Source organism: Macadamia integrifolia, chromosome 11 (assembly GCF_013358625.1).
Source record: "Macadamia integrifolia cultivar HAES 741 chromosome 11, SCU_Mint_v3, whole genome shotgun sequence".
Taxonomy (NCBI): Eukaryota; Viridiplantae; Streptophyta; class Magnoliopsida; order Proteales; family Proteaceae; genus Macadamia; species Macadamia integrifolia.
The window spans coordinates 8,247,854-8,316,892 of record NC_056567.1 but is presented as its reverse complement, the minus strand read 5'-3'; the positions used below and the strand labels follow the sequence as shown (position 1 = coordinate 8,316,892).

The window sequence follows — 69,039 nt, the reverse complement described above, 5'->3', positions numbered from 1 at the left end:
CCCCCCCCCCCCAAAAAAAAGGGTACATTGGTCATTGTAGCCACCTGTGTCTAGCGCAGGGGCCGCTTTCAAACAGAAAAATTTATCCCAATAGTTAAAGTTTCTTTTGTTGTTATTTTCTTAATATAATTTATTGGGAGGAATTTACATAGATAGCATACATGGTGTAGCGAATCGAAACAATGCAAAAAGAATCGATCTTTACCTAGTTGATCCATAAACTATCTTTCCTCTCAGCAATCCTCCAATAAGCTTTAGGAGTCATGTTTTATTGATTTCTTTCATGCATCTAAGTCCAAGAGCCCCTCTCTTCTTTGGAAGACACACCGATGTAAGACTTATGAGTTTAATTAAATTTTTGGATTGATTAAATAGGTGAGACTGTGATAGTCAAGTTAAATGAATCGGTTCGGTCCACTCTCCAGTTTAAGGATATGCTAACTCAACCCATCATACTTTTGGTCTAGGTTCAAGACTTGTATTATAAATACTATGTTTTGGGTTTCTACAGCTATCATTCACTCATCTTCACTTTACCACAAAAAGAGAGAGAACTCTACGAGGTTTAGGAGATCCAAAGCCAAAAGAAGGGAATTAAGAGGAATTGCATCAATTCTGTCATCGACACACTCAAGTGCAAGGTACACATTGATTCTCCATGTCATGATTCGATATCGTACTCTTGATTCTGTACGGGAATCGATTAGGGTTTGATATGAAACCCTAAGTAATCTTACAACCGAAGCCCAACTCATTATATGGAGAAATTTGTTGTCTCCATCCCCACCCATTTTCTAGGATAGCACTCATTAAGTGCCTCAATCTTTTTATAACAGAACTTGGAAGTTTAAAACATCCTATTTGGTTGATATAAGAAGCTTGCATGACATATTATTTATTTATTTCTTTATTTTCCACAAATTAGCGATGAACAAAGGATTGCAGCGATCTCACTAGGAAATATTACACCCTCCAAATCCAATGATTGCAATGGAGATCTTTGGAAACACACACTCTCAATTGGGAGAGAAGAGATTAGGGGGAGAGAGAGAGAGAGCTCTTGAGATTATGTTAGTCTATGATTACCCCAAGTGGGTGACCCACAAAGGAACCAGGTCCGGACCTAGTCCGACCCAGTTCAATTAACATATATATTAATGAGAATGGAATTTACAGGATTAACCTAGATGACAAAACCAAGAAATATAGATATCTACCCAATTGTCTCAAGTTTTATCTTTGACATTGCCATCAACGATTGTATAACAAATCATATCAAGTACTCCAATCTCCCAACAAATGAAGGAGACTAACAAAGCTTTTACAAGTCCTCTTACAGTAAACACCCCCTCCAAAAAAAAAAAGTACAACAAACTAAGGTTCTCTTACAGCTCGCATCAAAACTTCAACAAGAGAGACCCCATAAACAACTCATCGTTGTCATTTCGATCGGCGCAATAACTTTTGTAACACACACACACACACATAACCTCCAAAACTACCAGAACTGAAAAGAAATTAATCTTATCTCAGGAAAAGTGAAAAATAATTAATTAAGTTGCATAAACTACAATCTTCATTGCATTAATACAATGCCCCGGCAGGTTGCACAAGAAGAAGTTATTTCCTTTTCTCAATTTGATATGATCATTTCCAGTTCTTGTAATGAAGGATCCTTTAGGAACTGAGCAAGTCTTGTAGCCGTAGTGGTTAACCTTCACAACATTGTGAGCCGTCGGAAGGTACTTGAAAACTGTTGACATTTCAAGCAAATTCCCTTATTAATATTTAAAAAAAAAAAAATCATGAGATTTATTAATGGAGAGGTTATATATGTGAGTGATACTTACCAAGAATATCACCAACCCTGAACTTCTTTTCCTTAGGCCAAGACTCAACACCGAAGGTCCAACCGGTCACACCCCCAACTATATAGGATTTTGCCTGAGCAATCTCACACTGGATGGTGAAGCAAAGGAGAACCAACATAACAATCCCTTTGGTGGCCATTGCACTGCCTCTTTCCTGACCCATCCTCCAAGCTAGCTTGCTATGGTTTACAATGTCCTTACAGAAAGACTAGGAGAGAATGAGAGAGCTATTTGGAAGTTGCTGTAAAGATTAAGGGAATGAGGTTGGCTTTTATTGAGTTTGGTTGTGTAAGCGAGAGAGAGAGAGAGAGAGAGAATAATCTGATTGATTCATTAGTGGAAGTCACGAAGTGGGAGGCAGATCTTGATTGGTGATGAACCATTTTCTTAATTATTTTTGGCAAGTTGACACTAATTGACCCATTTAAAAATACAAAAGAAAGTTCGAAATTTTCTTGGGGATGGATGAGAAACTTGGAATTCATGCTTCACCACTAAACCCACCACCATATAATAGCTATTCCTTTTAAATGATAGAAGGAAAAAAAAAAAAAAAAAATTGCAGTTGTGTGGTTCCACCATGTATTGGATTTTTTCTAAATTCTTCCAATCTCACGTTTTATGTTATAGATAACAATGTTTTAAAACAAACGCCATTGAATATATTTATTTAATGGTATTTTTTAGAAATGCCGTCAAAGACCTTTGCCAAAGTGCTGCCCTTGACAATTTTTCTTGTAATGCAAATGGAAATTGATTTTCTTAAAGCATTAAAATTACATGTGGAGAACTCTGATTGATCTGAAATGGGATCATGATCATAAACTTAATTGTGAGGGCATACCTTGGTGCAACGGTAAGGTTGCTGAAAGTGCTTGTGCACTTGGTAGAGAGTGCAGCATTAAAGCCCATCCTAGCTACCAGGCCCAAGACCTCTTGATTCTCCCCTTCCATCACCCCATAGAATAGGATAGAGTATAGGAACCAATAAGAAAAATGGGCACAAGAGCATTACCCGCAATTGCGCAGTCATCGAATTACTTTCTGGGTCCAATGGGAGGCTGCGCATAGGCATCTTCAACTCATGGGCAGCACAGTCTTTTCATGCCCGCATGTGCCTAGGCGTGGACACGCACAAGTGAGTAACATTCTTTTTCCCCAAAAAATAAATACATAGGAGAAGGACCTCTTTGGCTGGTATACCCGCCGAATTCCAATATTAGCAAAATCTCCTGTGCCTTTGCACCGGTTATGTAAGAAATAATTCTGATCAACCTAATTGAATCACGCAATTATGTGTGAAGAATTAATACAATTAATGAATTTTAATTTCAAATAAATTTTTATTACTAGCTGATTTCATGATTCTTGGAACATATACCAATAAATCATTAAAAACAAAAATCTAAAAATATGTATTCTACCACGTAGGCTGCATAAAACAAAATTAGTATGCACGTCGAACAGAAGAAATTTCTATTTATCAAAATTTTGTGTTCTGTTGTTCAATTGATTGATCTAAAGTATACCGACCGACCATATGTATTTCCTTCTTTATTTATTTATTTTAAGCAGAGGTGCTACGTTTATTCAATATTAATCATAAACATTGTGAGCATAAACAATCGTGGTTTTATTATTATTATTATTATTATTATTATTATTATTATTATTATTATTATTATTATTATTATTATTATTATTATTATTATTATTATTATTATTATTATTAATGTCTAAACAAATCAAGAAAAGAAAAAGTTATAAACTATTAAAAGATAAAAAATCATCTCCGTCGAAAAGGTGAAGCCTCTAATGGAATAAAATATTATTTCCAAAAAAATAGAAGTAAAATGGTCGCATACATTATGGATTGTTATTTGAATGGAAAGACTCTATAAGGAACAAATCTGTTGCCATCGAAATTGAACTGGTCTGACTTGTCTGGATCGACCATGGGTATCAATCCGGTTTAACCTGCACAGAGAGTCAAAAGAAAGTAAAGCTAAGTGGAGTGGGCTATGTGACGATCTCTGTTCTTGTTGTTGAGATCTGATACTGGTTAAATCGATTGATCTGTGAAGCCATCATCTCTCTCTCTCTCTCTCTCTCTCTCTATATATATATATATATATCTGAATTTACAGTTACTTACCGCCCTTTCTCTCACCTAGGTTTGTGATCTCAGAATACGAACAGGAGTCTGAGGCAAAAACTCTTGTTTCAAAGAAGGCCGAGATGGCGATGTTGGTTACCAAGTTAGAGGAGAACATCAAGAATCTTATACATGCTTCAAATCAATCTGAAAACAAAATGGTATGAAAGATTTGTTTTCCGATTCAAGAGTAAATTGTAGAATGTTACTCTTCTATTCTAAATCTGTTTTTATTGGACTTTGCAGCAAGATTTATTACTGAAAATTTCAACATTAGAATCTGAGAACCAAGATATTGAAGAGAAATCACAGACAAAGCTACTGGAGAAAACAGACAAAATAGAAACTCTTGAGAGAGAGAGATTGGCAAGCATTTGGAGCTTGTGGAATTCCGTTGAGAAACAAATCAGCCAGCTTCATGGCAGTTCAAAAGAGAAAGAGCAGTAACTTCTGCAATCAATAGACAGAGGGAAACAGTTAGAAGATAAAAAAGAAGAGGTTTACATACACTACTTGATCAAAGAGCAAAGAAGAGAGAGTGTAGTTGGGTCATAATGCAGACATGGAAGAGTTAATTCTGGGAAACCTTCTTCTTTGGATTCTGGCACTCCAAAGTGAAGGTCTGGGGTAGGAAAAATTGTGGCTGCTGTATTGGCACTTGTTGTTGCGTTAATTGTTCATGGAGTTACTAGCCTAGAGAGAATGGTACCTGTCTTGAGAATAAAAGAAGGTTTGGATGTTCTGCAGTTTATGAGGAGTTCAAGATCCAGTTCAAATGGGATTTCTTGATATAAGGTAAACAATTCCATTGATGTCTATGTGCACTGGTTTAGGTTGCTTATTGGGAATTGCAGGATGGTTTGTGATGGACTAGTTGTGGAGCTACTTGGTGAACCATATATCTTAGCTCTTTCAAGGATGCAGCGAATGCTACCTCTTAGCTTGGTCTTCCCTCCCGCCTTTTCAATCTTTGCATTGGTGATTTGGAGGGCATACATTCTCACCAATATCTCAATTCGTGAAGATGCCCAATTTTACCAATCATTAGCATTGGCAATTGCTAATGCAATCAAGCACCAGCCTTTCAGGGATGTATGTGTACGAGATACTCATGCCCTCTTTGATCTCCTAGCTTCTGATGTTGGTGATACTCAGTTTCCTGCAGTGCTTGAAATGCATGGTCCTGACAAACACTTGAAAACCAAGGCATTTGTTACCCTTCATGCGAGGTTTTTCCTAAATGCAGTCCTTGATTGTAAAATGCCACTGTCTGCAACACCACAAGATTCGTAACAGAGAGAGCTCTTGTTGATCTAGTTCTTCCTTGCATAGATAGGAGCTCTAATGACTTGCGCAATGCTTTTGCAAATGATTTAATCAAACAGATGATTAGTATTGAGCAATTTTTACCCTTCTTTTCCCACTCCCTCCTCATCCCCCCCCCCCTCTCACACACACACGAAAAAGAAAAAAGGAACAAGAATTCTAATTTGACAAAATTAAATTTGGCTGCTTTTAGTTGTGTTGATATCTAGGTGCAATCGATCAAGCTCTTTTATAAAGATAGTGAAGAAGACAATGTGTGATGATTGTATCTTTCTTGCCATGTTGAACACTTATTGTGGTATTAATGTTAGACTACTTGAATTGTTAAGAGTCCCTTGAATTTTCTTTGAGCTGATTTTGACTTTTGGAGGCTTCACCCAGTTTCTGAAAGTTGGAATTCTGAAACTGAAATTGATCTGTTGGTCGTTTTTTCTATATCTTAGGCTGTATTGCTTATCCTTTTATTAGTATTCTTATAAATTTATTGTTTTTCCAGTTTTGGATGAAGCGATTATAAATTCCATTCCATGTTTGTGATAGAAAGGTTTGAGTGATTAAATTCAAGCTAGTACCATCACAGGATCAAGACATGGAAATTGACCCTTGGATGCTATTGGAAGATGGGACGGGTTCAGGCCCCTCTTCTCGCAACAGTAATGGTGGTGTTGGTGGTGATCATGCTATTCTGAAGGCCTGCAATTGGCTTAAAGGGGTCGTGAGAGTGTAACAAGAATTGATCTTGCTTACATTGGAGTTGCGGATGATAGTTGATTTTTCATTGCTATAATTTTTTGGCTAGGATGAGACTTATCCCAAAATGGGTTATATACAGTGTTCATCTTATATGAGTCACTGGCATAAAGATTGCATTTCTTTACTTTGCAATCCTTTTTGCCTTCCAAGCTGGGGAAAACTGTCTGGGAGATCTTCAGGGCAAGGGCAATTGTAAAAGGAGATGTCTTCCTTACAATCTCTCCAGTTCTGGGTCTCAATACCTATTAGGCTACTAACCCTTTGATGCCTCCCTTCATGTTGCACCATAGCAGGCGCTTCTGGGAGGTTGTTGTATATATAGAGAATTATTTTATTTTTTTTCATTGAGATGTGGGAAGGACAAAATATCTCAAGAATGATCTGTATATGTTTTTTGAGCTCCTCAATTTACTTGATGGTCCCTAAACACCCCCCCAAATAAAAACCATATATTCTAGGTAGCAAATAGTGAATTTTGTACAAAATGAATATTGTTCCTTTTTAGAGGTCTTGGAAATAGATGCAACTAGAGTTGGAGAAAGGCTTGGGCAACAAAAATAAAAAAAGGTTACTCAGCAAAGAGAAAAAAAATGTAAACTTAAGAACCACTCCCATAATATAGTTGGAGAAAGTTAGCAAATGAAATATTAGAACCCCCAAAAATGCAAAGAAGTTACTTATTGGTTACTTATTAGTTTACTATCGGTTTGATTATTTGATTTGGTCTATATTTTGGTTTTCATTTTACCATGTAAATATAGTCAAAAGGGTAAGGGAAAAAAAATGTAATTTTAATGAATTTCAAGTTGCTATCCGTTTTGATCTAATTTTTAAATTTCAATTCAATGTCTTATCGATTTCAATGCATACCAGTTTGGTTTCAGTGTCACAAACCCCAAGCCCAAAACATGATCCAATAAACTCATATCGGGACACAACATTCGCTCATGATTAATCTTTGTGAGAGATCTCATTCCTTTTCCATGGCTATGTATAATTTTGTTTTTGTAGGATCTAAATCCCTACCGGAATGGATCCAACTAACAATAAGAAAGAATTAAGTAAAAAATGATCGATGTATTATTAAAGATTTGACAAGGTCTGGATAACGATGAAAACAACTAAAATAACTATGAGACATGATGCAACCTGCTCAGAAGACAACAACCGAGTTTTGATGTAGGTTTAGTGGTATTATCAAATAGCAACCATGAAAACCGAAACCGTTTACTAAATGGTTGGGGTTTCAGAAAGTGCAACTGTTTAGTAAATGGTGCAGTTATGGTTTCAGCCAAAATATATGTCAACCGAACCGAAGCGAACTGATTAACACCCTTAAGTTCAGGGGTATCGATAGCTAATTAATAAATTTGTCAAATCCAAAGAAATGATCATCCGATCAATAAGAATGCCTCAAACACATTCATATTGATTTAGGGGTATCGGTATATAGTAAGGAGATCTGAATAACCCAGGAAATAAGCTTCTATAATTCCATTATCTTAAGGTTCTTGACAATTCGACTCAATTCTGAATTTTGAAAGAAAAAAAAAAAAAAAGTAACATGACTGAAAGACATGGGGTACGTATTTAATGGCAAGAATTTGAATAACTCAATTGCTTCCATATCAGTAACTCTGGTTACAAAGTTATCCAATTAGTGAATCTCCGATCAATTAGATATCCAATCGTGGATCTAGTGATCGGAATCATTTTACTGTATCGGTCTCGACTGCTATCGATATTGCTAAGTATAATTTTACTGTTTTACCCCTAAGATGATACAACTAATCAATAATTTAGTCTTTACCGATACTGATCCAATGTTGCCAATATGATAGTTGAAACTAAGGGTGTCAATCCATCGGGCCTATATCCTCGGACCATGACCTACCTATTTAAGGAATGAGTCAGTCTCGATCAGTGTCGTGTCGGGCTTGATCGGGGTTTTGGGCTTGTAATCATCAACAATTTTGAAAATATATTACACTTAATTGCAATCAATAATTGATAAAAATATCAATATATATACCCTATTCTATCCAAATAAAAATCAAAATATCTATATAAATGGTCGGGCTAAACGTGTCGGTCCAAGTCGAGCTTGTAAACGAGCAGGGCCGTTCGAGAGGCACATCGGGTTGTTACCCTGCACCGTGTACTACCTATTTATAAACAGGCCGGGCTTAGACCTGACATGTTTATTAATCGGGCTAGTCCAACTCTGATCATAAACATGTCGGGCTCGGTCAAGCCTACATGTGCGGGCTTGGGATTGATACACCTAATTGAAACAATGTATCCAGCTAGTAATAAAGTAGAAAATACTTGAATAACGGCAAGAATATTAATAAAGAAATAAGATACTAATTCATAAACTTAAATCGTCAAGTGTTACATAGAAGATTCAGTGGGGAATACAATATCCAATTATGATTCCAACAAATAAGAAAAACAAGGCAAAAAACAGGGAGATCCCTCCACACAACATGTTTAGAGGGTTTATTTCCATCTGAAGGAATCTCATCCACGAACTCCATGTGTGAAACTATCAGCTTTTTTTCCCCAACTTGCTAATCCATTCTTTCAGTGTGTCAACCCTGTCTGCAATGTCAAAGCTAAACCATTAATGCATAGCTTAAGGATTTAAAATATTTTGTTATAGGTAATAGTATAGCAAATTAGCTTTTGAATATTTGCAATACATAATAGAGACAGAGACAGAGACAGAAACAGAAAAGAGAGAGACTACATTGTTTGGATCTGGGAGACTCCTTTGAAGCATTATTTTATTCATTGCATTGCATGAAACCAAATCATGCCTCCCCACATGATCATCCATGATCTATAAGAGTCAAACATAGAAACAAGAAACAATGAGATTAACTTATGTTAAGAGTCAAACATCCATGATCTATTCATCCATTGAATGCATCAAATCTGTTAATCAACTTCCATTCTCACAAGTTAAAATCTAATGAAATGAAAATTATCAAAAATTCCAAATGCAACCCCCGCATCATACATGTCATAAAGAAATTGACAGCCCCTTTCATTCACAAATTTCAACTTCATTAAGGCAGCAACCTTCTTTCATGTAATGAATAGTTTTGTAATCTCTTGATTGTAATTAGCGCAATGCAAACAGCCTCTCGACATTCTCGACAGATTTTAAAGATTTGAATATGGAAGTGCATTTACTCAACTTATAGAGGCAGCAATTTATCTCAACTTATAGAGGCACAGTGCATTTACTCAAAATCATCAATGGATAATTCATATTTCTGAATTAGTGTCAAACCAAATACAAAAATGAAGAAGCATCAATAACTCAACACATTATGCCTAGGTAGAGCTCCTCACTATTTCTTAAGCCTGAACAGAGCTTCAAAATCTAATATCTTTAATCAGTTGAAAGCTGAAAGCAGCAATTTTTTTTTATAATAATAATCAAGAATTTTGTTAGAGAGAGTCAGAGAAAGTGTAAGAGCAACACATAGTACAATAACAACAACGACAAAGATCCTGTTTACAAAAATAGCCCATTTACAAAAAAGCAACACTCAATTGTAGGAACCTGTTAGAGACAATCCACATTATACCTGTTAGCTACTACTGTTGTTGAGCATGGAGATTATCACCAGCTAGACACAAGGACTTGATATTTGACAACAAAACCTCTTAGATGTAAAAATGAATATCAAGTATTCAAGGAAATTCTCCCCAATGATGAAAGCATAAAATGTTGAAGATAATATACTATATTAATTTTCGACTGAAATAGCTTTCAAATACATGATCATGTCTAACCAAAAAGATAGACTTCCTTTAGGAAAATACAATACCAGGCCCAAGTGATGAATATGCGTGAGAACCTTCAATTCTGTAAGAAGAAAAAAGCCTTGAAATCTCTATAATAATAGTTAAAAATAAGAAAGATAGTGCTTTCCAGCCAGTTCATGGCAAAGGAACTGATTGATCCAATCTTCCAAGCTATAACTCATATCCAGCCTAAGTATAGAGCCGGTGACTAAACTTGTATTTAACAAGGGAATATACATAATAATCACAGATTGTGCAGATATAAGCATGATCTTCTGAATCCAACAATGGGCTACATTCTCCATTAGAATATATCAAAAAAGTAGAATATGCGGCAGCATTCCAACCAGGATTGATACAGGAAAAGAGCATTTCTGATACTTTCGCAAGAGGGAGAAGAGCCAGGCCCAACTTGTTAGGGGCTGACTCCAGTAAAACTGTGGCCTTAACTTAGCTAGTCTTTATTTAACTTAAGTTGTTTATTTAAATAAGACTTCCCCTCACTTTGCATGAGGAGGATCCCTTTTCTGATTATGTTTCTTCATGTTGCTTAACAATAGGAGTTACTTTCCTAGTCAGATTAGGATTAGTCTTTAGTTTTCTCTTTAAAAAGATTGTTTAAAGATTGTAATGGCCATTGGTTCAGACAAGATTAAAGATTAGTAAAAGTTTTGAGTTATTCCATGGAGCTGTGCGATTCAGTCATGGGTGGGAAACCTTGGTGAAAAGCTGATCCTGTTTGGTGGGAAGCCTTATCTATCTATCCTTCTTTCTTTGTTCTGTTTTATTCGCTGGCAAGGTACTGGTTTAATCCTCTTTTGGTTGATCTTGCTGGATAATAAATTCTCTGATTTGACTCAATAGCATCATATTTCAATCCATTAATGATCCTTTTAATTTGCTTTGTTGTTACACATTATTAAAACTCCCATTCAATTTTTGGATCAGGTTGAAACTTGGAGGCATTCAAGGCCTCCCCCTAAAGAGACCTTCGACCAGAGTTTAGTGGGGATTTGATTCTATCATAAATCTCCTAAGTTTCACTGTTTTGAGATTCAGATCTGAATATCCTTTAATTACTTTAAATTTGGCAATTAATTATGACCCATATTTTTGGAGATTGAATATCCCATTCCTGGACTTTGTGTTTTAGATTTTTTTTTTTAGTTACTTTCAATCTGTTCATTGAATCAATACTATCTTATGAAGACCATCTCCACTATTTATTTGTGATCAACTGTCAAAATTTGACCTTCATCTGAGAATGTTGAGTTTCATTGACTTTTTTAGTTGACCTTTTGACTTGAGAGCCTATCCAAGAGGTGTTTAGCCTGAACCTAGGGTCAATCCAACCTACCCCTCACCAAAGATTGATCTACATGTTGCACTAAAACTCATGAACTAATGTTTCGAAAAAGTGTGCTACAGAAAATCCTACCACTTAAGTGAAAGAAGTCTAAGCAATGCCTGAGTAGTTATGTTTGGAATTAAAAACCAGAGAGCAGCTTGCTTGATTACTCAAATTCTAAAACTGATTGTACTCAAAATCTGCAACCTCTTCTGATTTCTTTTAAATAAAAATTAATCTTGTCGATGCAGGAAATTTTTTTAAAGAAAATTATCATTTTGGCACTAAAGGCCCTATATAGACCATCCAAATTTGACTAAGACTGGACTAGCAATTGATTTCAATCCCTCATTTTGAAATAGTATATATGACACGATCTGGCTCCTTATCCATAACTCTGCAATTTCCTTTCCCGTTACATAGAGAAGGAGATGACACTTTTAATAAATAGTGTATGTTCCTGAGCTACATCCCGGTTTGCAAGACGGGTGTTATCACAAACATGTGCCAGCTACAGTGCGGAATGCAACATCAGCGTCTTTTCTGTTATAAAAAGCAAGAGATCAGGTTGGATTCACATTGATTTGGTCTTTTTCCATATAAATTCCAGTGGGCACGACAGAAGAAACCGGGAAAAAATATGCTCGAAGACAAATCAGGCTGTGAAATTTTAAGCAGCCTGACCTCTACATGTTCCCTCTGTGGAATGGTGTGAAATGAAGACCAAAAAGTGTGAAGTTTTTCAGAACATGAGAATGGCCTTTGAAGTTTGAACAGGAGAATCCCATTCCAACAGGCAACATATCACACAACTCATTGGAAAGGGAATCCATGATAATTTTTCCCGTTTATTCGTCATGCAAACCAGCAAACAAAGATGAAGGAATGATCACGACTAAGACGATCAGACATAGAAATTGAATGATTCAATTCAAAAATAAAATGACCAACCGTTAATCCAATTCCAAAATGAAGTAGTTCCAAATCAAAGCAAATCTGATCCTTATTAGATAGCCACCCAATGTTGTTTAATAACCAGAACAAAATAATCCAATCGTATGAACTACAGATCGCCCATCAAGGAAATTGAAACAATAAAAAATGACAGCTAAAGCCCTACCAAACTTCCATTAACAAACCTCAGAGCATGAAGAAACCCTAATTTGATAACCAAAAACTTCAAATAGCTAAGAGATTAAAGTGAAATGGTAAATAAGCAGAAATAGACCATCCAATGAAGCATCAGATAGACTTACCTTATAGAGACACACTAACTAGATGAAAAACAATCGAAGGATTATGTGCATGTTCATAGTCGAGCACACCACGAGTGACGCGTCTTCGATCGTCGGAAAACTGACTCGTCGACGGATTCTTTCTTCTTCTTTTGTTTTTCAGTTTTGAGTTTTGGGTTTTGGGAGGATTCAGTGAGACTAGAGATAACTATGGCGGCTATTATGTAAGGAAACAACCGACGCCGGAAATAATCGATGGCGCAGTTACGGCCGACGATGTACATACCAATTAAAAAGGAAGAGTAGAAGATCTCTGAGAGAGAAAGAGGTTATCAAAGAAAAAAAAAAAACATGATTGTTGCAGGGAGGGAAAGTGGGTTTCGCAATCAGGAGGTCGGGGATGAAAGTGTAGAATACAAAATACGGTTTAGCTTATTGGAATAGGGTATGAAAAGTTGAAACTAAAATACTTAATCCAACGATTCAGAATTAAATATTCCATTTGAAAGGATAGGATCACTCCCGACCATGGACTTCTTTATCTGCTCTGCCGACCAGAAAAACTTTTGCCTTATTATTATTATTATTATTATTATTATTATTATTAATAATGTCTAAACAAATCAAGAAAAGAAAAAGTTATAAACTATTAAAAGATAAAAAATCATCTCCGTCGAAAAGGTGAAGCCTCTAATGGGATAAAATATTATTTCCAAAAAAATAGAAGTAAAATGGTCGCATACATTATGGATTGTTATTTGAATGGAAAGACTCTATAAGGAACAAATCTGTTGCCATCGAAATTGAACTGGTCTGACTTGTCTGGATCGACCATGGGTATCAATCCGGTTTAACCTGCACAGAGAGTCAAAAGAAAGTAAAGCTAAGTGGAGTGGGCTAAAGAGGACTTCAGGGAGACTCTCTAATGCTTAAATCAGTTCTCAGTGCAAATAGTAATAAGAGTTCGAGAAAACAAAGGAGTTGTAGATCTAAGATTAGGGGTTAGAGTTAACCGTTTGCTGTTTACCTTCTTCAATAAGATGGAGGGTGAGTATATATGGGTGTCTGCTGGAGTAGAGAATGACTTCTCATTCACCAGAGAAGCAGAGAAGGGATAGACAGGACATGTTGTTAACCTTGAGCAATAGCCATGGCCCTATATTCAACCTCTGCAGAAGATCAAAACACTGTGGATTGTTTCTTAGTCTTTTAAGAAATTGGATTAGAGCCAAGAAAAATGCAATATTCAGTCATGGAGCGACAATTCATGGGACAGGTTTCCCAGTTCAAGTCACAGTACCCCGTCAATTGGAGTAAGGTTGTAGAAGACAAAAAAATGCGTTGCCCTGGTGTTGCTTTTTGGTGACATAGAAATGGTGGCGGCATCTAAATGAGACTGGCGAGGTTGGTGCATGAACTAGTGGAGAATATTGATGGTGTGAACGATATCAGGGCATGTGATAGTGTGGTAAATCAGATGCCCACAAGACGGCAATAAAGTGATAGATTATGTAATAATTCACCAAGAGTGTTAGTGATGAGTACATTTATATGTGAAATCTAGTGTAGTAAAACATGCATTTTACATATTTAGAATGGAGCTACCTTGGGTTTTACTCTATTTTTGCAAGTTTTATAATTTAAGGCATTAAGGACTATCGGGTGTTATATCTCTAATTTTACATGTAAAGAGGTCCTATTTCTTTTCATGGTTGCGAAGATGATAAAATTCTAAGCAAGATGGACGTATTCAATTGTAAGTACACATTCGTTTGGTCAACCATACAAGTGATTATTCTTTTCGGGCAAAAAAAAAGAATAATGGATTAGAACTGAATCGAGATGCAGAACCAGCCCATCTGCTGTTGTCCCAAGGATATAAGGAATATTCTAAATACCAACAATGATCAATGGACCACATCCTTAAGTGATCAAAGATTCATTTTTGGTAACAACAACTACCTAGCGTAGTTGGTGAGTTGTGGTGTGCAAAATCCCTTCCTTGTTAGGAGGTCTCAAGTTCAAACCTCTCAGCTGTCAGGTTTTTTTTAGAAGATTTTTTCTCTCCTACTCATCACTTAAAGGAGGTTGGCCAAGATGGTTGTATGCAAGTTTGAAGAAGAGAGAGAAAAAATAGGAAAGAAGAAAAAGGGGGTTTCTTACGTAAGAAGAGAGAAAAATAGAAAAAGGGAGAAAAAATAGGAAAGAAAAAGCAAGAAAAATCGTGGAAGATCTCTCTCCACACGTTTTCTCTCTTCTCTCTTCTCCACTTCATCAACAAGTTAAAAAAAAATCTTTTTTTTTAGAAGCTAAAATCATTAGCTTCCCTCCCCCATTCTCTATATGATAGAATTAACACAAGGGGAGGAGGCATTTCATTCTTCTTCTAGGGTTTTTTCTTAGTTGCTCTATCTCTTTATCTAGTTTTCTCTTTCTCTAGCTCTAGTTCTAGGTTTATGCTTTAAAAATTTTTGTGAGTTCTTTTTATTCAATTAATGCAAGCATTTTTGTTTTTGATTCAGTCATTTATTTTTATTGCTTAAACAATTGAAGTTGTAATTTTCAAGTTCTAGTTCTAGGTGACAAGAATAAGCTATGAAGCATGTCTTTCAAGTTCAATTTTTTTTCTTCAGGTTTGTTTTCTCTAGTACTAGAAATTTCAGATTTGGTTTATTCCAGATCTAGTTTTTAGTACTGGTAGTATCTCAAATCGATCAAGTTTTCAGTTCAAGAGTTGAAGTTCAAGTAAGTAGGTTCATTCAGTAGTCTTCTCTCCCCCTCTCATTCCCTCTTCTGACTACCCTTTCTTTCTTAATTTAATATTTTAATTTCAGTCGTTACATTATTGCTATCCTTTTACCTCAAGGCTCATGGTTAGTTTATGTGTTGGTTTTGCCCCTCATAGCCATAGAACCATCAATTTATTACTTTTATTTTAATTGTCTCCCTTTCCCTAAACCAAGTAAAGTAACCCTTGTAAGAGTGACTCTCTGGTCAAGTAGGGAAGCTCATATTATGATGCATCCCTCGGGCTAAGTAGAGAAACCTACTTGTGAATCTCTCTCTAGCTTTATCCTCTTTTTTTTACTTCATTTTTATTTCAACATTTTTTTTCCTTCATTGCTTTTTAATTGCGTGGGGTGTTTATTTTCAGCTATTTATTTATTTAATTTTAATTGTGTGACTTGCGTATTTAAATTCTTTGATGATGAATGGTTAGGACGTTATTTTAGATACATATGTTTAAGACGGTAATTAGAATTAGATCACAACCATTAATCGGTTCACTTCGCATTATTAAAAGAAGCAAAAAAATAAAGTGATTGCTCTCCCTGTGTTCGACCCATAGCTACACTGATCGGTATGCTTAAGTTTACATTTTAAAATCTCAAACAGTTAGTCAAACGCAGATTTTGTTCCATCGGTGTATCAATGGGACAAGTCCCGGTAAACCCACAATCGGCCAATATGTCGAGGACATACTTGCACTAAGATAAATATAGTCCTATGGAAGAATGAGTGACCTCAAGGCCTAAAAAATATTTCAAGGCGCCAAAATCCTTGTTGCAAAAATGCTGATTCATAAATATCTTGACGTCAACAATCAAATTGGCATCAAAACTAGTGATAATAATATCGTCCACATAGTGAGATGAACACATAGTCAGTCTGATGTCGTAGAATAAATAAAGAATGATCAGCTTGGGATTGAGAGAATCCGAATTCCATAAGTGTTGTGGAGAACTTAGAAACCACTGGCGAGAGGTGTGTTTGAGACCTAGAGGAACTTGTAAGTCTTACAAACGAGGTTCTCCTCCTTACGATGATATCCAGGGGTGGGGTCATGTAAACATCCTTGGTGAGATCATTGTGCAAGAAAGCATTATAAACATCCAATTGGTGTAATATCCAGCCACTAACAGCTGCTAAAGCATCACCAATTTGCCCACAGGGGCAAATGTATCCTCGAAATGATTATATCCATCATCTACCAGGTGAGCTTTGTAGCGCTCAACAGAACTATCGGAGTGACGCTTGATCTTAAAAGCCATAGGGATCCAATAGGTTTCTTTCCAACGGGTAATGAGATATGAGACCATGGGCGATTGTCAGATAAGGCTATTATTTTAGCCTACATTGTATCGTGCCACTATTGGGATTTCATCGCCTCAGCAAAAGTTGTAGGTTCTGTTGTATCAAACAAGGAGGAGATAAAATCAACATGGTTTGACCAAAAAAAAATGATTATATTGTAAAAAATTAACCAAGGGATGGAGAGGATCTATGAACACAGCTGAAGAAGACGTTTGAGATGGGTACTGGAGCATTGATAATCACTGAAAAAAAGTGGGTGGCACACGGGTATGTTGGGGCAGAGTAGAGGAGGGGGCCGTTGGTGGAGGATTAGCTAGAGGTGCAGGTAGAAAAGCAGGAAAAGGTAAAATGGGTGGAGCTTCATCCTGGTCAAGTTGGGGAAGAGGCATTACAATGGATGTGGTAGGACCACAACCGGTGTGAAATGGAAAATTTTCATGGAAACTTACATCCCGGAAGACATACTTTTGCAGTTGCGAGATCAGAAATGCGATGCCCTTTCTATCCAAATGGATAATCAAGAAAAATACCCAAAGCAGCCCTTTTATCAAACTTATGTTGTATGGAAGCATTACAAACAAAACATAGGAAACCAAAAACCCGAAGATGAGAGAGGGAAGGGGTTTTGTCAAAAAAGAGTTCATATGGGGTCTTTCCATTAAGGACTGGTGTGGGTAGGTGGTTAATAAGGTAAGCCGTTGTAAGGACACAGTCACCCCCAAATGCTAATGGTATATGAGATTAAAACCTTAAGTCCCCAGCAATATTGAGAAGGTGGCCATGCTTGCATTCTACCACCCCATTTTGTTGTGGGGTAGAAACACAACTAGATTGGTGTCCAACTCCTAGTGAAAAGAAGAAGAAGAAGAAGAAGAAGAAGAAGAAGAAGAAGAAGAAGAAGTGATGGTAGAATCATTAAAAAATTCAAACTCATTGTCAGTCCGAAGGGTTTTAATTTGTGCCCCAAACTGAGTGTTTAGCATTGCAAATAAAGACTGAATAAGGGTATTGACCTCGGTTTTGGACTACAATAAATATAGCCAAGTTCCTCTAGAGTAATTATCTACAATGGTTAAAAAAAAAGAGTTCCGGATAAGATGGGTGTGCAATATGGCCGCCAAACATCAAGATAAATCATTTCAAAACAAGCCTATGTGGAAATAGAACTATTAGAAAATGGTTGTCTAGTTTGTTTGGCCAATGGACAAATAGTACATAAACAATTATGTTTGAAAATTTTAGTAGAGTCCAAATTTCGTTATGAGGATGCAATGGAGGAACCAGGGTGACCGAGACGGTAGTGCCATAAGTTGAAATTGGAGGTGGTGGCAGCAACAAGGCAACATGAGGTGCGATCCAAGAAGTAGAGATCTCCATGCCGTTTGCTCATCACAAAAATCCTCTTTGAGCATGGGTCCTGAAAGGTACACAAATCAAGAGAAGAATTAACATGACATTGAGTTGCAAGTGTAAGTTTAGGAATAGATAAGAGATTGAAATAAAAAGATGGAACATAAAGGACATTTTTCAAGAAGAAGAGAAGGAAATAGGGAAATGGACCCAATATGAGTGACCGAGGCTTGAGTACCATTGGGTAGGGTGATAGGTAAGGACTGTGAATGGGGCATCACATGGAAAAATTGAGAAAATTCTGAGGTGATATGCCAGAGTCTAATATTCAAGGAGATGTACCCAAAAATGTATTGAAACAACAGTTTACATGCGAGATTTGCAAGAGGATTACCGAAAGAATCAGAGATCAATTAGAGTTCGGGAGAAAGAGATATGGTCAATTAAATGCACATTATGTTCAACAAGTCAAGTCTTAAAAAATGCCCAAAATGGGGGAGGGGGCACGTGTTTAGAATAGGAATGCTTGCTTTTTGTCATTTTTTCCCGCATCTATGGGAAGTATACGAGAAAAAAAAATGTTTTAAACCGTAAAAAATGGGAACTCTGTTTTAAACACCTTTTTGCTAACAATGATCTCTATCCCTATTCAGTGAGTTAACCAACTTCTTGGTGTTGGAGTATCTTTGAGGGTGTAGTGTGGTTCCCATTTCAATTAATGAAGCATCTATGGGGGATAAGCTTATATCGTAGTGGTAGACAGCTAGGTAGTTGGGCTCTAATATAAGTCTAGGAAGGTCTAGACCTCATCGGTCCCTATCTGGCCCCAATATGGGTGTTGTACCAAAAAAAAAAAAAAGAAGAAGAAGAAGAAGAAAAGGTTCTCAAGCTTGCTCCTTTCGGTTAGAACTTAAAATGCATAAGTGAAGTGAAATAAAATGAAATGAAAACGAGAAAGTTTCTCTCGTCGAAGAGGTCAAGGGTCTAAGAATCTTGTGCTTGTCCCCGTCCCAGTGGCCCTGATCGCCTGCAGTGAGTGGACTCCCATTCACTGTGGGTGCAAGGAAATCCTAAAGAAAAAAAAAATTATAAAAGAAAAGAAAGAAGTTAATACATTGATGGCATATACTGGCATCTTTCATACCAAGCCAATGAATGCCTGAGAAAAAGTGTCTCATGTTTTGTATACAAAACTTACATAATCAATAAGAAGAGAGAATGTGAAGGAAATTAAAAGAGATAGTGTTAGAGCTTGAGGGTTGATCATCATATTCTCATAAAAATAACAGTATTTTTATGAAACAAAAAAGATAACTCCTCGGTTTCATGGCCCCTGTATAAAGGCAAAGTAAGGTATGCAAAATTATATTCTATGCCTTCAAAAAAAAAAAAATCAAATCAAATCCCATTCATGTTGATACCCATGTCTTGATGACATTGACCCCACGGGGCCATCCATTTACAAAATAGAATTTTAATTGGTCAAAAAGGTAAAATATGCCACTTGATTTCACAATACTGCAAATGGGGTATTATTGTAAATTAACAAGACTGGAATATCTAAGGAAGTATCCTTAACCTTTTTTCGTTTTTTTTTTTGGAACAAAAGGAAGTAAAAGAAGTTTCCTTTATGATAACTATCCTTGTCAAAAATCCGGCACAGGTGGCATTTGAAGGAAAATTAAGCATTCCTATAAAACATGATCTTGTCAATAAACTATAAATCAATATCCTAAATCAGTACAGAGATGATTTGCATACCATTCACCGATGAGACATAGATGCCAGTAGAATTCGAAGAAGCCCTTGATGTCTCTCTTTGCTAGAACAACTACAACAATAGAGTAGGATTTCTCTCTCCTTGCCTTATCCATATGCTCACTCACAAATGGGGAATCAGTGTGCGTATCAAGGTGGAGAGATGACCCTAATAGTCTCCCATTACTTATAACCACCCTCTAGTCTCTCATAACGGCTAGAGTGGTTCAAGGAGTGGAGAATTCCACTCAACCACAACCACCTAATAGATAGGAAGTGGATCCAAATCAAGAGACGTTGTACACCGTCTCTCGTGATTTAGTCAAATAATAGTCCACAAAATAGGGATTTAACAAATTGAATTTATTTACACATTAAATAAATTATAACGAATAAATCCAACAATCTCCCATTTGGACAATAAGATCAAAATCACTAAAAACAAAATACACTTGGATTCCATAAAATATCCTATCACTTGGTTGTATTGCATAAAACCTTGAATGAATAGCTCTATTGATATGAATTATGGCGGTCATGTGTCATTTATACCGACACACTCCCTTCCATAATTACTATACTAATAATTCCATTCAAACCAGTGCATAAGAATGATAGACAAAACATAATGGTCTAAAACAATAATATCTCACTCATATCAAGATAAATGTGCACATAAGGATAGGGTTAAGAAACATTCAGAAACATCAACAATATGATCAAACAAATATAGAGAATGTCTATTACATTGTGACCAATAAATTAAACTCTAACACGACCCATTTCTGAAATAAGATCTTCAAAGAGTTTAGGCGTTAATGCCTTGGTCAACGGATCAGCAATCATCAGACTTGCCGTTATATGAACTATAGACACCTCTTGTTTCTGAATGGCTTCCTTCACAAAATTGTACTTCACTCCAATATACCTCGCTCTACTTGAATGCTTGTCATTCTTGGAGTAGTACATAGTAGAAACATTATTACAGTACATTCTCAGCGACTTTATGATGGTGTCGACAACCCGAAGCTCTAAGAAAAAAATCCGTAACCAAATCGCAGTAGATGTGGCCTTAAAGCATGCCACAAACTTCGCTTCCATGGTAGAAGTGGTGACACAAGTCTATTTCTTGGACTTTCAAGAAATTGCTCCACCAGCAAGTAGAAAGACATAACCAGATGTAGACTTTCTACTTTCGAGGCAACCAGCATAATCAAAGTCTGAACATCCGATCACTTCCAATTGATCAGTTGCTCTGTAAATAAGCATGTAGTCTTTCGCTCCCTATAAATAACGCATCACCTTCTTGGCGGCCACCTAGTGATCCATACCAGGATTACTAATATATCTGCCCAACATCCCAACTGCAAAGCTAATATTCGGACAAGTACAAGTCATGGCATACATAAGACTTCCCACAGCTGAAGAATAGGGAATGTCTTTCATCCGTTCTTGCTCCAGATCATTCTGCAAACACTGGCTCAAACTGAACTTATCTCCTTTAATCACAGGAGCAACCCTTAGTCTGTAATTCTTCATACCATATCTCTCTAGTACATTATTGATATAAGCTTTCTATGATAGCCCAAGCAATCGACAAGATCTATCACAATGTATCTCTATGTCGATCACAAATGAGGCCAAACCCATATCTTTCATTTCAAAATTCTCATAGAGAAATGATTTTGTGTCCTTTAACAAACCAAGATCATTACTAGCAATTAAGATGTCATCTACATACATGACCAAAAATATAAACTTGCTCCCATTGACTTTCAGATATATATACGCCTGTCGAAAGTATTCTCAACAAATCCAAAAGTCACTATAATGTGGTTGAACTTAAGATACCATTGCCTAGAAGCTTGTTTAAGTCCATATATGGATTTCTTTAATTTACACACTAGACCTTCTTTTCCTTATTCACTAAACCCCTCAGGTTGGTTCATATAGACTTCTTCCTCTAAATCCCATTTAAGAATGTCGTTTTCACATCCATTTGGTGGAGCTCCAAATCACAATGAGCCACCAATGTTAAAATGATTCTAAGTGATTCCTTTTTGGATATAGGGGAGAAAATCTTATGAAAACCGACGCCTTCCCTTTGAGTGAGGCCTTTTGCCACTAGTCTGGTTTTATCTCGTTCAACATTACCCTTTGAGTCACGCTTGGACTTAAATACCTATTTACAACCAATCACTTTGAATCCCGAAGGAAGTTCAACGAGTTCCCAAACATCATTGTCACTCATGGATTTCATCTCATCTTTCATAGCATCTACCCATTTAGTATAATCATTATCATTCATAGCTTGTGAAAAACTTAAAGGGTCATTCTTAATTCCAATATCAAACTCTGATTCTTGAAGATACACTAAGTAATCATCCGAAATGACAGATCTCCTTACTCTCTGAGATCTCCTTTGTACTTCAGGTTCAATTGCACTTTCAGTGTTCTCAATGACAACCTCATCATGGAGTGGTACATCATCTATAGTTTGTTGTTCCACAAGATCGTTACAAACAATAATTTGTGGTTCCACAGGTTCGATATCAACAATAATCTATGGAAGAAAAATCTATCTGGACATATATGAGTCGAAAGAGAAATTTGAAGCTCCTCAAACACCACATTTCTTGGTTTATCAATCCCACTAATGTCATCATATTCTAAGAATCTAACCGTTGATGTTTTCACAATCCTAGTACTATACGAAGGTGCATAAAACCTGAATCCCTTTGACAATTGACAGTTAACAACTTATAGTCTTAGGGTCGAGTTTCTTTTCATGTGAGTTATACAGTCGGTCGGTTCTCACAGGATAGCCCCATACATGTAAGAGTCTCAAACTAGGTTTATTTCCCATCCATAACTCATAAGGAGTTTTAGGGACTGACTTACTAAGAACCCGATTCAAAATAAACACTGCTGTTTTCAAAGCCCCACTCCACAAAAACTCAAATAATGTTGAGTTGCTCATCATACTTCGTGCCATTTCTTGAAGGGTATGATTGTGTCTTTCTTCAACTCCGTTTTGTTCAGACGTACCAGGAAGTGTATATTGTGGAGTTATAACCTTCGATTTGAGGAATCGAGCAAATGGTCCTTCACTTTGCCTTAAATTTATATGTCTACCATATTATTCACCCCATCTATCGGATCCCACGGTCTTAATCTTCATGTCTAACTTATTTTCAACTTCAGCACAGAATGTCTCAAAAGCATCCTTAGCTTTAGCATTTTCCTTTATTAAGTAGACATAAGAGTACCTAGAGTTATCATCGATAAAAGTGATGAAATACCTCTAACTATTTATACAAGGGTTAAAAGGTCCACAAATATCAGCGTGAATTAATTCTAGTGCATCACTCCTTGTGGCAGCCACTTTATTCTTTCTAGTTTACTTTCCTTTAATGCAATCTAGACAAGTCCCAAAGTCAGTGAAGTCTAGAGAATGTAATACACCATCCTTCACTAACCTTTCCATTCTAGGTCTAAAGATATGACCTAAGCCCCTATGCCACATGGTCAAGGAAAATTTACTGTTGAATTTATGTTTAGATCCAACATTCACATGCAGGGAAAGAAGGGATTTCTCATAATCGGAGTCCAAATTCAATTTATAAAGACTATTACATAAATTTTCAGTGAAAACTAGAACATTTTCTTTATAACCATTCAAAACATTGCTTCCAAAGTTAAGATTAAAACCCTAACAATCAAGTTTAGACAAAGAAACTAAATTCTTAGACAGTAGGGACAAAGAAAGTTTTGTCAACTCCAGCTAGTATCCGGTATTCATAATGAGCCTGTAAGTGCTGATCGCTCGTACTTCAGACTCCATCTGATTCCTCATGTAAACTACACTCTCACTTGGATTTGGTCTCCAGGTTGAAAGGAATCACTGCATGGAATTTGAAATATGCACAGTGGCACCAGAATCAATCCACCATGTGTTACAATGAACATCTACAAAGTTGATTTGAAAACAAATAAGGATAGAATCATTACCCTTCTTTTCGAACCAAGCTTTACGTCTCTGACGATCCTTATGAAGATGTCCCACCTTCTTGCAAAAGAAACACTTTAATTGTCAGAGTTCTTTTCCTTGTTATCTTATGGATTGGTTGCCTTCTTCTTTTGTGCAGACTTCTTGTACTTTTCTCACTTTCTTTTATGTGAGACAAAGTTTGCAACTTGATTTCTTTGTAGCTTCCTCTGTCTCATCTCTTCTTGTACACACATGTTTCGAAGCTCATTAAAGCTCCACGTGTCTTTGTTGGTATTATAGTGGATCTGGAACACCACTAATTGTTAGTTTAAGCCTTTTCAACTCAGTTGCCACATTAGCCATCGCCATTATGTGGTCTCCACTATCACTTTTGCCATCATACTTCATAGTGACTAGTCTTTTCATCAGGGTGTTAGCTACAGATTTGTCAACCGATGCAAATCGACTCTCAACAGCCTTCAGGAATGTCTTTGCATCATCAGAATCAGGGATAGAACTTTTTATGTTCTTTGAGATCGACATCTTTATGTAAAACACACAAAATCGATTTGATCATTCCCATTTCTCATTTTCCTCTCTCCTCAGTAGTACTATACTCAGTGAAAATATGAGTTGGTTTGTCATAACGCAAACAGTAATCATGGTCCATAGCCATTAAGTAATACTTAAGTTGCTCATGCCAATCGGAGAAGTTCGAGCCAATGAGAATAGGGACAAAATTTGAAATAGTAATAGGTGTAGGTCCCACTAAAAGAAAACATAAACACATGCCTACTATCCATAATGCTTTGAGTTTGTCATAATACTAGAATCATTTATTCTAGAAAGAGTAACCTATTGCATAATTACAATCTATTCTTTGGGATCAAGAGTGTAACACGCCAGTGGTTCACTCAATGGATGTTGGAAGTCATCCCTAGGGCTAGGCAATCTATCTACACAGTCAAGTTAAAGATGTATACCTTTGGATATTCCTATTTTAACCTAACTGCTAGACTTAATGATTTTTTTTATGCCCTAAATAATTGGTCTCTAATTAATGTGATTCTTAAATATGTCTAGGGTTAACTCTATGATCATCACAACTAAGAGGAATGTGTACCTTTGGATACTCCCATTCCACCAAATTGTATGTTCAAATACCCTAAATTAGTTTCATTATTGTTTGAGAAGTGTATGCCTTTTGACACTCCCACTAAACTCAATTGCGTGACTAACCTTAATGTCCTAAAATGTGTTTTAGTGATGTCATTTTATTAATTATGTTAGGTTCAATAATTTTGGTTCAATATCTTTCAATTTTCATGTTTAATCTGCTTTAGCGCAGTCACAATCATTAATTTATAAGTTTTGTCCTAAATTACCTAACATTTAAGTATATATGACATCAATAAATCATTAATTTAATCATCTCAAATTAAATGAAATTATTTATATTCTTTAATCGCATTAAAGTGTTCTAAAAATAGAAATATAGGAATAGAAAAAATCAAAATCGGATCTAAAATGAAGTCAGAAACACAATTTGAATGTTGTTGTTTCTTTATAATTGATTCTGTCAAAATAAATTGAAACAGACTTTCATAAATCAAACCAAGCACTATTCTGTTTCAATTTTTTATAATCTGTTTATGACATAAATGAGTTATGTATGCATAAATCAAAGCAAACACATTTCTATTTATAAACATAATCAATTTTCATAAAAATACACTATAAATAATAAACATAAACAATTCTTAAATAATATCAAACCAATTTCAAATTATATTTCTATTTTCTTTCACAGCCACATAACTTTACCAGAATATTTCGTTTGATGTCGGAAAGTTGACCGACGACAGTGGATTTTGGCAGGTCGGTCAGTGACCCACCGGGTTAAAAAATTCCGGTCAAAATATGGGTCGACGGATTTGGTTCGGGTCGACCCAATGGGTCAGGTCCGATTCAGACCGGTCTAACTCAACTCGATTCGGTTCATGTAACCTAATTCCAATTCATTTTGGTTTGGCCTAATTCATTTAATGGAATTTTTGGGCTAGTGTTTTAAATCCAACAGTATAATGGCTAAAGCTCAAACCAACAGTTTTATAAAATAAGTAACATATAGTTATTAGGCTTAGGTCCATTACTAATATTCCTTATGACATCAAAGAGAATATTAGAATATTCTTCCTTTTACTCCAAAATACAACGTATAGAGAAGCTATAACAATAACAATCAACAGAGAAGAAATATCAATTTTAAAGCATTAACCTATTTCATATAATTAAACCTCATTATTAATATGAGAGTCCGACTAATAATATGGTGTGAATTCCGTTACAATGTGAGTTTCATTTACAAATATGAGAGTCACATTATCAATATGGGAGTCCCATCATCAATTATGGGAGTACCATTATCAAATTTTCAACTGTGATGGAGCCAATTATTAATACGGAATACCATTAGGAGTACCATTAGGGAACCATAATATGATTCAATAGTTTATTGGCTTAACCTAAGCTTTGATACCACTGAAGGAAAATTAAGCATTCCTATAAAGCATGATCTTATCAATAAATTATAAATCAATACCCTAAATTAGTACAAAGATGGGTTGTATACCGTTCACCGATGAGACATGGATGCCAGAGGAATTCAATGGCTTTTTCTCTTTGCTAGAATGACTACAACAATGGAGTAGGGTTTCTCTCTGCGTATCTTATCTCACTCACAAATGGAGAATCAGTGTGCGTATCAATGTGGAGAGATGACCCTAATAGTCTCCCATTACTTATAACCACCCTCTCCCATAACGATTAGAGTGGATAAAGGAGTGAAAAATCTCACTCAACCATAACCACCTAATAGATAGGAAGTGGAGTCCAAGTCAAGAGGCGTTGTAAACCGTCTCTCGTGACTTAGTCAAATAATAATCCACAAAATACGGATTTAACAAATTGAATTTATTTACACATTAAATAAAAGGGTAAGTGGTAGCAGAACGTACGTTCCGCTTATTTATCCGCATTTCTTATATTAGCCGTACGTATGGCATCAAGGGTAATCCGAGCCTTCAATTGATTTTAACTAAAGTTTATGGTAACCAGTTCCCTGCTTCTGCGGTGAGAGTTTTATGGCACTCGCAGCTGCTACGAATTAAATGTGAATCCTCCTTTCCCAACTCTGTCTCTCCCACTCCATAGAGCTCCATTAAATTAATTTTTAACGAGATTGTTCGATGCGGTAAGGAATGCTTTCCAGATTCACTCCTCATCAATGCCAAGATCGAATGAGTCTTTCAACAAATTTGCTCCATCATTGCCAGCATCATTAATGGAGTTGCTGATGAAGCTTGTCTCTTCCTAAGTCTAGAAAATCCAGTAGATCACATAACCATTCGCCAAAACTCACCACTGAAAAATCTTACTTGAAAGAAAGTCATTGGGATGAAGAAAGAGGCATCTGGGTTCTATTGTTGTTCCAAAAACTATTGCAAACCTGACCAAACTATCATAATTACAAAGACTACATCTGAGATCTAGTAAGAATCTCACAAATTAGACCATCCATAATTTTGGAATACTACCTATTCCATCACAGTCATCATCTCCTAAAGACCAAACAAAGATCAAAGAGTAAACCAATCATTCGCACTTTGAAAAAGAACAGGATAAGACAAAACTAAAATCTCATAATAGTGAAGAAACCCATAACAACTAAAAGTAGAAAATTAAAGAGGATAATCAAAAGCGATGGATTAGGGGAGAAAAACTCGATTTATGAGGTGGGAAGAGGGAGGGGAGAGAAGACAGGAAAGGGGGTTGCCAATTCACGACGGAGAGGAGAGGGCAAGGGATCCAGTTTTAATTGAAGAACGTTCTCCCAATTTATTTATATGAACGTACTGCGACCTTTTTGCCTTAAATAAATTATAACGGATAAATCCAATAGCATCCTCAAAGTTTAGGAACGAAAGAAAGAAAATTTGTCTGGAAGGTTAAAAGAGGAAAAAAGCCTTCCTCACGTAGGAAATTCGAAATTTCAGTTAGAAAATAAGAGCTTTATAAGATATATTACTTGCGGCCCAAATAAGTATTTACTATTTAATTGAGTCTGAAATCTCCAGTCTTTCTAAAAATAAAGTATCTAAGGGTCCGTTTGATAACGTTTAAAGAAACGCATTTCTGACGTTTCTGTTTCCAAAAACTGCAGAAACGGAGCAAAAAGCGTTTGATAAAACTGTTTTGTTTCACTTATTTTTAGAAATAGAAATAGAAATTTTTACTTATTTATGGTTCAAGAAATGACCCAGGCAACTTGTTTCGCCATTTCTGGAAACAACTTGTGGTAATTCTTTCACTGGTTACCATCGACTTCTAAAAACATGACTTATCAAACATCTTCAATTCCGTTTCTGTTTCTAGAAACAGAAATTTATGTTTTTACCGTTTCTTGAAACAGAAACGGCAGAAACGTTATCAAACGGACGTAAGTCTTGTTGGGGAAGGAAATATGAAGACGACTTTACTACTAAATCGAAGTGGAAAGAAAGCCATTGGAAGAAGACCATCGTTTCTGCGTCTGTAGCAGTAGCAGTAGCATTACAGATATGACGAGAGAAGGTGTTTCTAGCAAGAAAATGGAAATTTCCGGCGACTCTGCGTCTCTTTTGAAAGCTATTCAGCAGCTTGATCGGCGGAAGGATCTCACGGAGCTTTTAACTGAAGGGTTCTGTAAATCTTGCAGGGGTTTGTTGCAGAGTCGCTTTAAGAATCTCTGTAATGGTAATTATTGTTCTTCATGGTTTCTCCACCCCCCCCTTTTTTTTTTTTTTTTTGATGAAAGACTGAAAAATAGAGGGGTAATGTGGGATTGGATTTAACTGTTAATTCCTCTAATCATGATATGATAAGCTTTGGAATGAATTGATATTTGGATTCCTGGACTGTTCATCTGAGTTTACTCTTGGGTTTTTTAGTATTTCATTGAATTCGTTTAATTTTAATGCTAATTCTTGTTCAGTCTTCGGGTTTTTTTTTCAATGGAAGAGTAAAAATATATAGAAGTGTAGTCTTGGATTATATTAAACTTCATATTTCCCTAATGATGTGATATTAACCTTTGGGCCAAATTGATATATGTGTTGCTGGACTGTTCATCTATTTCATTGAATTCGTTTAAGTTTAATGGCTAAAAATTGTTTAATGGTCCACTTGCAGGAAAAATTGATATGCTATTATCTTCAAATGGTAATTACGCTGAGAGCTTGGCTGATTTCTGTTCTTGTGGTTCGTCGAGCTTGTATTCACCAAGGAAGAGGCCCACATCTTACAAAAAGAACCCTCGTTTGCATGAGAAAACGGCCCAGAGATCGCCACGCACTCCAGAGCTCATCTTTTCTACGAGGCACCAGATATGTTATTCTGATTTCTTGCTATTGCATAAATCTGAAGAATCACTTGGTGATGATTTCGATGACATGTCAAGAGTTATAAGGAAAGATTTTGAATATATGGAGATGATTAATGGGAGGCCAGTAGATATATTAAGTGGTCTTAAGCTTCATACCAAAGTTTTTAGTGAGCTGGAACAGAAGGAGGTTGTTGATTATGTCTATGAGCTACAGAGACAAGGACGAAATGGGCGACTTAATGGTAATTTTGTTTTTGAATTTAGATTTTGTGCTGTTTGCCAGTTAATATAGTTTGAGATTTCAAGTTTTCTTTACAATAAAGATCCATTACATCTGCAATTTATTTGAGGGTAAAATGAGTTTCCATGAGAAGATAGCTCTAGGAAAATTAAGTATGTTTCGTATTTTCTTCTCAAATAGGATTGTGAATTGGTGTTTTCTAAAATGGCCTTCATAATGTCTTCCGCTTGAGGGCATGATTCCTTTTCGAAGTTCATAGCAAGGCCTAGATCTTCCTCTTTCTCTGCAAAAGCAGGACTGAGATACAGAGCAGAGAAGGAGAATAGAGCAAAGAAGAAGAAAGATTTGGAACCCATTTCTGATTTTCCTACAAGAGTCCCAAATCAATGTCACTTGTTATGTTTTCTCTCCCTTGTCTGCAACTCAGCATTTACTATTTTACTGTGATCCTGCAGCATTAAGTTGATGAAATATTAACACTTGTTGGTTTGTGAGTCTTGTGGCTCACAAGTTATTAGCTTGTTATGGCTGAAATTATGGAGAAAAAACACTGCTAAATTAAACCCCACTACAAAAATGTTAGGAGAATATGGTTACTTGGTTCACATCCCTAAACTTTCAGTTAACATTAATAGACTAGAACATTTTTCAGTGCATAATGTGGTATATGAGATGACTTTTTGCTTTCTCTGCTACTTCCAGTTACTGCTGGAGTTACATTTTAGAAGGATATATAAAGGGAAAATTGCCTTTGTTTCTTAATATGCATGACTAGAGTACTCTGACCACTACTATTGACTATCCCATAGTCTTGGATTTTCAAAGCTTTCTTGTGCCTCCACTAAGGCTAAAACTTGAAATGTGAGCATGAGGGTACCTATGATTCTACCTGTCCACAAAATTTTGTCCTCATCTAATCTAATATGTGGCAGATTTGTAGGAAACTTTTTGCCATATAATAACTGTTCATTTGACATTTCCTATAGAAGTATCTCTCTTTTGTTACTTTCAAGTACTGCTTCAAGTTACATTCTTAATTACATATAACAAATATTCATCTGACCTTTGGTTCAAAAATTTTACAGCACATACACATTCAGAGCCAAAGAAATGGATGCGTGGTAAGGGGTATGTTACAATTCAATTTGGTTGTTGCTACAATTATGCAGAGGTAAAATTACATTTCGGCAGTTGTTGTTTGCAACCCTTGCTTGCTTTTGTTATTTATTTGTTTTGATTTCACATCTTCCTCATAAAAAGTTTCTTTGATAGGACAAAAAAGGGAACCCTCCCGGTATCATGCGAGATGAAGTTGATCCCATTCCCTCCTTGTTCAAGACAATGATCAAAAGATTGGTTAGATGGAATGTCTTGCCCTCGGCATGTGTCCCGAACAGTTGCATTGTCAACATTTATGACAAAGGGGACTGCATCCCTCCTCACATCGACCACCACGATTTTCTGAGGCCGTTCTGTACCGTGTCATTGTTGACTCAATGCAATATATTATTTGGTTCAAATCTGAAGATTGAGGGTGCTGGAGAATTCTCAGGTCCAGTTGACATACCATTGCCTGTGGCGTATGTGAGCTATCTCAGTTCTCTTTTTTTTTACTTATCATATTGGGGGCTGGCTATAAATGAACTTGATAGAAAACATGCCTCTTGTAACCACCAATTTCCGTTTATTTGTGTTTTCCTTTCTGTTTTTTTAATAAAGATTTTAAAACACAATGACATTTCAAAATGTCATAATTTTTTGCCACCAACTACTTATATATAGAGAGTTTTATAGTAGCAGTTATACCTTACTAATATATTATTTGGTTTGGCATTCAATGGTGAAAACTGAGTGAGGAGTGAATTGGGTATATGGTAGTGAAAATGGTTATACCGCTTGCTTACGGTATTCTGTAATTCTTTTATTTTACAGATCAGTTCTAGTCTTGAGTGGGAATGTCTCTGATATAGCTAAGCATTGTGTTCCAAGTGTGCCCGCCAAAAGGTATTGTTATGATTTCATCGAAATTCAAAGCCTTATTTCTCCTATTTGGCAGAAATTCTGTATTATTTGCTAACTACTACTTTCATTGCAGGATATTCATCACATTCAGAAAGATGGACGATAGAAAGTTGCCAGTTAAGTTCAATCCTGACCCAGAGTTGCAGGGTATTCAGCCTCTTTTTTGCTCTCAGCAAGTTCCACTTCCAAATCCTATTCATCGCAATAAGAGAGTTTCGAGCACAGCCGGTAGTTCCTTTCACCTTGGAGAACAAGATTTCTCCCGAGTTGGTGACTTAAACTCAAGTGGCCGATCAAGATCTAATAAGAGGAGCCTTGGAGAATCGGATTTCCCCCGATCAAGACCTAATAAGAAGAGCTTTCTTTGACTGGTTCTTTTACTGTATATGGGTCCCTCTATTTTTTTTCTTTGGTGTTTAGCCATGTATCATCAATGAATTTGTTTTTATCTCTCACTGTTTATATTGGATCATGATTTGAATTATACTTTTTGTATATCTAAAGCTTATAAATAAATTTTGTTTAATCAAATTCAGTACCTTCTCTAGCATTGGTTTCCGTTTTTCATTCATACTATAGTGAGCAAAATAAGGTTCTGAAAGTTTGTGAATTACACACAAAGTATTCCGAGTTGGTGACCGGGCTTCAAGAAAGTGTTCAGTTGAACCCCTGATCAGGTATGTAATCATACTTGTTCAGGATGGCTTGAGTAGATCAACTGCAATACGGGAATTTTCAGTAGGAGTGAATCTCAACTAAAGCTGAACCAAAAGACATTGGAGATGTGGGTTTGGGGCATTGCAATGTTGATTCTATGTAGGGGTGGATACCCTGGAAATGGTCTCAAGGATTGAGAAGGGATCCCCAATGTGGGTCCCAGGGTGTAAGCCTCCATGATGCCATGAACTGAGAAGTGGGGGTTCAAGGCAAACTCAAAACTCCTCCCTCCCCAGTCCTCCATCAGCCATCAGCCATCAGCCATCAGCCATCAGCCATCAGCTTTGAGTAGGGCAATGAACACAAGAGGTCGAAATCACAAGAAGTGATGGGGGTGATGAACTAGAGGTCGAAAAAAGGGAAAACTAACAACCACAATTGGCTTCCTATTAAACATGGTTGGCACAGATTAATTCATTTGGCTGTGTTCAAGCAAAGTGGTTGGCCAACTTTTAGTTCAATTTTAACCACCATTAACTGTGGTTGATCGTTTCAGACTAAGATTTAATGAGCAAGATGAGTGAGGGCAAGTAAAAGATAATTGGAAAGTGGTTCTCTGTCCAGGAGTGTGGCCTATGTTAGTGCTCCCTGTCTCTCTCTCTCTCTCCTCTCCAGAGCAAGAGGTTAGGATTTTATTTCACAAGTGGTTTTTTGTTCTCAGTCATGTTCAAATGTGTTTATTAGCCACATACAACTATTAAATACCAATTGATGGAATACTATAAATTAAGGGGAAATGGTTTTGTTGAGGGAGTGTGGCCCATGTGCCAGACATATGTGGGGAAATGATCAGCTCGCCCCCATGAAATAGAAAATGACGCATTTGTTGATGCTTCCTCATGCACTCCCATTCATCCTCACTTCGTCGAAGCTGCAGTCCACCATGGGAAACACCTACCCATATTATAAAGGGAGAAAGAATGTTGACAGGTTGTGTATCATATGCTAGTGCCTCCTTGTATCTATCTCTCCACAGAGAGGCGCATTTGGAATAACATTTGGAAAAAGAAAACCATTTGAACTTAAAAATCCGGCCATGGAACTCAATCACTAAAATAACATTTGGAAAAAGAAAGCCTACCTGGTCGTGGCGAAATTACTGCCCCTCTCCCTTTGAACTTAAAAATCCCATCAATATTGATGCTATTGCTCATGCTCACATTGGTCCCAAAGCTAGTGCACGGCTACACCACTAGGTAGGGATCTTTTGCCAAATAAAATTTATAAATAATAATTGGGAGAGGGTTCTCTGAGCAAGGAGGGTACTCTACACCCTTTCACCTTGATTATTCTATTATTTGAAAAAATATACATTATTATCTATATGATGGTGTGCAATATACACCCTAGGCTCACAGAGCCTTTTTCTCATAATAATTAAGGAGAAGGCTTTCTAATATTATGGTCGACATAAGCTATTGGCATCTAACTATTTTTGCCACATGATAGATTGGATTGGATTGAAATTTTGTAGATAAGTCGACATCTTTTCACATGTCTAGTTTCAACCCAATTATAAACTTTCAAATAGGGTATTTTGCTCATTTATTACGGATTGGATATAAATATACCAGAAGTTGCAAGAAACTTCCTAGACCTACATATACAAGGTCCCTATGCCTCAGAGGATACTCATTATCATTAGAGCACCTTCCAAGGTAACTAAATGAGGTGTTTATAGTTGTGTTGCCACTACACAACCACAAGGGCTTCCAGTTGACATCTCTTCTAATTCGTCGATACGAAAAGCAAATTGTTGTGTGGAGGAATCAATATCTCAACATGAGCCAAGAGGTAGATCTTGTGCCACTCCTCTTGGTCATATGAAACTAGCATGTATCATGGCTCCTGAGACTCTTTCATGGAATTCCAATAGTTTCTCCCACTCCACAGTTCTTACGATGATTCTCTTGCTTACTTGGCTATTTTTAGTAGGGGTGTCAATTTGTGGCCCGACCCGACTAAACCGATCGGGACCGACCGTTTATAAATCGGTCCGGCTGGGACTGTTTATTAAACATGTCGGGCTTGAGCCCGGCCCGTTTATAAATGGTCAGTCTCGGTTTTGCTACTGGGACCGTCGGGCGCCCGACCGAGACCTACCGAATAACACACGACCGAGACTGGCCTATTGTGCACCGGCTTGGCCCGACCCTTTAATGATTGTAGAATACCTATTTTACCCCCCAAATTAAAGAGTAAAAACTAAAAAGTAAAGACATGTTTATATTTTAAATAATGGTTATATTTGGTATCATTTATTGATTTATTGTCCTTTTTTTGGACTTGCATGAGTGGGCCAGAATATAAGAGCACATTTTAAAGAGGGCCTGTTTAAAAACCGGTTAAAACCCATTTAACATTAAACATGTCCGTAGCCCGGTTAATGCCCGACTAAAGCCCGATTATAGCCCGAGGCCGACCGACTGAATTTAAAGTGTACCATGCCCTCAATAACTAAGCCCGATTAGTTAAATGGGAGGACACGATGTAGCCTTTGAAAGCCCGACTAAGCCCGATGGAAATTGGACCGGCCCGATCGGTTGACACCCCTAATTTTTTGTTCCTAACTGCTTCGCATGCATTGCTTTGCGTGCTCCGTCTTTTGATTCTCCAGGGTAGGGCTCTTCTATTGGTTTTAACTTGTCTTTTGAGGTCTGAGAGTTCATGCAAGGGCAAGGCAATCATTTATCCCATCTTCATTTAGGCATAGGCACCACATAGCTTGGCAGCCTTCTTTTTTCCAATTTATAAATAATAATAAAGGAGAAGGTTTTTCTAATTTGATGGTCCACATAATTAAGCCATGGGTGTGTGCCTATTTCTTCTGCATGGCAGATGGGATAGGAGTGAAATCTATAGACAAGTAGACATAATTGCTCACATGAAGCCCAAATAGAGTTCTCCGTATTGCAAAACAAGTTCACATATCAACTTTCAAACCCAAATAAAGTTCTATCCAAAAAATAAAATAAAAAACTCAGAAAAGATAAAATAACTTTTTTTTTTTAATAAACAATCAAATAGAATACTATAAAATGTCTATGGATAGACATATATAGGAATGCATGTCAATACATGTGGCAATAAGTTAGAGTTTGAAAGTTGAGACATTTTCAGCCTAGAGTATATGCTAGATATTCAATGGTTGGATTTGTTATTATTTGACCTCTCCACGTGGCAAAATCAAAGGTTTCAATTGATTCAGTTCTGATTTTTCGATTCAATTCAAAAGACAAAATGTACAAACTGAAACTGAACCAAAGCTGAATAATTTTAATACAAAAATACGAAACAAATAGATTTGGTTCAGTTTTATTCCATTTGTATGTGCTCTTGATAATTCAGTTTAAATTTGGTTTAAATGAAAATAAAATTGGGAAAAATATAACAACCTAACGAAGATACAATCCTACAATGTCAAATTCAGTACCTTAGAACCCTTTTTACACGACCCAACAAAGAAACACATAATAGGTGATTTCACACATGATTGTAAAGTTTAATATGATTTATGTTTGGTTGGATTAAATTTATATGCGGTTCGGTCCAGTTCAAATCAAACCAATGGTTTTTAATCTAAAATTAAAACCGAATCAAACCAAATAAAACTTTACTTTTAAAAACCAAAATCAATTCAATTCAAAACAGCTTTTTAATTTTCAATTCCAATTCTAAATTAACACCCTTAGCTAAATTATCTAAACCAACTAAACACAACAAGCATCAGGGAATCACTCGACTTGCAAACAAAAAAATAGGATGATTGGATCGTACTGGTATTCAGTATCATATCAATGATAAATTGTGAAAAAAATATTTTTCTTTTGGGAAAAAAAAGCGTTTAGGCAGTATGGCCTTTACCCTCAAGACACAATGGGCCGAGATGATCACCTCACCACCTAATGAAAGGTAGAAATTCCACCTCTCTTGATCCTTTTACTAGAGTTTTTCTCTAGCCTGTGTTGATGTAGGGTTGATCCATGATGCCTTTTAGTAACCATCTCTTCATTTTCTTTTAAATGAAATGTAGGGTTAAAACTAATCGATGCAGGCAGTTACGAACCAAGGATTTTGTTATCATACTGATCTGGATTGGATCAGTGCAAATCGACCACTTTTGCCCTTAATTTAAAATATTTAGTTTCTTTATGGTTTTACCCTGAAACAATACTGGTAACCGATCCAGATGTGTCAACTCTCGGTATCAGTCTCAGCCGGTACCAATACAATACGGCCAATCCATGATACAAACCGATCCGAATCCATACTGATACGGATCCATATACAAGATTTAGATCCCTGGTCCTTATCGGAAGGTCTCAGCTGATATCGATTCGGATGGGTCCGTATCGGCCTGGATCGGTCAGAGAGACACAGAGAGAGAGAGAAACTAAATCGAATAAGGAAAATCACTATGAAGAAGTAAAAATTAAGAATACGTAATTTTGCTCTAATGATCTGAACTTGAAATTAAAAAAATTTAATTAGCATTCTAAAAATATAGAATTGAACTGAAATCAACAAAAGAATCTGATAGATCTGTCTACTGGAAAAAGGAGAAGAAGATGATGAACTCCAATTAACTCTCCCACTTAAGTCCTCATTATAAATAACTCAATCCGATACGATGGTCTCGGAAAAGTGTATCCCGTCCAACTCCAATGCGAATCTCGGCATCTTTGCCCTCGCCGGCGGTGAGTTTTTGCTCATGTTCATCTTCTTCATCTCCGTCGTCGTCGACTCTTGGGGCGCCACCGGAAAGCCCTTTTGTTCAGCTCCTTTAGTAGGCGGCGCAAAACCAAGAAAAGAAGAACCTGCGTGAGCCAAGGACTCCGCAGCGATGGCGTAAAAAGGAGTGAATATCCAATTCATGATGGTCGATGGCAGCAGCTCTGATAGGAAAAGGTGAGACTTGAGAAAGGGAGAGAGCCAAATTGGTATTTATAATATATAGAAGGATTAAAGCTCTGAACTGATCAGTGTTTGAATTAGAAAGTGAGAGGGAATTGGCAAGTCATTAGGAATAGAAGTTTTGCCAACTAGGCCCATGAAACAAACGTATCGCCTGGCTTTATCCATTTATGGCCCCACTTTTAAGTGGGGGCACGTGGGTCAATCACTGAGTCACCAACCTCATCTTTATTCTTTTATTTATTATTTATTAAATCTATTTTTAAAATTAAATTATCAAATAGATTTGTTAGTCCAAAATTTTAATTGATATAACTAAATAATTTGCTTACGAAAAAAAATTATATAACTATTTATTGATTTATTTTGAAAATCAATTCAAAATTTAGCTAAAATTCTTAGCGAAAAGAAAAAGTTAATAAAAACAAAACATGGCCCTAGGGTGACTTGAACAAAACCAAGGGTTGAAAAAAGTGTCGAGTTTCTTAGAACTCTAGCTCAATCCTAAGTCTCAAAAACTCAATGCAAGTTCAATACAACCTTATCAGGCTCATGCCCAGGCCCAATCATTGTTAGGTTTATACCATTTCAATCCAGACCTAATTTATCTTAGTGGTAGATTGTTAGATGTTTGGGTTCTAACATAAGTCAAGGAAGGTCTGGACCTCGTAGGTCCCTTGTCTAGCTCAAAGTGGGTCCCTATCTGGCCCTAATGTGGATGTTGGACAAAAAAAAAAGTTTAGGTGCTCACGCTTGCCCCATTCGATTAAAACTTAAAACGTATAAGTGAAGTGAAATAAAATAAAATGAAACTGGCAAAGTTTCCCTCGTCCGTGATGTCAAGGTCTGAGAATCTTGTAGCCCGCCCACCCCCCCTCCTTTTGGCCCTAATCGTTAGCAGTGAACGGACTCCCATTCACTGTGGGTGTAAGAAAATCTTAAAGAAAAAAAGAAATTATAAAAGAAATGAAAGAAATCAATACGTTGATGGCATATATTGGCATCTTTCATACCAAGGCAATGAATGCGTGATAAAAATATCTCATGTGTAAAATTACATCCCACACCTTTAAAAAAAAATTCATTCATATTGATGCCCATGCCTTGATCACATAGACCCCAAGCCACCATCCTTTTACAAAATAGAATTTTAATTGGTCAAAAACGTCAAAGATGCCACTTTTGTATTTTTGTTAGAAAGATGCCACTTGGTTACACCATGTTGTTTTTTTAGGATCCTTTAATACATGAACTTAACTGTGCTATCAAAAATCTGGCACATGTGGCATCCTCAAAGGTTTTGGAGCGAAAGCAAGAAAATTTATCCGAAAGGGTAAAAGAGGAAAAAAAGCCTTCCTCACGTAGGAAATTCGAAACTTCAGTTCGAAATTAAGACCGTTATAAAATATCTTTACTTACGGCCCAAGTAATGTTCTCTAGTCTCATGTCTCAAGTCTAAGTCTCAAAGTCTCGAAGTCTCGAAGTCTCAAGTCTTTCTAAAAACCAAGTATCTAAGTCTTGTTGCTTTTTGGAAGGAACTAGGAAGACGACTTGACTACTAAATTGAAAGGGGAAAGAAAGCCATTGGAAGAAGATCATCGTCTCTGCGTCTGTAGCAGTAGCAGTAGCGGTAACAATTGCAGCAGCATTACAGATATGACGAAAGAAGGTGTTTCTGGCAAAAAAATGGAAACTTCCGGCGACTCTGCGTCTCTTTTGAAAGCTATTCAGCAGCTTGATCGGCGGAAGGATCTCATGGAGCTGTTAACTGAAGGGTTCTGTAAACCGTGCAGGGTTTTGTTGCAGAGTCGCTTTAAGAATCTCTGTATTGGTAATTATTGTTCGTCATCGTTTCCTATTTTTCTTTTGGTGATGAAAGAGTGAAAAATAGAGGGGTAATGTAGATTGGATTTAACTTCTGAATCCTCTAATCATGCGATGATAAGCATTGGAATGAATTGATATTTGGATTCCTGGACTGTTCATCTGAGTTTACTCTTGGGTTTTTTAGTATTTCATTGAATTCGTTTAATTTTAATGCTAATTCTTGTTCCTCTTTGGATTTTTTTTTTTGGGTGGGGGAGGTGATGAAAGAGGGAAAAATAGAAGGGTAATGTTGAATTGGATTTAACTGCTGATTCCTCTAATCATGCGATAATAAGCTTTGGAATGAATTGATAACTGGATTCCTGGACTGTTCATCTGAGTTTACTCTTGGGTTTTCTATAATTTCATTGAATTCGTCTAATTTTAATGCTAATTCTTGTTCCTCTTTCTTTTTTTTTTTTCTTTTTTTCTTCATGGAAGAGTGGAAATCTTGGATTGGATTTCATTGCTACTTACCCTAATGATGTGATAATAACCTTTGGGACAAATTGATATTTGGGTTCCTGGACTGTTCATCTGACTTGACTTTTGGGCTTTCGGTATTTCATTGAATTCGTTTAAGTTCAATGGCTAAAAATTGTTTAACGGTCCACTTGCAGGAAAAATTGATATGCTATTATCTTCAAATGGTAATTACTCTGAGAGCTTGGCTGATTTCTGTTCTTGTGGTTCGTCGAGCTTGTATTCACCAAGGAAGAGGCCCACATCTTACAAAAAGAACCATCGTTTGCATGAGAAATCCGCCCAGAGATCGGCACGAACTCCAGAGCCCATCTTTTCTACGAGGCACCGGTTATCTTATTCTGATTTCTTGCTATTGGATGAATCTAAAGAATCTCTAGGTGATGATTTTGATGACATGTCAAGAGTTATAAGGAAAGATTTTGAATATATAGAGATGATTAATGGGAGGCCAATAGATATATTAAGTGGTCTTGAGCTTCATACTATAGTTTTTAATGAGCGGGAACAGAGGGAGATTGTTGATTATGTATATGAGCTACAGCGACAAGGACAGGAGGGGCGGCTTAGAGGTATATATATGTGTTATCTTGGTTTCCCATTTGTTTTGAATTTAGATTTTGTGCCATTTGCCTGTTAATATAGTTTAAGATTTCAAGTTTTCTATACAATAAAGTTGCATAACATCTGCAATTTTTTTAGGGTAAAATGAATGTTTCCATGAGAAGATAGCTCTAGGAAAATAAAGTATTTTTCGTATTTTCTTGTCAAATAGGATTGGGAATTGGTGTTTTGGCCTTGATAATTTCTTCCACTTGAGAACATCAATCCTTGTAGAATCATAACAAGGCCTAGATCTTCCTCATTCTCTGCAAAAGCAGGACTGAGAGACAAGCAGAGAAGGAAAATAGAGCAAAGAAGAAGAAAGCTTTGGAACCCATTTCTGATTTCCCTACTAGAGTCCCAAATCAGTGTCACTTGTTATGTTTTCTCTCCCTTACTTATGCTCTTAAATAATGCAAAAGAGGAATCAAAGGAAATTTGGAAAACAGAGGAAATTACTAGAAAGGTAACAACGAAAGGGCAGTGTAGAGTTCTGGTTCAAATTCTTGTTTTACAGATGTCCATCTATCTGATCCAAAAAAATAATAATAAAAAAAATAAAATAATAAAATAAAAAATAAAAAATAAAAATAAATTTCAGATGAATTAGATTATCCCCACTTGAATTTTTTAGGCAATACTTCATTAAAAGTAGCATTAAGTTAATGACATATTAACACTTGTTGTTGGGTTGTGTCTTGTGGCTCACAAGTTATTAGCAGTTACACTGAAAACCTAACTGATGAGTTTGCTAGACTGCATTGATGGACTATAATCAGCTCTAGACTGTAGCCATTCATCAATCATACATTATTAAGAGATTGTGAGCGTGATCTAAATCAGATGAATTAGGTTATCCACTTGAATTTTTTAGGCATCACTTCATTAAAAGTTTCTTATAGACATACTCAGTAATAGTTTTTTTTTTTTTTGGTAAAATACTCAATAATAGTTAGATACTAACCTTATAAGCTATACAAAACAAGAGTCAGACTGGGACTACCTAATATAAAATGGATAGATGAGAAGGAGATCCCAAGAACCCATTTTGATTTCCTAGACAGAACAAGTGTATGGATGAAGGATAAAAATTTCAGCATTCCAAGAAAAAAAATTGAAAGTGCTATCCAGTTGTTGGAAAATCTCTATGCTTTATGTTTCTAGGGTTCCCACAAAAGAAAGGTTTTTTCAGTTAATTGAACTCTGCCAAACCCTCATGTAATAACGTTAGATTTTCTAATAACAGATCAAGCTTTTGCTTTAAAAAAAAATAGAAAGTATTTCTTATATATATATATATATATATATAATATATATAATATAATATATATATATATATATAATATATATATATATAATATATATAATATAATATATATATATATATATACAGAACCAGGAGATTGGTTATGTCCCTCTGAATTAGGTAAAAACAGTTTTGTATCGGTCCTTTTCATGGATCTGGATTTGCCAAAAACCAGATTTCATATATATATATATATATATATATACAAATTGGTGACCAAGAGCATTTCATACTTTAAAATAGACGTGAGACCTTACCTCAAAAATCAGAAGTTACAGGCACAGGTGCCTTTTAAAGACATAAAACTTGAGGTACAGTATGAACTAATTGATCCTGGGTTTGTTTGGGTTGTTTCTGCTTTAGAATTTGAGATCAATGTTTTAAATTTTCTGGGTTTTGTCCTGGTAATCACCGGTTTTAGAGTGAACATATGAAAAGATGACTAAGAAAAGATAAGATTTCTCAATTATACACAAAATAGATAAAATCTCAAACTACTTAGATCAAGAATGAATTTATAAATAGAGAACATATTGTATGGAGATTGATTTGGATTGGAAAGTAAATCATAGAGCCCAGAAACAACTAAGTAAAGACCTGATCTGAGACCAGATAAAAATGTCTTTCTCAGACCCAGGAAATAAGATGGGACTACCGGAGCTGATTTGGTTACCAAGATGCTTGTTTGTCTATGGAGTCTGCAATTTGGTGTGCTGTGGTCATTTCATTGACTTTGGCTGTGTACATGTCGTTCTACCTAACTGGTTCTGTGGATGTGAGGTTGAAATGGACCATGAACAGGATGAGTGGAGACCTTTCATTTAACTTGTAAAAGGAACATTTAAAGGGCACCTATCACATAGATGGTTCTACTTGTATGCTGCAGATTATATTATGTTCACCTTTTTGACAATCCCTTTGTTTTTTTCATCCAGTTAGTCATTTCTTGACATAGAATGATAGTTCTCAGATCCTATTTATTTTAACTTGCTTGTTATGGCTGAAATTATGGAGAAAAAACACTGCTAAATTAAACCCAACTGCAAAATTCTTAGGAGAATATGGTTACTTGATTTGCATCCCTAAACTGTGAATTAGCGTTACAAGACTAGAACATTTTTCAGTGCATAATGCGGTAATAAGAGATGACATTTTGCTTTGTCTGCTACTTGAACATGCCTTTGCTACTTCTTGGTACTGCTGGAGTTACATTTTAGAAGGATATATAACGGGAATATTGCCTTTGTTTCTTAATATGCATGCCTACAGTACTCTGACCACTACTATTAACTATCCCATAGTCCTGCATTTTCAAAGCTTTCTTGTGCACTTGGCATACTCCATTAAGGCTAAAACTTGACATGTGAGCATGAGGGTACCTATGATTCGACCTGTTCACAAAATTTGGTCCTCATCTAATCTGCTATGTGGCAGATTTTTAGGAAACCTTTGCCATATAATAACTGTTCATTTGACCTTTCCTTTAAAAGTATATCTCTTTTATTACTTTCAGGTACTGCTTCAAGTTACATTTTTAAATACATATAACAAATATTCATCTGACCTTTGGTTCAAAACTTTTACAGCACGTACATATTCAGAGCCAAAGAAATGGATGCGTGGTAAGGGGCGTGTTACAATTCAATTTGGTTGTTGCTACAATTATGCAGAGGTAAAATTACATTTCAGCAGTTGTTTGTCTGCAACTCTTGCTTGCTTATGTTATTTATTTGTTGTGCTTTCACATCTTCCTCATAAAAGGTTTCTTTGATAGGACAAAAAAGGGAACCCTCCTGGTATCATGCGAGATGAAGAAGTTGATCCCATTCCCTCCTTGTTCAAGAGCATGATCAAAAGATTGGTTAGGTGGAATGTCTTGCCCTCGACATGTGTTCCGAACAGTTGCATTGTCAACATTTATGACAAAGGGGACTGCATCCCTCCTCACATCGACCATCACGATTTTCTGAGGCCATTCTGTACCGTGTCATTCTTGACTCAATGCAATATATTATTTGGTTCAAATCTGAAGATTAAGGGTGCTGGAGAATTCTCAGGTCCAGTTGACATACCTTTGCCTGCCGGGTATGTGAACTATCTCAGTTTCCTGTCAACTTCATAGACACAATGTCATATTTTTCTGCCACCAACTACGTATATATACACAGTTTTATAGTAGCAGTTATGCCTTACAAGTATATTATTTGTTTTGGCATTTAATGGTAAAAATTGAGTGAGGAGTGAGCTGAAGATATGGTAGCGAAAATGGTTATACTGTTTGCTTATGGTATCCTGTAATATTTCTCTTACAGATCAGTTCTAGTCTTGAGTGGGAATGGCTCTGACATAGCCAAGCATTGTGTTCCAAGCGTGCCCGCCAAAAGGTATATGATTTCATCGAAATTCAAAGTCTTATTTCTCTTAATTGGCAGAAATTCTGTATTATTTGCTAACTACTACTTTGACTGCAGGATATCCATCACATTCAGAAAAATGGACGATAGAAAGTTGCCATTTAAGTTTAATCCTAACCCAGAGTTGCAGGGTATTCAGCCTCTTTTTTGCTCCCCTTGGACCAAGTCTTCAGCTCAGCAGATTCCACTCCCAAATCCTATTCATCAAAATAAGAGAGTTTCGAGCACAGCCGGCAGTTCTTTTCAGCTTGGAGAACAAGATTTCCACCGACTTGGTGGCTTGAACTCAAGTGGCCGATCAAGATCTAATAAGAGGAGCCTTGGAGAACAGGATTTCCCCCGACTTAGTGGCTCAAATTCAAGTGCCAAATCAAGACCCAATAAGAGGTGCTTTGGAGAACAAGATTTCCCCCAACTGGATGGCTCAAACTCAAGTGATAGATCAAGACCTAAAAAGAGGAGCTTTCATTGACTAGTTCTTTTACTGTATAGGGTCCCCCAATTATTTTTTCTATTGTGTTAAGCCATGTATTATCATTGAAGTTGTTTTTATCTCTCTCTGTTAGTATTGGATCATGCTTTGTTTTTATAAATAAATTTTGTTTCATCAAATTCAGTCCCTCCTCCTGCATTGGTTTAAGTTTTTCATTCATACTACAGTGAGCAAAATATGGTTCTAAAAGTTTATGCATTACACAGAAAGTATTCCAAGTTAGTGACCGGTCTTCATGAAAATTTTCAGTTGAACCCCTGATCAGGTATGTAAGCATACTTGTTCGGGATGGCTTGACTTGAGTAGATCAACTGCAATATGTGCATTTTCAGTAGGAGTGAAACTAAAATAAAGCTGAATTCCCAAATACATTGAAGATGTGGGTTTGAGGCATTGCAATGTAGGTCCTATGTAGGGTGGATACCCTGGAAAGGGTCTCAAGGATTGAGAAGGGCACCCCAGTGTGGGTCCAAGCAGGGGGTGTAAGTCCCCATGACTGCCATGAATTGAGAAGTGGGGGTTCAAGGCAAACTTAAAACTCCTCCCCTCCCCAGTCCCCCATCAGCCAGCAGCTTTGCTTAGGGTGATGAACACAAGAGGTCGAAATATCATAACAAGTGATGGGGGTGATGAACTAGGGGTCGAAAAAAGCGAACTAACAACAATTGGCTTCCTATTAATGAACATGGTTGGCACAGATTAGTTCATTTGGTTTGTGTTCAAGCTTAGTGTTCGGCACATGAACCCAGCTGGCCAAACCTTATACCAACTTTGAGTTTAGTTTTAAACACCATCAACTGTGGTCAATCGTTTTAGACTAAGATTTAATGAGTAAGATGGGTGAGGGTGTTGGATATGTATGCCCATCAAACCCGGTTTATTAATAAGATTGTTTAATTTCATTTATGCATGTCATTTATTTATTGGGCTTGTAAGTTGTTCCATGGGTTTTCACCCAAAATTGTTCTTGGCTAGGGATAGGACCGGACATCCTGTTCACATGGTCGTTACATTGTATGTCACCAGGGATGTGATTCCGGTACATAAATGTAAGTACACATACTGTGTGTGTATAGAAAATAATTTGGTAAGAATCTCGCATGTATTACTGCTAGTTGTGTGAGGACGAAATTCGTACCCGTCACTTGACCTTTGACCTGAGAGATCCTATTTGTTGCAATGTTGTATCACGTGTTTTGTAAATCAATGGTTGACGTCCAACGAACTATATATCGGTATGCTGGACACGTGGTCCCACATTGTTAATGAAAGAGATCGTCAACATGAGATCCACTACCCTTAATTGGGAAATATCGAGGAGAGAGAATGTTTGTACTTGTACTTGATTGGACAGAAATCTGGTACCAGTGTCGTTTTTGTAAATTGTTTACAAACTTATTTTTTAATATAAAAAATATATTTTAATTATTAAATTTTATTTGAAATATTTTTTTCGGCGTCCGATCATGTTCACAGAATCTCCGAAACAGACATGTACAATGAGTTGGGGTTAGACAGTATTAAATTACATGCCCTATAGCTCATTATGGGATATTGAAAAAGTCGAAGGTCTTATGTGTAAATTAAAGAGTTTATATTACATGACAAGATTTGAGAATATTAAATGGTTAATTATCTTTTTATTTTTTGTAGTGGATAAAATATAATTTGATTATATTTGTCACCCATAAAAAGAAAGATAACAATCCCTTTTAGATTCTACCTCTTCCCACTTTAGAAGCAAAGTAGCTGTTCAATTTGGAAACTGTTCTCTACCACCAAGATTTGGCTTTCTTTGTTTAGGAAACAAAGATTTGATTAAAAGAGAAAGCCCTAAAACAAGTTTTGTTATATAAGGGACAAGGGAGAAAGAGATTTAGTTTTTCTTTTAGAACTTCCTCTCTTCTCTCCCATGTTTTTTTTTCCCTTCCTTCTCTCCATTGTGAGTGAGTGTGTGTAAGGAAAAAACTTTAATGGTGGATTGTGCTTCTCCAATTGAACGTGAATCATAGTTTCAAAGTGTTGAGATCGATCCCTACGGTTGCTCAAGTGTGGAAAAACTATTATCAGGAGGAGGAACTTCAATTGCGGTTCTAAGGTAAACCATTTCATTCCCATGTGATTAATTTTTATACAGTGATTTCGAATGCAAGAGATCCCAATCCGATCCCTTCCGCTATGCTATTAGGTATCTGCCAACAGAGGCCAAGTATCAAATAATTGGGAAGTAGTTCTCTGTCAAGGAGTGTGTCCTATGCTAGCACTCCTTGTGTCTCTCTCTCCACCCCAGAACAAGGGATATGGATAGGGGTGTCAATCCTGAGCCTGCACCGGTAGGCCCGACCGAGCTCGACTCGCTTAAGGCCTAACTTGAATCGGCCCATTTATTAAACGGGCGTTCACGGTGCAGGCCACTAGTCTGTTGGGTGCCCAATTGACCCGACTCACTTAAGAAGCCCGCTAGAACCGACTCATTTAGCCCGACATGCCCAACCCCCTTAAAAAATGCCTAAATACCTATTTTACCACTAATACTACAAAACATAAGTAAATAATATATAAGACTAAAATATCCATATTCTAAATGGGACATTCAATTGTTAAAAAGAGTGTAATTCTGGCAACTTAAATTACATTTTAAAGACATGATTCCCTTGGATATATATATATATATATATATGGATCTTGCTAAATGGGACATTTAACTGTTATCAATTGTTCAATTGTTAAAGACATGATTCCCTTGGTTCCAAAATTGTGAATGTTATCCTCTAGTAGTTTTAAAGACAATAGTTTAATCCCTTTAAAAAAGGATTTTAGGGTAGGCACGTTTAGAATTAAATAGGTCCATAACCTGTTTAAGGCCCGTATAAGGCCTGTTTAAGGTAGTCCGATTCCCGACATCGACTAACCCGATTACAAACCGCACCATGCCCCCCAAATCTAGGCCCGTTTAACTAAATGGGCATTCATGATGCAAGGATTTCATACCGTCAAGCCCGATTAGGCCCAACCAAGATTGGCCCGGCCCGACCAATTGACACCCCTAGATATGGATGTCGTTTCACAAGAGAAGTAGAAACGTTCCCCAGCAAAGTTCTTTATCCCAAGATAGAGTCACTTTAGGTTTCATTTGTTTCCGTAAAATATTTAATAAGATGTGTTGATATTTAATTCAAAACTATAAGGAGGGGGGGGTTGTTTTTGTGAAATGCAATACAAAAAATTGGATGACATCCATTTTAAAAACATGATATTATTTTCCCAGAAGAGTTTTTTTATTCCACCCTCTCATATGGGTGGTCTCTTTTCGGTTCCCAATCATGTTCAAATGTATTTATAGTCACATACAACAAAAAAATGTCAATTGATGGAAGACTGGTTTTTGTGAGGGAGTGTGGCTATGTGCCAGACACATGGGAAAATGATCAGCCTGCCCCCGTGAAATAGAAAATAACACCTTTGTTGATGCTTCTTCATGCATTCCCATTCGACCTCGCTCATGCGAAGCTGCACTCCTCCATAGGAAAACACTTCCCCATAAAATAAAGGGAGAAAGAATGCTGACAAGTTGTGTAGCATACACTAGTGCCTCGTTGTATTATCTCTCCACAAAGAGGCACTAGCTTACGTTACACATCTAGACATAGAACTCAATCCCTAAAATAAAAATTGGGGAAAACAATAAAAGCTACCTAGTCGTGTGACTCTTACGCCCAGACACAGGGGGCGAAATTACTACCCCACCCCCTTTGAACTTAAAAATCCCATCAATATTGATGCTCTTGCTCATGCTCTCATTGGCTTAAAGCGAGCATAGGGACTACACCACCAGGTAGGGATCTTTTGCTAAATAATAATTAGGAGAGGGTTCTCTGAGCAAGGAGGGCACTCAACACCCTCTCACATTGATAATTTATTCATTATTTAAAAATATTTAATATAATAATTTATATGATGATATGCAATGTACGCCTTAGGCTCAAAGAGCCTTTTCCCATAATAATTAAGGAGAAGGTTTTCTAATATTATGGTCGACATAAGCTATGGTCGTCTGACTATTTTTGCCACATGGTAGATTGGACTGAAAATTTTGTCAATAAGTAGACATCATTTTACATGTCATATTTCAACCCAAATAGAGATAATCAAATAGGGAAATTTTTTTATATTTTTATGGATGGTACATAAATCTACAAGAAACTTTCCAGATCTACTTATACAAGATCCATATGCCTCAGAGGATACTCATTATTGTCAGAGCAACTTTCATGATACGTTTATAGTTGTGTGGCTTTTACACCATCACAGGGGGCAATGAGAGCATGTGTAGGGGCAACGTGATCATTTCTTCCTTTCTACATCTAAGCACATGCTCCATGTAGCTTGGCAGTCTTCTTTTTTTTCAATTTATAAATAATAATTAAGGAAAAGGTTTTCTAATATGATGGTCCACATAGCTAAGTCATGGGCGTGTCCCTATCTCTTCCACATGGCAGATCAGATTAGGCTGAAATCTGTAGACAAGTAGACATCATTGCTCACATCAAGCCCAAATAGAGTTCTACATAAGGAAAAACACGTTCATGTTTCAAGTTTCAGCCCAAATAGTGTTTTACCCGGAAAAAAGAGAAGAAGAAAACATTAAAAACCCAGATATGATGAAGTAGTTTTTTATTTTATTTTTAAAAATCAAATAGAGTACTATAAGATGCCTATGGCAGTAAATTAGGTTTGAAAGTGGACATATGTTCTACCTAGAGTATATGCTAGATTTCCAATGGTTGGATTAGTTATTATTTGACCATTCTACATAGCAAAATTAAAGGTCTCAATTGACTCAGTTCTGGTTTTTCGATTTGATTCATAATATAATATGTACAAATTGAAATTCAGCCAATGCTGAATAATTTTCATAACAAAATCCAAAACAAAGAGATTTTTAGTTCGGTTTCATTTGGTTTGTAGATGCTCTTGATCATTTGGTTTAAATTTGGTTAAAGTGGAAATAACATGCTAAAACAAATAAAGTTGGGAAAAAAAAATAACAACCTTATGAAGATACAATCCTACAATGTCAAATTCAGTACCTTAAAACCCTTTTTACACGACCCAACAAAAAAACATATAATAGGTAATTTCACACATGATTATAGAGTTTAATATGATTTATGTTTGATTCAATTAAATTTATATGTGGTTCAGTCCAGATCCAATCAAACCAATGGTTTTTAATCTAAAATTAAACCGAATCAAACCAAATAAAACTTTACTTTTAGAAACCAAATCAATTCAATTCAAAGCAGCTGGTTTTTGTTTTAATTTTCAGCTCCAATTCTAGATTGACACCCTTAGCTAAATTAAGTATCTAAACCAGCCTAACACAACGACCATTAGAGAATCATTGGACTTGTAGAGAAAAAGAAAATAGATGATTGGATCGTATTGGTATTGGTCTTGACCAATCTTAAATCAGGTATTACTATCATATCAACAATAAAATTGTGAAAAAATAGTTTTCGCTTTTGGGAAAAAAAGAAGCCTAAAGACAGTATAACCCTTACGTTTAGACGTAATCCAGCTGTGCTGATGCAGGATCCACATTGAACCCTCTCCCCTTTTTTTAAAATGAGATGTAAGGTTAAAACTGACCGATGCAGGCTGATACGAACCAAGGATTTTGTTATCATATCGATCTGGATCGGATCAGTGCGAATAAGTGACTTTTCCCCTCAACTTCAAAAAATATATATATAGTTAATTTACAGTTTTACCCTGAAACAATACTTGTAACTAATCCAGATCAGTCACCCGACCTGTCATGGGCGTGGTGATAGCCGGACGATTTTAGATGGCACTCTTGTCTTCGATTCAGCTAACAAAGTTTCAGCTAATTACGTTTTAGGTTCTGAGAACTGCAAATTGAAGTATATATATGTGAGGAGCCTTGGAGAACAGGATTTCCCCCGATCAAGACCTAATAAGAGGAGCTTTGGAGAACAAGATTTCTCCCAACTGGATCACTTAAACTCAAGTAAAATATCAAGACCTAATAAGTGGAGCTTTCGTTGATAGGTTATTTTACTGTATGGGTTAAACAATGTATTATCAATGAAGTTTTTCTCTGTCTCTCTCTGATTGTATTGGATCATGATTTGAATTAGGCTTTTTGTATATCTAAAGCTTATAAAATAAATTTTGCTTAATCAAATTCAGTATCTACTCCAGTATTGGTTTTGGTTTTTCATGTTAGGACTCTTATTTGGGTTTAACTGACACTGATTGATCTATTGGGCCCAAGAGAATAAGGACCACTCTAATTAGGAAACTTCTAGCTTTATTCTACTGTGGGAGTGAAATAAGATTTACGGATTCTATTATATATAGAATACTGACGGTCCCTGTAGCCGTTACTCTTATAATAATATTTTGGGAGCATTGCTTTTTCACAAGAGCTAGTGTATAGACAAAGAGAAGATTCCAGAGTAAGAGGCTACAGAAGATCTCAGTAGAAGGACCCATATTGCGTGGTTCTTCATCATAGTTCATGGTGCAAATGTCAACTTTGATTTAAGGACTTCATTCACGCTCAACAAGTATGTGATCGATTCATTTCTATTATTCATTCTTATATTCTATACACTGTAGGTCATTCAAATAATTCTAGGATTTAGAATCACTATCAATATCAGAGCAAGATTCAAAACATACTAAGGATAGATTCATACCATCATCCTTCTTTTTCTCAAGGTAGGTCTTCCTCTTAAAACAATCTTTCTTCATGTGCCCTTTGGCCTTGCACCAAAAACACTCTATGCCACTCATGTCTTTTTGTCCCTTAGATTCTTTGAAATTTTGCTTTCCCTTCTTGTTCTTCCCTCCTTTAAATAAGGTGAATTTTTCTTTATTAAAAAACTTCTTGATTCCTTTGCTAGGTCCCATAGAAGATGTAATTGTTCCATCTTCCTAGGTTACCACAATGATCAATTCATCAAGACCCCATTTATCCTTCAATGTATTATAAGTAGTCTTAAGAGTCTTGTAGCTCTCAGGTAGAGAGTTCAAAGCAATGATGACCATGAAATCATCATCAAAGTTAATACTTGTACCTCTGATCTTGTTTTCCAGGGAAACCAGTTCTAGTATATGCTCTCTAACACTTCCTACTCCATCAAATCTAGCCCTAGTCAATTGGCTCATGAGATCGTGATGTGATTTCTTAGAACTATCAAACTTAGCTTTTTTTGCAGCCAAATACTCAGAAGCAGTGTCCTTTTTAGCAACACCATCCTTGATAGACTCAGGCAAAACACTTTTAATAACAGCCAAGGACTTCCTATTTGCATTGACCCACTTGTCATAATCCCCTTTCTCAGTTTGGGTACTGGTTGCAATAGGTACAACTAGTTTGGTGGTCCTAGTACATAGGTTTAGGTCCTTGAGAATCATGTAGACCTCTAAGTCTTCCATCCATTTGTTGAAATTATCCCCAGTAAGCTTAGGAATGTCAAGTATATCAAAATTAGAAGACATCCTGTTGAATATTTCAATAAATAATATTTTGTTCAACATACAGACATATATGTAAAAGAATAAGCATGTAACTATTAGAAAAATTAAATATTACAATGCTCAATTATCAATTACTTCAAGAGTGTCAACTGGAACTACATTCCTGACCTTTGGGTTTGAAACATACTGATCAACTCAAGTTTTCGCTATTACTGCGAGACTTTTTCTAACTTTCAAAAAAATACCACCATCTTTGGATAGACAACATCTTCTAGGGTGAGAAATCTCTATTCTGTTTTTCACTTGCTTTAACTTTAACTTCTCTTTGATAATGTCACCTTTGGGTGAACATTAGAAACCTTGCTACCAACCATTATTCTCTGTCTTTTCAAAAAAAGAAGACAATTGATTTGTATTCTATTACAATAAGGTTGAACTTTACCACTTTGGTGGATTCCATCCAATCTTACTGCAATAGCCTACAAATTCATTCCAGCAGCTAAAAGTGGGATTGTTTAAGCATGAATAAAAAATAAATATTCATAAAAAAAAAGCATGAACTATCATTACCAATAATAAATAAATTCATATTCTGATATGCAAGTAATATATGAGCTGATTCTCTTTTATTTCTTTTAATTAATAGAAAAATTATGAAAAATCATAAAACACCCATACTTGTAACTTATACAAAACAAATAATAAAAGTTGATCAAAACTAGGCTCATAATATATCAAAACGAAGAACATGAAAAACTGGACTCAACGTAAAAAAACCAGGATAAAAAATTCTTCATCGTTTGTTTGTACGAGCCATTTTAAATTGTAGAAAAAATAGATCAAAATCAATCTGGCTCGCCCAAACCAACCGGTTCGGCCAAGAGGTATAATCCGGTTCGGGCATTCTAGTTTCGGGTCAAATTCGGGTCTTTGGGTCCAGAATCTAGGTCAAACTCGGGGTCTTCGGGTTGGGCATCTAGGTCAAAATTCGGGTCTTTAGCTCGAATGGTCAATGACCCGGTCAACCTTTGATCGAGTCAAATAGGGTTGGCCATGGGTTGACCCACAGCATCTCCGGGTTAACTCAGAAACCCTACTGAGTTGACCAAGCGATGACTCGTCGCTGTAGTTTTTTTTTTATAAATTTTTTTTCTCTCCTCCGGCAGTCGATTTCCCATGGCATGTGCTGACGCATCCAAAGGTTTTTGGTGATTTACGGCATACCACCGCGACCGTCTTCTGGAGCTCTACAACTTTCGTTTGCAGAAAGTTTTTCCATACAGGACCTTTAAGCTAGAGTAAGACAATGATTTTCATAAATTGGAACCCAAACCCCATAATTTTTTTTTTAAATAATTTCTTTATTCTTGCTTGATTAATGTACCAATTGATTCATGGTGGTTAGATTCTGCATCATCTATTCATGTCACTCATTCTTTGCAGGGGTTCCTAAGCAGGAGGGTGCCAAGCAAGGATGAAGTGACGGTGTTCGTGGGCAATGGAGCTAGAGTTGAAGTGGAAGCCATAGGAACTATTATTTGGAGTTGGGGTAGGTCCAGTGAAGTATTAGATTTTTCACAATTTTTTGTCCCTCCCACTTGTTTTTAGAAATAGAAAAAAATGAGTTTGTCTTGTTTCTCCATTCCTATTTTTAGATGCAAAAATAGGCATAAATTTCTACTTCTGTAGTGAAATGGAACAGAAAAATCAAACGGTTTTTGGGGTGTTTTTCCGTTTTTGAATATAGAAAAACACGTTTCTGAAAACAAAATCAAAATGGGCTCTAAGATAGTCTCACATTAGTTAATCAAGGGAAAACCTTCGTTCATATAAAGATTGGAGTCCTCACTCCCTCATAAAGCTTCAATGGGCTGTGTTGGGCTTGGGAGATACACCTTAAGGTCCCAATTTTTCCAAGCAAACAAATAGAACTCAAAAATAAGGGTGCCAATTTTCTGGTTCACATATATATATTTTTTTTTGGGCGGGGGGAGGGAGGGGGTAGAATTATGGTTATGTGATCCTAAACATCTTAAGAATTATTATCTTAAGCTCACAGCTATACATTATAGCGATAATCCATGACCATAAGGCAAACTTCCAATAAGAATCAATTGAAGTTTATGATCCATATAACAAAAAAACCCATATCTTATTCTACTTAATTTTTTTATGACATTCAATCATTCAATTTTAGTTACTTATTTATTTATTTATTTATTATTTTTAGTGGGAGGGGGTATTGTTAAGAATTCAGTTTTACTTTTATGACTTGAAAGGATTGTTGCGAACTACTATGGGTATGATGGTAGTAGTATTAGAGGGTCACCCCTATTATATCTTTTAGGCTATGTTTGGATTCCAAGAGGAAATATATATATATATATATATATATCAAAAAGGAAAATTTGAATTTGAGAAAGTGATAGGCACATAAATCATTATTATGTTATCATATTTTTTGTTTTTTGTTTTTACTTGACATCCAAACATAGCCTTTGTTGTGATAATTTAGTAAAACTTATGTAATGACATGCTTTTTAATTAAAAAACCATGCCAAAACAAATAAACCGTTGGGTAATGTGGATGGGTGGAAATTAGAAAACACCGCTTCTATAGGGGTGATTTAATTTTCCTGATTTTATCATGAATGGTAAAAATTCCTTGCAAAAACACTTATTGGTTTTTTGGCATTTTGGAAAACAAGATTCTGGCTATTTCTATTACCAATGAAAAACAAATATTTGATCTGAGACGAGCAGCCCCTTGAGGTGGATAAAAACTAACCACAAACAACTAAGGGGCCGTTTGATTTTGTTTTTGCTATTTTTGTGTCTAAAAACAGTAGAAACGATTTTTTCCGTTTCTGTGCTAAGAAATGATTTTCAGAATTACAAAAAGGTGTTTGTTTTTTTTGTTTTCCAAAATGTTTTCAACAATGTAGTTTGGTCCAAGACACAAGTGAAGACACGACGTTATAAGGTATACGACTCACGAGTGAAGGCATGACGTTGGAGTTACAGTTATGCTTCATGGATATGAGCTTCAGAAGGATGAAGGCAAACCGAAACTGTGAGCTTTGCATAACCAGGTTGGAATCACCGCATCTGGATAGCGAAAAATTTCAACAATGTAGTTCGGTCTAAGACACAAGTGAAGACAAGACGTTATAGGTATGCGACTCACGAGTGAAGGTATGACGTTGGAGTTGCAAGTATGCTTCATGGAGATGAGCTTCAAAAGGATGAAGGTAATCCGAAACTGTGAGCTTTGCATAACCAGGTTGGAATCACCGCATCTGAATAGCAAGAAATTTCAACAATGGGTTGGGGTTGGGGTAGGTCGAGTGAAGTAGCAGGTTTTGCACAATTTTTTGTCCCTCCTACTTGTTTCTAGAAAAAAAAAATGAGTTTGACTTGTTTCTCCGTTCTTATTTCTAGATACAAAAATAGGCATAAATTTCTATTTCTGTTTCCAAAAATAAGTGAAATGAAATAGCAAAATCAAATGGTTTTTGGGGTGTTTTTCTATTTCTGTTTCCATCTTATTATGCTGGTTTCGATTTGGGAAATAATGACCCTTAAATCAGACCAAACCACATCAAAACTGAAAGAACCCAAAATCAAACCGATAAGAATCCATAATCAGCCCAAAACTTAGAAAAGAAAAAACCTGTTTTGTTGCACAATTTTGTACAGTAAACCAAAATCACTCAAGTCGGAGCAACCTACCATCGACGTTCAACAGGTAGTCTCACGATCAGGCATGAATATTTGGAATTTGTCATTGTATACTCCCGCCATAAAAGAAGCAGCAAGCTTGGGTAGGAGAGAACGAAGTGAATAGAGTTTTCAAGTTAGCAAAGCAAGTCCAATGGCCATTTAGCTTTAGACAGAAGATCTATTCAAGCAAGGTCATAATATGAGACTGAGATTTCCCATTCATAAGAAAAAGACCAGTTATACTAATCTCGTTAGGCCACCCAAACCCATTGCACCTTTGACAGGAGTTAGATATGTGAAAAGAGAACAAGACACCATACTTATCCAAATCACATTGAAACCGACTCAACACAGACCAAATCGACTGATTGACACCCCTTACCCATAAGACATTTTGGTTCATTCACAATCAAGCCCGGTCCGGGCTGGTCCAGTAATGTTTTGTTTCTATGGAAACAGGTTTATAGTAGCTGGATTTCATAAACTAAATGATTCAATAATGGCCATATGATCAGCTTACATAGTAGACAACATCACAGGCTAGAATGGCAAGAATGTCGGCACAGGAAACAATGTCGGGACACGCTGCCTCAACAGCTTTCTTTGCCTGGATAACAGCTTCAAAACCATCTGGGAGTAAAGAATGGTTAATTTCAGCATCTCTCTGCATCATACGTTTTAGATGAGATTAACTTTGAGCCGTCACAACATTGTAAAATAGGCAGTGTAGCATAGTAACATAGTAAAGGGTGGTTTTGGAATTTGAAATGTTTAGAGAGAGAGAGAGAGAGAGAGAGAGACCTCAACGAAGCAATCATGGAAGAAGAGGCGAAGGGTGCCGAGTGTAAGAAATAGAAACCAGGCACTAGGTATAAGACTTTGACAAAAATAATTATATTACTTGAAATGTAATTACAAGTACAAGATGACTTACTTGTTCAATCAATCCTCTGAAATAGTAGCAGAAATCGTCTGTCTTAAGTAGAGTCGTATATATATATATATATATATATACTTTCCTTAAGGTATTTGAATGCCCCGTATATATGTATGCAACCGGATTGACCGTATGTTCTCACCTCCAAGATAAAACATCTCCCCAATTGCTTAAGGTGCACTCTAGTAAGCAATTCCCACAGGTATGTCTGATGGTAATACTCAAGTATTCAAAGAGAACCGATAGCAGAATGAAAACAATGAACATAAGCACCTACAGTAAAACAGTAACAGAAGCACTTGCAGTAAAACAGTGAACAAAACACTCCCACTCACAGTACGTATTATAGTATAGTGCCTAGAATACAATATTCTGTATATATGGAATGTAGGCCTCTGTATACAAATGGGTATACCTGTACAGATACCCCTATATATAGAGTCACACATTTATGTATGTAAGGGACAACATATCCATAGGGGTGGTTTAATTTTCCTGATTTTATCATGAATAGTAAAAATTCCTTGAAAAAACACTTCCTGGTTTTTGGCATTTTGGAAAATGGCTATTTCTAGTACCAATGAAAAACAAATATTTGATCTGAGGTGAGCAGCCCCTTGAGGTGGATAAGAACTAACCACAAGATGACCAAGGGGTCGTTTGATTTTGGGGCCGTTTGATAACGTTACAAGAAACGCGTTTCTGCCATTTCTATGTCCAGAAATGGCAGAAATAGAACCAAAAGTGTTTGATAAAACTGTTTCATTTCACTTGTTTTCAGAAATAGAAATAGAAATTTCTACCTATTTATGGCTCAAGAAACGACCCAGGTGAAACAAGTCACCGTTTCTGGAAACGACTCGTGACCATTCTTTCGCTTGTTACTATCGACTTCCAAAAACATGACTTATCAAACACCTTCAATTTCATTTCTGTTTCTAGAAATAGAAATTTATGTTTCTGCCATTTCTTAAAACAGAAACGGAACCAACGTTATCAAACGAGCCCTTTGTTTTTGCTGTTTCTGTGTCTAGAAACAATAGAAACGGTTTTTTTCGTTTCTGTGCTAAGAAACGATTCTCAGAATTACAAAAGGGTGTTTATTTTTTTGTTTCCCGGAACATTTTCAACAATGTAGTGGGGTCCAAGACACAAGTGAAGACACGACGTTGTAGGTATGTAACTCACGAGCAAAGGCATAATGTTGGAGTTGCAGGTATGCTTTATGGAGATGAGCTTCAGAAGGATGAAGGCAATCTGAAACTGTGAGCTTTGCATAACCAGGTTGGAATCACCACAGCTGGATAGCTAGAAGTTTCAACAATGGGTTGGGGTTGGGGTAGGTCGAGTGAAGTATCGGGTTTTTCACAATTTTTTTCCCTCCCAAAATAGAAAAAAAAAAACGAGTTTGACTTATTTCTTCATTGCTATTTCTAGATACACAAATAGGCATAAATTTCTATTTCTGTTTCCAAAAACAAGTGAAATGAAACAAAAAAATCAAACGATTTTTGGGGTGTTTTTCTATTTCTGTTTCTATCTTATTATGTTGGTTTTGATTTGGGAAATTATGACCCTAAAATCAGATCGAGCCACATCAAAACTTAAAGAACCCAAAATCAAATTGATAAGAATCCATAATCAGCCCAAAACTTAGAAAAACAAAACCTATTTTTTTTTTGCACAATTTTGTACAGTAAACCAAAATCACTCAAGTCGGAGCAATGTGCCATCGACATTCAACAGGCAATCTCACGATTAGGCATGAATATTTGGAAGTTAATAGTTAGAAGTACAAACTGTCATATTAATAATGTACTCATTTTGATAACTGTTAAATTATGGTGTTACCATATTGGTGTTTAGGGTTTACAGTGAGTTGTTTTTGTAGGCTTCGGTTGAATTTTTTAGTTAAATACTAAAATAGCTTATATTATTGTTTGCACCCAAATCTAAACCCATGGGCATTTCATAGCAATTCAAGTCTATAAGTTTTCATAATTTTGGTGATTATGCTTCCACTTTAGTGGGTTAGTTATTGAGATTGTGAAATCGCTATTGACTATTCGAGATAGGTTGCAGTTAAGGAGACTATATGACGAACAATGTGCTCTTGCCATCACAGGTGAGTCTTCATTTGGTCGGTTTCGCTTGATAGTGTGAGGGTGATGTTTTGGGCTTTACAGTTTTAGAGGTTTTTGTCTTGCCAACACAGGTGACGAAATTTTCAGAGTAGTATTGTTTCGAGCATCTCTCCTTGCATGTGAAAGATTTCACTACATGTTGGGTGATCTTGCCACCACAGGTATGACCCCAATGACGTCGGATCTTTCCCTAGTTTATGTTTTCCTACAGCTATTGAAAATAATACTAGATAAATCTAATTGATAGCCCAATCAGTCATGTTTAATTATATTGTTGGTATATTAATATACCTTCTATTCTTGCATATTGTATATTTTGGTGAATATGTATGATTATATTTGACACCTTTGATTTCCCAGCTATTTTCTATTAAAACTTTGAATGATTCCAATTTTAAGGAATGGAATAAATCCTTTAATGGTTCTCTAACTATTATGATAATGGATTTTACTCTTGGAATTAATGTGCCTCTTAAGCCAGTGGTTATTAATTTTGTTCAAACTAATGTTATTTATGAAAAGTGGGAGGAATCAAATAGTTTTTGTCTAAATATCAATGAGAGTAAGTTCATATGTCATAAATTTCTGTAGAACTACATTACTACAAATAAAATAATTGTTCATCCACAAACTAAGGGATTGATTTCAAAAGTTTTCCAAGAGCTTGTCACTAATATGGGATTTGTTAGTTATTTTGATATATTTTATTAGTGGGAACTTTGCTTAATATGTTTAGTTGCATCTAACTTCAATTTTTTTTTTTTTTTTTTTTTTGTATTTGTGATGCATTATAATTGTTCTTAAGAATATACATGCATCTTTATTATGGCAATTTGTTTAAATGTATACACTTGTTTATTTGCCTCATACATAAAAGTGAGGTTATATGTGGTGTATTTACCTCATTCAGTATCTGAGGTTTCAGTCAATACATGCACATCCAGTCACTAGTAAAGACTCATTTAGTTTGAGGCATGGTTCTAGTGTATTGGGACATTCAAACCCAGTCCCAATGAGTTTCCTTGAGCATTTGGAAGACGCTCGTAGTTAATGAGACCTTTGGTATCTGTCTCGTAGGATTCATTTGGTTTTCGATCCTGGACCAATTTGGAAATAGACCTGATGATCACTATTGCATGTTATTTCCATACCACATTTTCATATTGTTTAGTCCAAGTTGGTGAAATATGAGCACTTTGACATGTTTGGACACATAATGCTTTAGATGTGATGATCAATACTATTGGGTGTTTCATTCGAACCAAGGCATTTGGTTTAAGGTGCACTCCATTCAACACTATTTTATTTGTGGCAGCATCAGTTTGTCTAAACCGAAAAGTCATTTTAAATAAATTTTAAAATCTAAAACTTATGACATTTGTTGTTCAAGTGGGAGATTGTAAGATTTCCAATTAGGGGGGTTAGCATCGTCCAAGATTTGTTTCCAAAATCGGTTTAATGGTGTTGACTACAGATGGAGTAAGCAGAAAAGATTCAATATTGGTAAGTGATCTCTATAAAGATATTGGATTCTATTAGCATACCTTAATGGTATGAAATATATATTACTATGTGTGGACCTAAAGTATTGTTTCCTTAATGGGAAGGAAACCCTAATTTTATTGCAGGTTTGGTCCCTACCCTCACCCTTATAAATAGTTATCACTGACCCATTAAGTGAATGACTAGAGAGACCTAAAGTAAGAAGAGAAAGAGGGTAGACCAGATTAACAATGGCATTTGTGTTACAACAAGGGATTGTTTTGCTATAGCCATGGGTTCAGGTATGTTATTCTTGTCTATGTAGTAATTGTATTGTATGCTTATCTGATCTCCATGTATGTGTTGCACATATGTTTTCTATCATTAACTTGTCCAACTTTCGCTTTCTCTCAAGCTTTGCGACTTATTTATAGATTTTAATGTCAAAAATATCTTCATTTTTTTTTTCTCTTCTTTTGTCCAAAATTATCTATATTAGTCAATATGCCAACTGATGAGATCCTCCTAGCTAACTACTAAATCATCATTGTCTCTACATGATAAATAAAAATAATGACATCTAAGGACTGGATTAAGCAAATATAACAAATAAGTCCTCAATGAAATTATTTTATTACAATTTAGTTCTTCTGCTTTACAATATTACATACCTATAGGCATAGAAATAATTATTGTCACCACATAGTGTTTCGAAATATCTTATTCAAAATTTTTTTTAATCACTAATCTAACGTAAGAGTTATTTTAAAAATTATTTAAAATACAATCATTAATAAATAACAAAATTTTGAAATCCTTTGCAAACTATTACAAGACATCCCTATAAGCTTAGAAATTTTTGTCCAACCACAATTTGAGATCTCTCACTCTCTCATTTTTATGAAATAAGTTTTTTTTATTAAAAATGTCTTTCTTGCACAAACATATAAATCCAATGAAGTGATGCACGACTAAAGAGATGTCAACCATTAGGGCACCAAAACTCACAGCATTCGATTGCAATGACATAGACCACTCAAGTCCCAAAACCAAATAGATAATATTAAAAATATTCTTATTTTCACTACAACTGGTAATATAGTTCGAAATTCTCTAGTGATCCAGTTTGATTACACATAAATGTAAATGCACATAAGATTCTTCCTAACATTATTTGGATTGTTGCATCAATGATATGAATGCCTCATATAGATTTTCAAGTTCTCAAATAACAGATTTGATGTACAATCTTCCCATCGATTTGCAATTGCAAATGAGTCACTTAAACAGACTGATTTCTGATTTAATACAGATCTTGTTCCCTCTCAAAGACTCAACCACTCCTCTCATATCCTCTCCCTTCTATAAAAATACAACAACAATTGTAAAATAAAATCACATGTAACTAAGGCTAAATAATGCCTACCCTATTGATGCCATCACTGTATTCCCACCTATACTAACCATCCACTGATCATTACTTGCCATAGACCTTGAGCTTATCTTAATGATACAACTTGGTTTCTCTAAAAGTACTTTAGGAGAAGCTTTGAAGTAACTCTGTAAAATCCACAACTGTTTAGCACGGTTGGTGAAGTTGCGATATGCAAAGCCCACACTCATTAGGAGGTCTCGGTTTTCACCTCCTGGCTGTTATCTTCTCCCTCCCCCTTCTATAGTGTACCCATCTAAAAAAAAATTGATTATCAACCTCTTAGTTTGTTCTTCATTAGACTGGCCACATTGGAGACCCACTTCTTCATTTAGACCTCTCTTAACCCCAGTTCCCAAACACCTGAATTATCTGTGTGGATAACATCAGCAGCATACAAATGGGGGTTATATTCATTTGGAGGACATTTAGGACATAACACCCCTCACATGGACAGAGGGGGGTGTGCAATTTTGTTTTTCCAACAAGCATTGTAGCAATCTTTTAGCGCTTTTTTTTTTTTGGTTAAGACTACATTTTGTTATGAAAAAAGTAACCAGCAAGGAAGTACAACCTTTGTACATGAAATAGTGGAACCAATACGGTACTTTACAATTTGGATCATTTGTTTACACAATTACACGGACCTATTTGTTTGATTGAGAAAAATGGAAAAAAATAAAAAAGGGTGGAAAACTTATACTTTTTTTTTTCACAAATTACCACAAATATGAATGTTTGATTGGTTGTGTGAGGTAGTTCTAATTTCTCACAAATTACCACAAATATGAATGTCTCATTGTGTGGGTGAGAAACTTACTAGACAACCTTTTTTAATGCATTTTATCTTATCTATTGGTGTAGCACACAATTTTTTCCCACCCAACTTCGGCGCTGCACATGAAAAAGCTTGATCATTTACGTCTATTTCTATCTTCCTCTCTTTTCCTCTTTGTCCTGTAGAATCCCACCACACCTCTCTTTCTTACCAATTTCCATCACACCTCCATTTCATCGCTCTGTCCTACCAATTTTCACCTCTCTAAAAATTACTTATTCTATCATTTTCCTTCCTTTTTCTTTTCTTATCGACACAACTCATAGCATGTGAGATTTATTCTCACAATTTTCTCATTCTTTTGTACCTTTTAAATAAACAGCCATAACATAATACCAACTCTATAATCAAAATAAGGAAGAAGACGTGAGACATTGTGTTGATCTCCTTAGAATGGAAAGGAAAGTTGTATTCATCATCTGATCATGAGATCAAAAGGTGGTTTCATGCCCCATTCTTTTCATGGAGAAGTGTGTGGTGGGAGGTTTTGAAGAGGACAAAAGGTGAAGAGAGGAGTATCACAAAGGCAATTGACACCTCCTAAATGGGACTCTCTCTCTCTCTCTCTCTTGATGATCAAACGATGTTGGTAGAGATAAAGAAGACAGTGATATATAACTTCTTATAAGTCATAACATTGCGCCACTAGGAGATTCGACATTGCGCCACTAGGAGATTCGACAGTGACATGTAACAGCTTGACTGTGCTACACTGGGAGATTTTGTATGTTTTAATTATGGACGAAGTTTTTCTTCACGGTAGTGAGGATCACCTTTTCATTCTAAGGTTCATAAATTCCTATAAAAATTTTAGAACATTTTCAAAATACCCCCAGATACCACTTGCATGCATCTAAGACCTGTTCGGTGAATGGATTCCCATTCAGTGGCCTTAAGGGAACTCGGTCCTTCATTTAATATTACAGCAACACTTCTTGCATGGTTCGGATGATACCCAAAGGCCAAAGCAAAGTACGAACAGCCTCTCATCACCATCTAATTCACTTCTCCCAAATGCTCTCCGCACTTATACTTCATCATCATCCTTATAAATACAAACCTTCTTCCTCAAGTACACTTACTGTAGCCTATTCATGGCTATCTACTAATACTTCAACTTGTGCCTTGTGTTCAGGTCAGTTCTTAACCATACTTGTTCTTTCATTTTATCTTTCAGTTATTATCTTTGAAACCATGGAAGAACTCTTACTCTTTCTTATCTCTTTCTCTTATCCACTTTGCATGCACTATAGCATTATGGAGCACTAGATTGGTTTAAGGAATATTACAGGATCACTATTCATTTGCTGAGAGATGAAGACTTCTATGGTGGTTGAGATACTTCTTCTGCTTTGCTCTCTTGTTTGGGCAGGTTTGAACTCACATCTGCTTTTATGTGTGAAATAAAACAGATTTAACTAAGGTGGGATGCTCACTGGTGGATGATAATGGAACTGAGTTAAGGGTGTCAATTTTGAACCGGAATAGAAAATCGAAATTAGAAGTTGATAAAATCCAGAACCAACCGAACCGTTCCATATGTAGGTGGTTTAGTTTTGATTTGTTACAAAATTATAATAGGGTTTGGTTCGGTTTGGGCTTGGTAGGCTGTTGAGTCAGACCGACAAACCACAAGAAATTCGAACCAAACCAAACCATCAATGAAATCGATTAACCACTGAACCAATAAATCAAGACCAAACCAACTAACATCCTTGTGGTGAGATCTTGGGATCAAATCCCATATTCATTCCAGGGTTAATTCTATACCTTTAGATTTTCTTCTGTAAATATTTCAAGACTGATCATCCAAGTCCAGATCTGAATCAGAGCTGATCCAAACCAAAATATAAATATTCAAAGCGAGGTCTAAGTGACAATTAGTCAATCCTTATATCACTCTTGATTGCATATCCAAATCTAAATTAGTTGCTTCTAAAGGTGTTTGTCTATCTTTGGAAACCCAGTCTGAGCTCTTGTGACATTTCTATTTTAAATATGAAGAAGGTTCAAAACAGAATAGGATCAGAACTGAAACTTTGGCAGCTTGGAGTTCTAGAGCAAGCTTGGTATTACCTTTCATTTCGAATGATCTGAAACTGACCTGTTGTTGGTTGACGTAGGAAATGAAATTGATGCTTCAATCTATGACTACTCTGCCAGCATATTGGTAAGTGATTATTCTATATCTGAGAGATAAATCAATATTTTTTTTTCAAGTCTATATATTTGGTTACACAGACTGTTTCAATATCAAAATTTTCTTCCACAGCACTTGTAATAGGGAGAGTAATGGTATTAAGCAAGGATTAAAGTATCGGTATCGATCGTCGTATCGGTCGGTCAAAATTAAGATACGTATCAGAGGGTATTGTATCGTATTGGAGATACGCTAAAGATACGCACATAAATGGATAGGAAACACTTTTTTATATACTTTTGCATAAAAAAATAGTTAAAAAAAATTATATATAACATGTATTATGCATAAACAGTAAATTGAGAGTATCGCACTAAGAATCCAAGGTTTGTAATTGTCCCATAAATGTAAAATCCTTGTTCCCAACCTTTATTTCCACTTTAGTTAGAAAGAAAAATGGTTGGCAGCAATTTTGGAACAAAAACACCTCAGAAAATTGTGTTTTTCTAAAAAATTACCTATTTTGGCCATTTTATGACCGTATCGGTACGTATCTGTGTGTATCGGTCGATACATACCGATACACACCAATACATACCGATACATACCGATACGTATCGATACATACTTAAATGTACATTTCACTTTAATTTTGAATTTTTCATTAAGTATCAGTACATATCGGTGAGTATCGGTGCGTATCGGTGGTGTATCGGTGCGTATCGGTGGTGTATCGGTGCGTATCGATACATAAGGGTTTTTAATTTTTCATGTATCGTATCGGTATGTATCGTGCCGATACCTACCGATACGGATACGTATCGGCCGATACGACACGATACGCACCGATACTTAAAACCATGGTATTAAGTATTATAAATCCTCAGCTTGGCCCTATGACAGAGCGGGGGCCAATGGGAATGCATGCAGAAACATCAACAGGGGTGGGATATTCACCTTTCATGAGGGGCAAGCTGGTCATTTCACCTCCCTATGTGTCTGGACGCAGGGCTCAAGTTGCCTTTCAGGAAACTTTTTTCTTCATACAATACAATCAGATTACATATGGCATAACAAGAAGAGATAAGCCAACCCCCCCCCCCCCCCCTTTTAATGTTTTTCTTTACCCTCCCCTTTGTGCATCTCCAGCTCCCCTGCCCCTGCCCCTCCCTCTCCCTTGGGTCTTCTGCAAGGTTCACCTGCATTCAATTCCATACCCGATACGTTCGAATGCTCCCATATCACACAGGTATCAGTATCGGTATGAGGATCACCTAAGTCCAATACAAATCGGCAATACACCCAAACTGATATCGATATTTAGAACAGCTGTCCCCAGAGAAAGAGAGAATTCCCTCATGAACAAAAGAGATTTAGCCTTTCTTATAAGAGAAATAAAACAAATATTATGTAGGCCTACACATGCAATAAAATCAAACAATATTAAAAATAAAATGTAATAAACGAGATTGATTATTATGAAAGACAATAATCTCACAAAACATCCAACGAATGGTTAATTATGTATAATATGCGATTCTGTGGTTTCTGCCTGGAAATAGCATTTTCCATTAATCATACGATCCAATTCAGATTTCTAAGTGGATGAACTTCATGATGCACCTGGAAATAGCTTTCTCAAAAAGATTAACCACTTAATTCATAATTTACTACAATCAGTTAAAATAAATGGGAATATTATGCATCAGCCTTGGAATCATCTACTGGATCAAGTAAGGTAATGAGCACCAGCTAATAAATATTCTAATAGTAAGCTATGGAAAACACCATCATCACACTAGAAGACAGCATTTTTCATCTGAAGAAAATCATTTTACATTTCAAAGAGTATGCTTTGAGCTTTGAGAGAAAAATAGAGTAGTTTCAGTAATCTGGGATTTCTCAGTGGAAATTTATGTCTGGCCTTGATTTGTGGTTGAGAGTTTTTAGTTTTTTCATTTTGTGGGTAACCCTTGATTGTTGAGTTTGTATGCTTCACAACATAGCAAAGTAATGTTTCATCAGGTCCTTAAATGAAGCCATCTAGGCAAGCAAACTTGGATAATAAATGTATTACAAACAATACTTAATAGGATATGAGTACACACTGAGGCAAGGAAACCTGACAGGAAATGTACTCTAAACTATTAAGGATTGGATAAGAACTTTAATTGGTATATTCTTTTATACTGATTGTCTCTTGTTTTCAGTGTTTGGGTGAAGCCCAAAAACCACAGTATGGGGGAGGTTTGATTCTCAATCCTGAATTTAGTGATGGCTTACAAGGATGGACTGTTTTCGGACATGGGAATATAGAGTTGAGGACATCTACGCAAGGAAACCAGTTCATTGTTGCATACAATAGAACTAACCCACAAGACAGCTTCTCACAAATGATATATTTGAAAGAAGGAATCTTCTACACTTTTTCAGGTAATTCTTCAGTCTTAACTGATATTCATGGCCAATGCATCTTATGAGTTGACACCAAAAGTCACAAGCTATTATAAATTAATCCAATAGAACCAACCATCATGGCAGTCGAGATTTGTCAACCCATTCAAGATCAACTCAGAGAAGCACAGCCAAGAGGGACTCAAACCGGAATACAAACCAGATTAGTAGCGACTGACCTGAAATATAAATAGACACTTTCGCAACTTACTCCAAGATGAAAGGCAGAAGACTTATTTCTGAAACATCAACACATTTGTAAGATATACAACAAAAGAAAAGATGGCATTTGTAGAAATATGGACCCTGTTCCAGTTGATTCAATCATTGTTGATTCAATATCTTCTTTATCCCTGTTCCAGTTGATGCATTTAGTTATTAGTTTCCTCTAGTGTTCCTCATGCACTTGTCTGCCCAACGATTTAGTATACACATTTTCACATCTCAACAATTAGACTTATGGCATTTTCAGCTTGGGTACAAATTAAAGGAGGTAGTAACACAATGGTGGTAGCTGCACTCAAAATTTCACAAGATCAAAATATGGTTGTTGGGGCTGTGGTAGCCCAGTATGGCTGCTGGTCTATGCTCAAAGGAGGCCTGTCTGTAAATTTCTCTGGACCAACTGAGCTTTACTTTGAGGTCAGATGTACTTAAGAATCTTTTGATCTTGTATAACTTTTCAGTTTTAGAATATGAGATGGCACCGCAATCAGCAATCTCTCTATATTTAAATGGAAATCAGATTTCTCAGACCAACAAATATTTCATAAATGATAGCTTACATCACCTATCTTTTAGATTAATGGAAGAAAATAAAAGGCATGGATATTTCATGCTTCATATAATCTAATATGTTTCATAGATCATACATCTACGTTTAACATTTTCCACAATCAACTTTTATAGAGCAGAAATATAGTCATTGAGATATGGGCAGACAATGTTTCTCTACAACCATTTAGCAAAGATCAATGGCAAAAGCAGCAAACAGATAGCATTGAGAAGGTAATGTATAAGGTCTCCTAGAATTTACATTATCAAAAACAGAAATTTCCAAGTGATTGACTATAACACAGAAGTGACTAATCTACACAGATTCGTAAGAGGAAGGTGCGATTCCATGTATCTGACAAAGAAGGAAAGATGATCCATAGTGCAACAGTCTCAATGGAGAGCTTAAGGCCTCAATTCCCACTCGGATGTGGCACTTCTGAGGCCATCCTCAGTAACAAGGATTATCAAGACTGGTTTACTTCCCGGTTCACTGCAACTACATTTGACAATGAAATGAAGTGGTACAGCACTGAAATCAACCGTGGGAAAGAGAACTACTCAATCCCAGATGCCATGGTAACCTTTTTCAAGGAACATAGGATCTCCATAAGAGGTCATAACATCTTCTGGGATGACCCAAGGTTCCAACCAAAGTGGTTGAAATCCCTACCTCCAGAAGAGTTGAAAGTTGCTGCACTAAATAGATTGCATTCAGTGGTATCAAGATACTCTGGTCAACTTATTGCATGGGATGTCATGAATGAGAATCTGCACTTTTCCTACTTTGAAGATAAGCTTGGGCCATATGCCTCAGCATATTTCTTCTACAAAGTTCAGCAGCTAGATCCAAGGACAGATCTTTTTATGAATGAGTATAATACATTGGAAAATGCAAAAGATTTAAATGCTACCCCAGCTATGTACTTGCAAAAGCTTAGGGAGATCAGGTCATTCGCTACCAACAAAGGAATGTTGGCATCAATTGGACTGGAATCCCATTTTGATGAACCCGATATCCCTTATATGAGAGCTTGTTTGGATACTCTCGGTGCTACCCAATTACCAATTTGGCTCACAGAATTGGATGTTACCAGAGGCCCAAATCAGGTACAATCACTGCTCCTTTTATCTCATTCTAAGATATATTATTCTAAAATTCAGCTTTGTTACTGATGCATTGAAATTGATAAACAAATAGTAGTGCAACCCAAATAATAGAAAAGCTATGGCAGGAAATAGGCTAGCTGGATATCTGAAAACAAGGCTGTGGGCCTGTGGCCACCAATAGACTCCAATTCTAGGGTCCTGAAATTAGGTTTCTTTTCCTTTGATGAATAAGTAAAGTTTCAATATTGGCTGTTTTCTGAAAATCTAATAGACTACATAACAAAAATCAAATAAGCATAATTTTATGC

At 36.2% G+C, this 69,039-nt stretch overlaps 3 protein-coding genes and 1 long non-coding RNA gene across 4 annotated transcripts in view; 3 read left to right on the top strand and 1 right to left on the bottom strand.

Annotated features, from left to right (window-relative positions):
• Positions 1 to 8,452: 8,452 nt before the first annotated feature.
• Positions 8,453 to 12,925, bottom strand: LOC122092720. Its single transcript, XR_006144271.1, has 3 exons — positions 12,532 to 12,925; positions 8,858 to 8,950; positions 8,453 to 8,709 (listed from the first exon to the last, which is right to left on the bottom strand). It is a non-coding gene; the product is annotated as an uncharacterized LOC122092720 (long non-coding RNA).
• Positions 12,926 to 28,226: 15,301 nt separating this feature from the next.
• Positions 28,227 to 31,920, top strand: LOC122094136 (RNA demethylase ALKBH9B-like). The gene is made up of 6 exons (XM_042664829.1): positions 28,227 to 28,498; positions 28,934 to 29,368; positions 30,453 to 30,538; positions 30,640 to 30,947; positions 31,300 to 31,371; positions 31,463 to 31,920. The coding sequence occupies exons 1-6, from the start codon at positions 28,324 to 28,326 to the stop codon at positions 31,755 to 31,757; spliced, it is 1,371 nt and encodes a 456-aa protein (XP_042520763.1). The 5' UTR covers positions 28,227 to 28,323; the 3' UTR covers positions 31,758 to 31,920.
• Positions 31,921 to 38,474: 6,554 nt separating this feature from the next.
• LOC122093461 (RNA demethylase ALKBH9B-like) lies at positions 38,475 to 44,304 on the top strand. Its single transcript, XM_042663811.1, has 6 exons — positions 38,475 to 38,851; positions 39,507 to 39,941; positions 42,865 to 42,950; positions 43,053 to 43,363; positions 43,591 to 43,662; positions 43,750 to 44,304. The coding sequence occupies exons 1-6, from the start codon at positions 38,677 to 38,679 to the stop codon at positions 44,162 to 44,164; spliced, it is 1,494 nt and encodes a 497-aa protein (XP_042519745.1). The 5' UTR covers positions 38,475 to 38,676; the 3' UTR covers positions 44,165 to 44,304.
• An 18,924-nt stretch (positions 44,305 to 63,228) lies between these two features.
• Positions 63,229 to 69,039, top strand: part of LOC122093517 (endo-1,4-beta-xylanase 4-like) — an 8,541-nt gene continuing 2,730 nt past the window's right edge. Inside the window, exons 1-7 of the mRNA XM_042663862.1 lie at positions 63,229 to 63,388; positions 63,507 to 63,625; positions 64,377 to 64,423; positions 66,604 to 66,826; positions 67,320 to 67,489; positions 67,757 to 67,855; positions 67,946 to 68,731. Coding sequence (XP_042519796.1) covers positions 63,568 to 63,625; positions 64,377 to 64,423; positions 66,604 to 66,826; positions 67,320 to 67,489; positions 67,757 to 67,855; positions 67,946 to 68,731 — 1,383 coding nt within the window. The 5' untranslated portion in view covers positions 63,229 to 63,388; positions 63,507 to 63,567. The remainder of the gene's footprint in view (positions 63,389 to 63,506; positions 63,626 to 64,376; positions 64,424 to 66,603; positions 66,827 to 67,319; positions 67,490 to 67,756; positions 67,856 to 67,945; positions 68,732 to 69,039) is intronic.

Excerpts from the sequence above, each read along its gene's own strand:
- LOC122094136 (XM_042664829.1), top strand. The coding sequence starts at position 28,324 with ATGACGAGAGAAGGTGTTTCTAGCAAGAAAATGGAAATTTCCGGCGAC. Across the intron at positions 30,948-31,299 it reads GACATACCATTGCCTGTGGC|ATCAGTTCTAGTCTTGAGTG; the intron begins GTATGTGAGCTA and ends TTTATTTTACAG. Across the intron at positions 31,372-31,462 it reads CCAAGTGTGCCCGCCAAAAG|GATATTCATCACATTCAGAA; the intron begins GTATTGTTATGA and ends CTTTCATTGCAG.
- LOC122093461 (XM_042663811.1), top strand. The coding sequence starts at position 38,677 with ATGACGAAAGAAGGTGTTTCTGGCAAAAAAATGGAAACTTCCGGCGAC. Across the intron at positions 38,852-39,506 it reads CTTTAAGAATCTCTGTATTG|GAAAAATTGATATGCTATTA; the intron begins GTAATTATTGTT and ends GTCCACTTGCAG. Across the intron at positions 43,364-43,590 it reads GACATACCTTTGCCTGCCGG|ATCAGTTCTAGTCTTGAGTG; the intron begins GTATGTGAACTA and ends TTTCTCTTACAG.